The sequence below is a fragment of the Triticum aestivum genome, chromosome 2B (assembly GCF_018294505.1).
Source record: "Triticum aestivum cultivar Chinese Spring chromosome 2B, IWGSC CS RefSeq v2.1, whole genome shotgun sequence".
Lineage (NCBI taxonomy): Eukaryota > Viridiplantae > Streptophyta > Magnoliopsida > Poales > Poaceae > Triticum > Triticum aestivum.
In genome coordinates, this window is record NC_057798.1 from 369970769 (window position 1) to 370042857 (window position 72089).

The window sequence follows — 72089 nt, forward strand, 5'->3', positions numbered from 1 at the left end:
TGCACTTGTTGCAAATTAAGGGTTGGGGCCAAGTTTTAATTGCTTTGATTTTGGACTCATCAACATGATCACCCTTTGATGACACAACGAAGCCCAAGAAAACAATCTTGTCAACACCAAATGTGCATCTTTTCCATATTGCATAAAGATGTCCTTTTCGAAGTGTTTGTAAAATGCCCCTAACATGATCTACATGTTCCTTGAGGGATTGCCAAACACAAGAATGTCGTCAAAGTAAACTACAACAAACACACCAATGTAAGGACGAAGCACATAATGCATAAGATGCATGAAAGTACCGGGTGCTTCCGATAAACCCATGGGCATAATTAACCACTCATATAGACCAAACTTAGTTTTGAAAGCAGTTTTCCATTCATCACCCTCTTGTATGCGGATTTGATAATAACCACTTTTAAGATCAATTTTTGAGAAAATACTGGCACCGCTAAGTTCATCTAACATATCATCGAGGCATGTAATGGGATGCCTATAGCGAACGGTGATAGCATTGATAGGTCTACAGTCGGAACACACACGAAAGCTACTGTCTCTTTTTGGCACAAGAATGACCGGTACGGCACAATGACTAAAACTTTCATGCACATGTCCATGGTCTATGAGATGTTGGACTTTCCTTTGTATTTATTTGGTTTCTTTGGGATTGACACGGTATGGAGCCTTGTTAGGAAGAGGTGCGCCAGGGATGAGGTTGATCCGATGTTTGATGCCACATAGAGGAGGAAGATCGGGAGGTAACTCATCGGGAAAGACATCCGCAAATTCCTGCAACAAGTTAGAAACACTATAGGAAGAGGATTAGGAGTGTTAGTCTTTGCCACCTCATCTTTGCACACTAGGACATAGTGGATGACACTCGATGGGTACTCACACACTTCATTAATCTCTCTTTTTGTGGAGAAGAGGATTAGGTTTTTCTCTCATGGTGAAGAGTCGCTCAATTTTGGCTTGTGGCGCTCACTCTCTTTTTGGTGGTTCACTCTCTCACCAGTCTCTCCATGATGGGTGGATGCTTTCTTGTCGGCGATCACTTGGCTTGGAGACATAGGTCGTAGCACGTACTCCATTCCCTTCATCTTAAAGCCATAGTGGTTTGTTCTTTCGTTGTGGATGACACCACGGTCGAATGCCAAGGTCTTCCCAAGAGAAGATGGCACACGGACATAGGAACAACGTCACACTCAATGGTGTCCTCGTAGGCACCGATCTTGAAAGAAACATGCACGGTGTACTCCACTTGAACCTTGTAGGGGCGAGGGTGCTTCTTCTTGACCAATTGCAGCTTGCAACATAGCTCTTTACTTGCCAAGTTATGGCAACTCCCTCCGTTGATGATGACTTTCACGGAGCGCCCATTGATGTCGGTCGTGGTGTGGAAGATGTGACATCTTTGGTCTTCGCCTTGTTGGTGTTGAAGCGTCAAGACCTTGGAGACCACGAGAGCGGGACTTGAGTCATTATCACAATAAACTTGAGGATCTTCTTCTTCATTCACTTGGCAGTGCATGGCGACGTGCTCGATAGCTTCCATCTCATCTTCGCTCATGGAGTCGTACGTGCCATCATCATTGGCAATCATGGTTTGCTTGTTGATGCATTGGAAAGACTTGTGTCCATGGCCACCACATGTGAAGCACTTGATAGAACTTGTCTTGACGGGATCGTCTAGTGGTGCCAAAGGAGTAGTCTTGTTCTTGTAGTTGCTTACCGGAGGACGAGTCGACGAAGGTTGCTTGCTTGAAGCTTGACTTGTCGCTGGTACTTGGTGATGCTCTAGTCGAGGTAGGAGGTATCGAAGTTGAAATAGGGGTAGCCTGAGTGTACGAGTCATAGGTCTTGGATGAGTACTTGGCGTACTTGAAGTCTTCTTGTACTTGTCGTTCGGCCTTGGTCGCCTGGTGAACTAACTCAAGAATGTTGGAAATCGGCAATCTTCCGTATTGGGTGGTTGAGGCCATTCAAGAAGCGTGCCATTGTTTGCTCATCATGTTCTTTGACATTGGCTCGTATCATGGCAATCTCCATTTCTTGATAGTATTCTTCCACCGTCTTCGTGCCTTGCTTGAGAGTTGCAACTTCCTGAAGAGATCTCATGTGTAGTATTGGACACGAAGCGGGCTCGCATGATGTCCTTCATTTGTGTACAAGTCATGATAGGTGGCCCGCCATTCTCTTGTCGTTGCTCGATCACTTGTTCCCACCAAATGAGGACATAGTCTTGAAATTCGAGGGATGCCATGGCGATCTTATTTTCCTCGTCGTAGTTGTGAAGACGGAATATCTTGTCGACTTTCAATGCCCATGATAGGTACTCCTCTGGATCGTTGCTTCTGGAGAACTTGGGCATGGTGAACTTGAGCCTACCCTAGCGGAGTTCTTCATCATAGTGACGGTGTTGATGTCGCTCTTGTCGTGGAAGAGGATCTTCATGCACTAGCTCCGCTTGGTGTTGTTCTTGACGTGGAGGATTCCCATTGTCTTGTTGCTCTTGGCGGACTTGGGGTTCTTGACGAGGAGCTTGAGGAACTTTTCGGTGTACTCTTGCTTGATAGTTCCTCTCTTGAAGTTCTTCTCGAAGTGCTTCTTCTTGTTCTCATGTATGTCGGTTGCGGTCGGCGATGCTGCGACTAGCGTCTTGGAGGGAACGTTGCACCTCAAGTGCTTGGGCTTCACGCTGTTGTTGTTGTAGACGGGAAGCCTTGGCGTCTTGCGCGTCTTGGTGTTGGCGCGCCCGCTCTTCCTCTTATTGGCATTGGCGTTGCCTTTCTCATGCTTGCGCAAAGGTAGCTTGGTTTTAGCGATGTCGATGTTCTTGCACGAGAAGTTGCTCTCGAGGATCGGTGCCATGAAGAGGATTGCAGTTTGCTTGTGGTCTTGGTGCGCGGCTCGTCGAAGAGTGTTAGATATCGGAGTACTTGAGCTAGAGATGGTGTCGTCGGAGTGTCGACTCGAGCAGCTCCGTCTTGAGTAGGACGACGAGGTAGAAGAGCGGTTGACCAACAAGGCACGAATCTCGTCCATTATTGCATTGCTCTCCTATTTTGTTCGTCGAGCTTGTTGTCGAAGTAGTCTCTTGTACGTTGCTCAGAGAGGCGTGAGTCGGTGACGAAATTGTCGATGCGGTCGCTCATTGCTTGTTGTTCTTGGTGCAATGCTTGTTGTGCACCAAAGAGGTGTTGCTTGGTGACTTAGGAGGTCATGTCATCGTCTTTCTCGATGAAGAGTGGGTTGGTAGAAGAACTCGGACTATCCATCATGTGAAAGTGGAGGTGAGTAGGAAAATGAGAGAACAAAACTAGAGTTACCTTTTCCGAAGATTGTGGATGTAACAAGTACGATCCCACGTGATGCTATAATAGTAGAATTGGTACCGGGTATTGTTTCTCACACCTACAAGTAAATGGCTTATGGAGGAGCTCGGTTAGGAAGTGGCACAAATAATTCAAGCAAATATTAGTAAAGATGTTGAAAAGGTTGAGAAGATTCACAAATGGCAAGTAAGATAAATAGATCAAACCCAATAGTAACACTAGGAACACACACATGGAAGATAGATGGGATCCGCACAACCAGGGGGTGATCTCAAAGATGTGTAACCACAGACAATGCTCTTGTTGTACAAATACTAGAGAGACGCTAGCTCGATTGCACTAATGGGCTAGATACGCTAGTGCTCAACCTAATAGAGAAATGGGTCGTCTCACTATCCCAAGTATGCTTATGTATGTAGTGACCAAGATGATGTATCTATGCTATGAGGCTCGATGTTATTGCTTATAAGCTCTTTGCTTCTCTTCTCTTTTGCTTAAGAGCTCTTTCTCTCTCTTTTTTTGACTATGCCACAATGCTTGATATACGAGCCACAATGCGAGGTAACAAGTAGTATATGCACGGGAGATACGTAACACTAATGGTGCACAAAGGCATGGCCCGACAATACTCAACAAGCTAGTCTCAATGGGTAAGCTACGCAAAAGAGGCTCGAAGCTATCAAGGTAATGGAAAGGGTAGCACAAAGGCGTTGCCGAGGTTACCGTCCTTGCTTATGGTTGGTATGAATATGATGTTGTCGAAGCTAATGTGGAGTCCGAGTCGATGGTCGAGTGGCGGTGATGATGACGTCAAATCGCGCCTAAGTAGCCTAAACACCTTAGGACACGAGAGAAACCGCAACCCAAAACTCAAACAACCACAAGAAATATTGTGGAAGAACACAAGTGGTGGTGGGGAAACAAAATGAGGCAAAACATAAAATGGCCGAAGTCCCTGTATGGTCCGTACGCACGGGGTAAGTGAGGCCCGTGTGCACGGGGTCCCTATGGCCCATCTGCATGGGGTCCTCTATGAGAAGAAGAAAAGCTCCGGATCCATGGGTATTTCCAAGATTAAGGCCAAATTTGATGGATGGAAGGGTGGGGAAGATGATAGGGGGTAGATCCACTTGCCAAACACCAAATTCGTGGCTCAAATCAACCAAATCTCACAAGATCAAACAAATTGCAAGAAAAATTGTGGGGCTATTTTTGGTGGGGATTTTCGAATTAGGATGAAAAACAACAAAATCAAGCTAGAAAATGGGGGGTAGGGACTCCAAGATGTCAATCAACCTTGCTCATGATACCAAGATGTTGTAGAGTGAAACCCTAAGATGGATCTTTGCACACTTGGAGGGGGAAAAGGATGAACACCAAGAAATCACAAAGAGGGATTCACTCCACCAATACCCAATTACACAATCACTAGAATAGCAACACAAGATCCACAAGTCACAAACACAATCAAAGGAAAGATACAAAGGAAAAGTTCTTCCCACTCCTAGGAGATCAGGTCTTGATGATGGTAGTCTTCTCCAAGATGGAGGTCTTGATATCCACAAGTGGATCTCCTCCAAAGAGGCACTGATCTCCAATGGAGGTGGTAGAAGGAGCAAAGCTCTCAAATTCTCATCTATGTCTTTGCTAACCCTAAACATGACCCTAGGTACGAATTATATAGGCTTGGGTAGGTAGGAGATGAAGTGGATGCGAAGTGGAGGCCCAACAGCCGCATCAGCCGGCCATCCTGTAGGGCCCATGCACACGGGGTAAGTTGGGCCCGTGCGCACAGGGGTCCCGTGCGCACGGCGGCCCGTGCACACAGGGTAAGTTGGTCCCGTGCGCATGGGGTCCCGTGTGCACGGTACATGCCCATGCGCACGGGGTGCTTCAGCGCCAACTCCCTAGATGGTCCGTGGGCACGGGGTCTCAGGGGACCGTGCGCACGGGGTCACCTGGGACTTCCTGTCCAGCTACTGAAGTGCTCCATCTTGCTCCGCGTGGCCTTGGGGTGGTCCTCCTTATCCTTGGTGATGCTCTTGAGCTTCTTGGTGGTGTTCCTCTTTGTACCTGATGAGGCATAGCATATTTTGGTGAGGTAGCAACCAAGTTTCATTGGTGTCCATAGGCATATCAATTAGGAAGGAGTTCACCATGGTTTCCATAGCACGTGCTCTAGCTCTTGTCATGGGTCCTCGTGGGGCTCGATGTGTTGGTGTAGAATCCATGGGGATGATGGAAGATGCTCCGCATTAGAGTGTGTTTACGTACCCTCATAGATCATAAGCATAAGCGTTTGACAACACGGTTGATGTAGTCGAACTTCTTCTAGATCCGACCGATCAAGTACCGAACGTACGACACCTCCGAGTTCTACACACATTCAGCTCGGTGACGTCCCTCGCCTTCTTGATCCAGCAAGATGTCAAGGTAGTAGATGAGTTCCGTGAGCACGACGGCGTGGTGACGGTGATGGTGAAGTGATCCTCGCAGGGCTTCGCCTAAGCACTACAAAGACATGGCCGGGGGTGTAAACTTTGGAGGGGGGCGCCACATACGGCTACAACTATTGTTTGGTGTGTGCTAGCCCTCCCCCCATAGGTGGGAGGGAGAGGGGAGAGGCTAGGAGGTGCCCCAAGTAGGACCGAATCCTACTAGGGTTCCTCCTAGGACCCCCCCCCCCTCCTTCTTTACCGGAGAGGGAAGGAAAGATGAGGGGGGAGAAAGGGAAGGGGGAGGACGAATCCCCCACCCCCTTTCCTTTCTCTTCCCCCCTTCCATTATCCCTTTGGTTCGGCCCATATGGGGAGCGCACTAGCCCCTGGTAGCTGGTGCGTTTCCCCTCTTGGCCCATTAGGCCCATATCTTTTGTTGGGGGTGCCCGGAACCCCTTCCGATGACCCGCTATGTACCCAGTACCCACCGGAACACTTCCGTTGTTGGAATACTATCGTCCTATATATCAATCTTTACCTCTTGACCATTTCGAGACTCCTCGTCATGTCTGTGATCTCATCCCGGACTCGGAACAACATTCGGTCACCAAAATGACATAACTCATATAATACTATATTGTCATCGTACGTTAAGCGTGTGGACCCTACGGGTTCGAGAACTATGTAGACATGACCGATACACCTCTCTGGTCAATAGCCAATAGCACTTGTATGATCATATTGGCTCCTACATATTCTACGAAGATCTTTATCGGTCGAACCGTTATGACAACATACGTTATTCCCTTTGTCTATCGGTATGTTACTTGCCTGAGATTCGATCCTCGGTATCTTCATACCTAGTTCAATCTCATTACAGACAAGTCTTTTACTTGTTCCATAATACATCACCTCTTGACTAACTCCTTAGTCATTCACTTGCAAGTTTATGATGTGTATTACCGAGAGGGCCCAGAGATACCTCTCTGATACTCAGAGTGACAAATCCTAATCTCGATCTATGCCAACTCAACAAACACCTTTGGAGATACCTGTAGAGCATCTTTATGATCAGTCAGTTACATTGTGACGTTTGATAGCACATAAAGCATTCCTACGGTATCCGGGAGTTGCATAATCTCATAGTCGAAGGAATATGTATTTAACATGAAGAAAGCAATAGCAATAAAACTGAATGATCATTATGCTAAGTTAACGGATGGGTCTTGTCCATCACATCATTCTCCTAATGATGTGATCCCATTATCAAATGACAACTCATGTCCATGGTTAGGAAACCTTAACCATCTTTGATCAACGAGCTAGTCAAGTAGAGGCTCACTAGGGACATAATGTTTGTCTATGTATTCACACATGTATTTAGGTTTCCGATCAATAAAATTCTAGCATCAATAAGGAAATATAAAATAACATCTTTATTATTGCCTCTAGGGCATATTTCCTTCAGTCTCCCACTTGCACTAGAGTCAATAATCTAGTTCACATCACCATGTGATTAACACCCATAGTTCACATTGCCATGTGACCAATATCCAAAAGAGTTCACATCGCCATGCGATCAATACCCAAAGAGTACTAAGGTGTGATCATGTTTTGCTTGTGAGAGAGGCTTAGTTAACGGGTCTGCCACATTCAGATCTGTATTTATTTCGCAAATTTCTATGTCTACAATGCTCTGCATGGAGCTACTCTAGCTAATTGCTCCCACTTTCAATATGTATCCAGATTGAGACTCAGAGTCATCTGGATCAATGTAGAAGTTTGCATCGATGTAACTCTTTACAACAAACTCTTTATCACCTCCATAACCGAGAAATATTTCCTTAGTCCTCTAAGGATAATTTTGACCGTTGTGTAGTGATCTACTCCTGGATCACTATTGTACCCCCTTGCCAAACTCATGGCAAGGTACACAACATGGCATACTTTATAGAACTTATGGCTAAGGCATATGGAATGACTTTCATTCTCTCTCTATCTTCTGTCGTGGTCGGGCTTTGAGTCTTATTCAACTCCACACCTTACAATACAGGCTAGAACTCCTTCTTTGACTAATACATTTTGAACTCCTTCAAAATCTTGTCAAGGTATGTAGTCATTGAAAATCTTATCAAGCGTCTTTATCTATCTCTAGATCTTGATGCCCAATATGTAAGAAGCTTCACCGAGGTCTTTCATTGAAAAATTCTTATTCAAGTATCCTTTTATGCTATCCAGAAATTCTATATCATTTCCAATCAGCAATATGTCATCCACATATAATATCAAAAATGCTACAGAGCTCCCACTCATTTTCTTGTAAATGCAGGCTTCACTGTAAGTCTGTATAAAACCATATGCTTTGATCACCTCATCAAAGCATATATTCCAACTCCGACGTGCTTGCACCAGTCCATAGATGGATCATTGGAGCTTGCACACTTTGTTAGCACCTTTAGGATTGACAAAAACTTCTGGTTGCATCATATACAAGTCTTCTTTGAGATATCCATTAAGGAATGCGGTTTTGACATCCATTTGCCAGATTTCATAATTATAAAATGCGGAAATTTCTAACATGATACGTACGGACTTCAGCATCGCTATGGGTGAGAAAGTCTCACTGTAGTCAACCCCTTGAACTTGTCAAAAACCTTTTGCGACAAGTCGAGCTTTGTAGACAGTAACATTACCATCATCGCCAGTCTTCTTCTTGAAGATCCATTTATTCTCTATGGCTTGCCGATCATCGAGCAAGTCCACCAAAGTCCATACTTTGTTCTCATACATGGATCCTATCTCAGATTTTATGGCCTCAAGCCATCTGTCGGAATCTGGGCTCATCATTGCTTCTTCATAGTTCGTAGGTTCATCATGGTCTAGTGACACGACTTTCAGGACAGGATTACCGTACCACTCTGGTGTGGAACATGCCCCGTTCGACCTTTGAGGTCCAGTAGTAACTTGATCCGAAGTTTCATGATCATCATCATTAGCTTCCTCTCTAGTCGGTGTAGGCATCACGGGAACGAATTTCTCTGATGTCCTACTTTCCAAATTGAGAGAAGGTACAATTACCTCATCATTTATTCTTTCCTCCCACTCACTTCTTTCGAGAGAAACTCCTTCTCTAGAAATGTTCCATTCTTGGCAACAAAGATCTTGCCTTCGGATCTATGGTAGAAGGTGTACCCAATTGTTTCCTTAGGGTATCCTATGAAGACACACTTCTCCATTTTGGGTTCGAGCTTATAAGGCTGAAGCCTTTTGACATAAGCATCGCATCCCCAAACTTTTAAGAAACGACAGCTTAGGTTTCTTGCCAAACCATGGTTCATACGGTGTCGTCTCAACGGATTTAGACAGTTCCCTATTTTAACGTGAATGCGGCTATCTCTAGTGCATAACCCCAAGATGATAGTGGTAAATCGGTAAGAGACATCATAGATCGCACCATATCTAATAAAGTACGGTTACGATGTTCGGACACACCATTACGCTGTGGCGTTCCAGGTGGCGTGAGTGTGAAACTATTCCACATTGTTTAATTGAAGGTCAAACTCATAACTCAAATATTCGCATCCACGATCAGATCGTAGAAACTTTATTTTCTTGTTTATGATGATTCTCCACTTCTCTCTGAAATTCTTTGAACTTTTCAAATGTTTCAAACTTGTGTTTCATCAAGTAGATATACCCATACCTACTTAAATAATTTGTGAAGCTCAGAAAATAACGATACCCACTGCATGCATCAACACTCATCGGACCGCATACATTGGTATGTATTATTTCCAATAAGTCATTAGCTCTCTCCATTGTTCTGGAGAACAGGGTTTTAGTCATTTTGCCCATGAGGCATGGTTTGCAAGTATCAAGTGATTCCAAAAGTCCATCCACATGGAGTTTCTTCATGCACTTTACACCAATATGATCTAAACGGCAGTGCCACAAGTATGTTACACTATTTTTATCAACTTTGCATCTTTTGGCATCAATATTATGAATATGTGTATCAATACGATCGAGATTCAATAAACCATTCACATTGGGCGTATGACCATAGAAGGTTTTATTCATGTAAACAGAACAACAATTATTCTCTGACTTAGATGAATAACCGTATTGCAATGAACATGGTCTAATCATATTCATGCTCTAAGCAAACACCAAATAACATTTATTTAGGCTCAACACTAATCCCGAAGGTAGAGAGAGTATGTGATGGTGATCATATCAATCTTGGAAACACTTCCAACACACATCATCACCTCGCCCTTAACTAGTCTCTGTTCATTCTGCAACTCCTGTTTCAAGTTACTACTCTTAGCAACTGAACCGGTATCAAATACCCAGGGGCTACTATGAACACTAGTAAAGCACACATCAATAACATGTATATCAAATATACATTTGTTCACTTTTCCATCCTTATTATCAGCCAAGTATTTTGGGGAAGTTCCACTTCTAGTGACCATTTCCTTTGCAATAGAAGCACTCAGTTTCATTCTTGGGTCCAGCTTTAGGATTCTTCACGGGAGTGGAAACTTGCTTGCTATTCTTCTTGAAGTTCCCTTTCTTTCCCTCGCCCTTTTTCTTGAAACTATTGGTATTGTTAACCATCAACACTTGATGCACTTTCTTGATTTCTACCTTCGCCGATTTCAGCATCGCGAAGAGCTTGGGAATCGTTTTTGTCATCCCTTGCATATTATAGTTAATCACGAAGTTTTAGTAGCTTGGTGATAGTGACTAGAGAACTCTGTCAATCACTATCTTATCGAGAAGATTAACACCCACTTGGTTCAAGCGATTGTAGTACCCAGACATACTGAGTACATGCTCACTGGTTGAGCTATTCTCCTCCATCTTGTTGGCAAAGTACTTGTTAGAGGTCTCATACCTCTTAACACGGGCATGAATTTGAAATACCAGTTTTTAGCTCTTGTAACATCTCATATGCTCCGTGGTATTCAAAACGTTTTTAAGTCCCGGTTCTAAGCCGTAAAGCATGGCACACTAAACTATAAAGTAGTTATCATATCGAGCTTGCAAAACGTTCATAGCATCTGCATCTGCTCCTGCAACAGGTTTGTCACCTAGCGGTGCATCAAGGACATAATTCTTTTGTGCAGCAATGAGGATAATCCTCAGATCACAGACCCAGTTTGCATCATTGCTACTATCATCTTTCAACTTGGTTTTCTCAAGGAACTTATCAAAAAAATAAAGGAGCTATATCGCGAGCTATTGATCTACAACATAGATATGCAAAACTATAAGACTAAGTTCATGATAAATTAAGTTCAGTTAATCAAATTACTTAAGAACTCCCACTTAAATAGACATCCCTCAAGTCATCTAAGTGATACGTGATCCAAATCAACTAACCCATGTCTGATCATCACGTGAGATGGAGTAGTCATCAATGGTGAACATCTCTATGTTGATCATATCTATTATATGATTCACGTTCGACCTTTCGGTCTCCAGTGTTCCCTGGCCATGTGTGTACATGCTAGGCTCGTCAAGTTTAACCCAAGTGTTCCGCATGTGCAAAACTGTCTTGCACCCATTGTATATGAATGTAGAGTCTATCACACCCGATCATCACGTGGTGTCTCAACACGACAAACTATAGCAACGATACATACTCAGGGAGAACACTTTTACATTGAGATTTAGTTAAGGGATCATCTTATAATGATACCGCCGTACTAAGCAAAATAAGATGCATAAAAGATAAACACCACATGCAATCCAAATATGTGACATGATATGGCCATCATCATCTTGTGCTTTTGATCTCCATCTCCAAAGCATCGTCATGATCTCCATCGTCATCGGTTCGACACCTTGATCTCCATCATAGCGTCCTCGTCGTCTCGCGAACTATTGCTTCTACAACTATCGCTAACGCATAGTGATAAAGTAAAGCAATTACATGGTGTTTGCATTTCATACAATAAAGAGACAACCATAAGGCTCCTGCCGATTGTCAGATGTCTTACAAAACATGATCATCTCATACAATAACGTTTATCACATCATGTATTGACCATATCACATCACAACATGCCCTCCAAAAATAAGTTAGACGTCCTCTACTTTGTTGTTGCAAGTTTTACGTGAAGGAAATATGCCCTAGAGGCAATAATAAAGTTATTATTTATTTCCTTATTTCATGATAAATGTTTATTATTCATGCTAGAATTGTATTAACCGGAAACTGAGTACATGTGTGAATACATAGACAAACAAAGTGTCACTAGTATGCCTCTACTAGACTAGCTCGTTGAATCAAAGATGGTTAAGTTTCCTAGCCATAGACATGAGTTGTCATTTGATTAACGGGATCACATCATTAGGAGAATGATGTGATTGACTTGACCCATTATGTTAGCTTAGCACTTGATCGTTTAGTATGTTGTTATTACTTTCTTCATGACTTATACATGTTCCTATGACTATGAGATTATGCAACTCCCGTTTACCGGAGGAACACTTTGTGTGCTACCAAACGTCACAACATAACTTGGTGATTATAAAGGTGCTCTACAGGTGTCTCCAAAGGTACATGTTGAGTTGGCATATTTCGAAACTAGGATTTGCCACTCCGATTGTCAGAGAGGTATCTCTGGGCCCTATCGGTAATGCACATCACTATAAGCCTTGCAAGCAATATGACTAATGAGTTAGTTGCGGGATGATGCATTATGGAACGAGTAAAGAGACTTGCCGGTAATGAGATTGAGCTAGGTATTGAGATACCGACGATCGAATCTTGGGCAAGTAACATACCGATGACAAAGGGAACAACGCATGTAGTTATGCGGTTTGACCGATAAATATCTTCGTAGAATATGTGGGAGCCAATATGAGCATCCAAGTTCTGCTATTGGTTATTGACTGGAAATGAGTCTCGGTCATGTCTACATAGTTCTCGAACCCGTAGGGTCCGCACGCTTAACGTTCGGTGACGATTTATATTATGAGTTATGTGTTTTGATGTACCGAAGGTAGTTTAGAGTCCCGGATGAGATCGGGGACATGACGAGGAGTCTAGAAATGGTCGAGACGTAAAGATCGATATATTGGATGACTATATTCGGACATCGGAAAGGTTCCGAGTGATTCGGGTATTTTTCGAAGTACCGATGGAGTTACGGGAATACGGGAGTACATATGGGCCTTAGTGGGCTTTAAGGGAAAAAGAGGAGAAGCCACGAGGGCTGGCCGCGCGCCCCCCATGGTCCTAGTCCGAATTGGACTAGGGGAGGGGCTGGGCCCTTCTTTCCTTCTCCTCCCCATCTCCTTCCATTCCCCTCCTAGTGGGACTAGGGAAGGGGGAGTCCTACTCCCACTAGGAGGACTCCTCCTGGCGTGCCCTACAGGGCCGGCCGGCCTCCCCCCTTGCTTCTTTATATACGGGGGTAGGGGGCACCTCTAGACACAACAATTGATCATTGATCTCTTAGCCGTGTGCGGTGCCCCCCTCCACAATATTTCACCTCGGTAATATTGTAGTTGTGCTTAGGCGAAGCCCTGTGTCGGTAGCATCATCAACATCGTCATCACGCCGTCATGCTGACGGAACTCTCCCACAAAGCTCTGCTTGATCAGAGTTTGTGGGACATCATCGAGCTGAACGTGTGCGGAACTCGGAGGTGTTGTACGTTCGGTACTTGATCGGTCGGATCATGAAGACGCACGACTACATCAACCGCGTTGTGCTAACGCTTCCGCTTTCGGTCTACGAGGTACGTGGACAATACTCTCCCCTCTCGTTGCTATGCATCACCATGATCTTGCGTGTGCGTAGGATTATTTTTTTTGAAATTACTACGTTCTCCAACAGTGCTATCAGAGCCAGGTTTTATGCGTAGATATTATATGCACGAGTAGAACACAAGTGAGTTGTGGGCGATACAAGTCATACTGCTTACCGGCATGTCATACTTTGGTTCGGCGGTATTGTTGGATGAAGCGGCCCGGACCGACATTACGCTTACGCTTACGCGAGACTGGTTCTACCGACGTGCTTCGTACACAGGTGGCTGGCAGGTGTTAGTTTCTTCAACTTTAGTTGAACCGAGTGTGGCAGGCCCATATCTTTTGCCAGGGGTGCCCGGAACCCCTTTCGGTGACCCGATATGTACCCGGTACCCTCCGGAACACTTCCGGAGTCGGAATACTATCATCCTATATATCATTCTTTACCTCTCGACCATTTCGAGACTCCTCGTCGTGTCCGTGGTCTCATCCGGGACTCCGAACAACATTCGGTCACCAAAACCACATAACTCATATAATACTATATCGTCATCGAACGTTAACCGTGCGGACCCTACGGGTTCGAGAACTATGTAGACATGACCGAGACACCTCTCTGGTCAATAACCAGTAGCGGAACATGGTTGCTCATATTGTCTCCTACATATTCTACGAAGATCTTTATCCGTCAAACCATTATGACAACATACGTTATTCCCTTTGTCTATCGGTATGTTACTTGCCTGAGATTCGATCCTCGGTATCTTCATACCTAGTTCAATCTCGTTACCGGCAAGTCTCTTTACTCGTTCCGTAATACATCACCTCGTGACTAACTCCTTAGTTGTTCACTTGAAAGTTTATGATGTGTATTACGGAGAGGGCCCAAAGATACCTCCTATACTCGGAATGACAAATCCTAATCTCGATCTATGCGAACTCAACAAACACCTTTGGATATACCTGTAGAGCATCTTTATAATCATCTAGTTATGTTGTGACGTTTGATAGCACACAAGGCATCCTCCGGTATCCGGGAGTTGCATAATCTCATAGTCGAAGAAATATGCATTTGACATGAAGAAAGCAATAGCAATAAAACTGAATGATCATTATGCTAAGCTAACGGATGGGTCTTGCCCATCACATCATTCTCCTAATGATGTGATCTCTTTATCAAATGACAACTCATGTACATGGTTAGGAAACCTTAACCATCTTTGATCAACGAGCTAGTCAAGTAGAGGCTCACTAGGGACATAATGTTTGTCTATGTATTCACACATGTATTTAGGTTTCCGATCAATACAATTCTAGCATGAATAATAAACATTTATCAAGAATAAGGAAATATAAAATAACAACTTTATTATTGCCTCTAGGGCATATTTCCTTCAGGGTGTTCATAGCAAGACATACATCAAGTGTTCTCAAATCCATTAAAGTATTCAATCTGATAAAACGAAATCTCCAAGGGAAAACTCAAATCACAACAAGATAGAGAGGGGAAAACACCATATGATCCAACTATATTAGCAAAGCACGCGATACATCAAGATCGTGACATCTCAAGAACACATGAGAGAGAGAGATTAAACACATAGCTACTGGTACAAACCCTCAGCCCGAGAGTGGACTACTCCCTCCTCATCATGGTGGCCGCCGGGATGATGAAGATGGCCACCCATGATGATTTGCCCCTCCGGTAGGGTACCAGAACGGGTCTAGATTTGTTTTTCGTGCCTACAGGGGCTTGTGGTGGTGTTACTTCTAATCTTGGTTATTTCTGGGGGTTTCTGTATTTATAGGATTTTTGCGTCAATTCCACGCGAAGATGGGCCTCGAAGTGAGCACGATACACCAGGGCGTGCCTGGGGGGCCTGGCGCGCCCAGGTGGGTTGTGCCCACCTCGTGGCTCTTCTGGACCTCCCATGAAGCTTCTTGTGCGTCTTTTGTTCCAAAAAATCGTCAAAATGTTTTGTTGCATTTGGAGAACTTCTATTTCTGCACAAAAAACAACACCACGGTAGTTCTGCTGAAAACAACGTCAGTCTGGGTTAGTTCCATTCAAATCATACCAAAACCATATAAAATTGTTGTAAACATGGCATGAATACTTTATAAATTATAGATATGTTGGAGACGTATCAGGGTAGTATTGAGATATTCATATGGTGAAGCCCGAAAGTAGTTTGGATTCCCGGATGGGATCTGGGACATCACGAGGAGCTCCTGAATGGTCCGGAGGTAAAGATTTATATATGGGTAGTCATATTCAGGGTTCCAAAAATGTTCAGGTTTTTCGGTATTGTACCGAGAAGGTTCTAGAAGGTTACGAAGTGGGGCCCACCTACATGAGGGGACCCATATAGACATGGGTAGTGGGGCAAGTCCCCACACCCCTGGTCTAGGCGCACCAAGATCCTCACCTAAAAGGAATATGATCATATCCTGAAGGGATAATGTTGTAGAGTCAAACCCTAGGTGGGATCTTTTCACACTTGGAGGGGGAAAAGGAGGAAAAACACTCAAGAACACAAGAACAAAACTCTCAAACAAACCCAAATATCACATCCACTAGAGGGGCATACATGAGATCCACAAGATTACAAGATCAATCCAAGGGGAATAGCACTAGGGTAAGGTTCCTCTCACTAGGTGAGGTCTTGCATCCAAAGAGGATCTTCTCCAAGAGGAGGGCTTGATCTCCAAGAGGAGCTTCTCCAAGTGGAGGTCTAGATCTCCTAAAGGAGGAAGATGAGCAAAGCCCTCTTTTGTGTTCTAATATCTTTGCTGACCCTACAAATGAACTAGGAGATGCCCTTATATTGTTTAGGGACGAAATGAGGGAGGAGGGAGGATACAAGCGCAAAGCCCCGAGGAGGCACGCAGGCCCACGGTTTCGTCCGGGCACCCGGGGTCATGGGGTCCGGGCACCCAGACCGGTCAGGGCCATCTTCAGGTTCGGCCGGGCACCCGGGGGCGAAGGGTCCGGGCACCCGGCCCGTGCAGGGGCTCAGCTGGAGAGTGGCCCGGGCACCCGGGGCCCCAAGCCCGGGCACCCGCGGTGGCGCCAGGAGGGCGGCTGGGAGGGGCCGGGCACCCGGGGGGCCGAGGCCCAGGCACCCGGTGGGGCGGCCAGCGGCTGGGACCAGAGGGCCCGGGCACCCGTAGGCCAAGGGGTCGGGCACCCGGGGCGAGCCGGGGCAGCTCCCAGGTGGTGAGGCCGGGCACCCGGGGTTTGGGAGGCCGGGCACCCGGGGTGTCCAGAGGTTTCTCCTCCGTGCTTCCTTCTTCGTTCTTCTTGTCATCTCCTTCCTCCTCTTGCTCCATGGGTGCTTGGGTCTTCCTCCTTGCTTCCTCACGATGATCTCCAATGTACCTAAGAACGCATAGTGTATCTCTTTGAGGTAGAATCCCATTCTCAAGTGAAACCGAACGAAACTCGAAGAGCAGAGAATCAACCTCATTCTCGATGGCGCGTACATGTGCTCTTGTCATTGGTCCACTCGGTGCTTGCGATGGTGATGGAGTGTCGGTGCGAGTAGTCGAGGGATACCCCGCATCATCTTCCCCCCCTTGGGAGAGATCCGTCCACGGATCATGCTCTTCATCACCATGGTACTTGGCCAAGTCTTTGACATTGAAGATGTCGCTAACGTTGTACTTGTCGCGTGGGATGTCGACCTTGTAGGCGTTGTCATTGTAGCGTGCGATCACCTTGAATGGTCCGTCGGCTCTTGGGAGTAGCTTGGACTTGCGCTCCTTGGGGAAGCGGTCTTTGCGGAGATGTATCCATACTTGATCACCCGGTTGGAACACCATCGGAGACTTGTTGATGTTGAGCTTAGCAGTGAGGCGTTGCACTTGGCGCTCGATCATGGAACGTGTTTATTCATGCATCTTCTTGAGGTAGGCGGCTCTTGCACTTGCGTCCATGTTTGCTCGTTCTTGAAGTGGTAGAGGAAGGATGTCCAATGGAGACAAAGGTTTGAAGCCGTAGACGGCCTCGAAGGGGGACTTGCCGATTGTAGAGTGTCTTTCACGGTTGTAGGCGTACTCGGCGATGGGTAGGCACTCCTCCCACTCCTTGATGTTCTTCTTGATCAACACGCATACAAGAGTTGCAAGCGTCCGGTTGGTGACTTCCGTTTGGCCATCGGTTTGAGGATGATAGGCCGTGGAGAATAGTAGCTTGATCCCGAGCTTGGCGCATAGCGTCTTCCAAAAGTAGCTTAAGAACTTGACGTCTCGATCCGACACAATTGTCTTTGGCACGCCATGCAACCTCAAGATTTCCCTACAAAAGAGATTGGCAACATGTGAAGCGTCGTCTATCTTATTGCATGGAATAAAATGAGCCATTTTAGAAAATCGGTCCACAACAACAAAAATGGAATCCTTGCCATTTTGAGTCCTAGGTAATCCAAGCACAAAATCCATCCTAATGTCTTCCCAAGGTTGATGTGGAATAGGTAAAGGCATATGTAAACCATGGGATTGAGAGTGTGACTTAGCTTTGCAACATGTAGAGCACCGGTTGGTGAAGAGGGCGACATCGCGAAACATCTTGGGCCAATAATAGGTCTTGGAGAGCATGGCGAAAGTCTTGTCGCGTCCAAAGTGTCCCATGAGTCTGCCTCCATGAGCCTCTTGCAAAAGGAGCAACCGAAGAGAAGACTCGGGAATACATAGTTTGTTAGCTCTCATAAGATAACCATCTTTGATATAATATCTTTCCCAAGAAGTATGTGTCATACACTTAGCATAAGGAGTAGCAAAAGTCACATCACCCTCATACAAATCTTCTCCCATTACACCTCCTCCATCTCGCGCAGACGCTTGGCGAAGTCCTGTTGCACCTCCTCCATCTCACGCAGACGCTTGGCGAAGTCCTGTTGCAGTTCCACTGCCAGCACCAACACCACATCGTTTTGTTGGTTCAGATCTCATCTCCTCATCTCCCTATCTTGCTGGATCAAGAAGGAGAGGGCTCCATGGAGCCGAACGTGTGCTAATCTCAGAGACACTCCCCCCTCTCATTGCTAGCATCTCCATAGATAGATCTTTGGGGGTTTCGTAGGAAGAACTTTCGTTTTCCATGCAACGTTCTCCATCACTTCACACTCACAATTCCTGATAATTCTAATCGTCACACTTCGAGCAATCTATCGAAACCAAAAGAATTCAAAAAAACCATGCCATATAGAAGAACCAAAAGAACACAAGAGCTAATATGACATAGTGCAAACAGCAACAACATACAAAGGATTAATAGGTAATATAGGTTCTTATGGTGCTATAAGGTGAAAGGTGAAGGAATCAACTAAAAACGAGCCAATGGATGATGAACTATTGCTATATAAGCTTATATTGGAGATACTATGGAATATGATCAAAAGTATACGGAGAACAACATAAATGTTGCTTGGTAGATTGCATATGACATAAGAATTTATTTGCAAGAAGAATCAATTGAAACGGAGTACTGCAACTCAAGTTATAACGAAAATAAAGTTTTAATTGTATTTCAATTCAAACGGGTCAAAAAATATTTGGATATGGAGTATACTGGATATGAACTGACAGCATATGACACAAGGGTTTAGGTGCAAAAGAAATCAATGGAATAGGATATATGGTTAGCAAGATATGGTTTGAATTCAAATCTGAATTGCTCAAATTTGAATAACTCAAAAGTTGAAAGCAATGATGCTACTGGATAGTTAAGATCAATATGAATATCTAAGAAAAAGTATCACTAGAATTGGATTAACGGATCAAAAGATTTAAGTAATTCAATATAACATTGAATATGCTTAGGAACTGACATGGCTACGATCAAAACTAGTGGAGCAATCTGACTATGATCAAAATTATATGTTCACATGTAGAGAGGGGACGACTTCTAGTATTTCCGTGGGAGAGAAGAAATATTATTTATGCTAACTAAACCAAAAATTGATTTAATCCGAATTGAATGGTTTTGGGTGCTCTTTGGATCTCTATGTATAGGTTAAGTCTAGCGGATAGTCACGGACTAAAGAGAGATGCACACAGAGATTTAATTATGTGTATGATTTTTTTTAGGCACGCGAAAAGAATTGCCACGCACTGGGCCAGAGAGACAAGGCCCGCGGGTGAAAAAGAAAAGGAAAGAACCACTGGGGCGCCCTCCTGTTGGGCTGCGTGTTGCTACTGCTATGTTGCGCTCACGGGTTAAGAGCTGATTCACTCTCTGTCTGGCATTTTTTTTAAACGCAGCGAAGGTTTTGTGGCCCTAAACAAATCTAAAGGTATTTCTAAAAATACCATAACATTTTCATTAAAATACCTGTACTCATATGGATCCTTTGAACTTTCTATTCCGGCCAATAGATTTTCTTAAATTTATAAAATAATTTTTCCATAATAACAATTTCCTAATTAATTCTTAGGGTTTATTAAATGTTCAAAATATTTCTATGAACTCCAAACAATTATTCAAAACATTTCCTAATTAACATTAAATTGAAGAAGTCATGTGATCTTCTTTCATTGTTTTCTTTTAAATTGGGAATTATTTGAATATTTCAATATCCAAATAAACTTTCAACTACAACCAAAACCAAATGAGGAATTTTGGGAAGTAATTTATTCCCTCTCATTCTCCAAAAAGTTTCAAACTCCAGGCTCTGGCTGAAGAATGTAAGATTCTTAGACCATCCGAGGTATCTGAGCGGGAGTTAGAGGCACAAAGCTCTGAAGTGTGATCTTGAGATCCGTTCCTCCTCCTGCTTCCTCCATTAGAAACCAAGAACGACATTGAAAGAAGTGGCACGACGACAATCAATGACACGACAGAAAACTCAAACCATCGGGATTACAAAGATGATGGAGGGAGCATTAGGGGGAGGTGGTGTCTCTGGAGGGACGGCCATGGTGCTGGTGGCAACACCAGGGAGAAATCATAGGAATTCATGAGGTACTTGAGATGTAGGTGTAGTGCTTAAAGTTGATGGGGTGCAATTTCATTTCTTGCAAGTGAAACCAATGGAAATGATAAACGTGCATGACGTTGAAAAAGCATTGGTTACATTAAAAAGAAACTTTAGTTTGGTGTGTGGCACCTTTTAGCCCTACGTATATACGATGAATCGTCCTCACTTTCCCTCCTTTGAGTACTCATCAATTTCGACGGAAGAGTGCATGCAAAAAAAAAAAGAATACTAAATTTGATGGTATCCGTTCTGAAAGGGGAGAGGTCAGACATTTGAAAATTCAAAACTTGTCAGTAGCGAGACCAATATATCGTACAAAAATGATACTACCATGAGATTCCAACCATATCAATTTTGTGCCACATAATTTCACCTCGTGAATAGTGTTGCTAATTTTGATCAAGGATCGACACGCCCGGCACGTATGCCTCCTCAAGATGATGGACTCCGACGATGCCGCTACGTACTTAAGCACGTCACACGTTGACACGTTGCTAATCAGCCATCCTCTTATTTCGCATGTGCGCGAAAGATTCCACAAGTGCGAACAACGTGCGGCGGATACGCAGCCACAAAATTGAGATATGGTCTGCCTACCTTTGTTTCAGCTAGCCAAGTCGTCACGCCATGTTATATTTGCACCTTCTGAAAAAGAACAGAAAAGGCAAGATCTGTTACAATATACAACTATTATGTGTTCGCCTCTCCTTCAAAAAAGAATTTGCTCGCGTTGCAATTATGCATTATGCATGCTGGTTAAGAAGCTTAACATATATAATAAACTCTAACTTTTTATTCTATACTCCATCCATCTCAAAATAACTGTCTCAACCTTAGTACAAAGTTAAAATTAATACAAAGTTGAGGTACTTATTTTGAGACGAAGGAAGTATAATATTAAGATAAAGATCGGCCGAGATCAACCCATCGGTTTTGCATCCATGTGTCTGTGTCCATCACGCATGGCTCTTCTCTTTCTCTTCGGAGTTCTTTTTTTTTTGCGGGTGCTCGCCAGAGCATCTAGAGCCATGGACACCAACAAACGTTCACGGATACGCCCAGATACGTCCACAACAGTGATCAGACACTCTTTAAATTTTGTTTTGTGTGTCCGAATACCTCAAACTTAAAAATCTTAAATCCATACATAACATGCAAAAGAGAAAACATGCGTACTAAGTAGATCAACTAAATCTACACTGCCCTACTCCTCGTCGGAGATGCCCACGATCTCCGTGCCTGGCCCAGGGTATACACGTCAGTCGCAACTACGGCTCCGGTGGCTCCTCTGCGTCTACCTCCGCCTCCAGTTCGGCGGAAAGCGAGTTGGTCACTGCCCGTTCTTACCGGTTGGTCTCGACATACGCCTCATCCTAAAAGGACTCTACGATGATGGCCCGCTCCGTCATCTCCGCCGCTTGGGCTAAATATCTTTATTTAGGTAATAACTAGGTGACGAAGTTATAACCTTTTGAATTTAACCAAGTACGCACATTCTTAATTTTCATTATTTCAATGAGACAATTTTGGAAAAATTAAGAAGTCCGGTATTTTTTTTCATATTGCTAAAGAAATACCCCTCCCCTCATGCCCTCGCGATGCTCCCGCGAGGTCACACCAGGGCAGCCAAGACTAGTCGGACAAGGCCTCTCCCCCGTCTCCTGATGGAGAGCGTCGTCAGGCAAAGCCCGGGCGGCGTAAATGGTCGTGGGGTTATTGGTCTGTGCGTTGGGGCTAGATCCGGTGGCCTCATGACTCAGCGGCAGGATGCGATCAGGGGCTTCTCCGCAGGCGAGGGCAAGAGTGCAAGGTGTTGTCGGTGGATCACCGATGAAAGTACGGGCGGAGGCCCCGAGAGTTTGAGCAGTTCGAGTGTGTTGACCTCCTGACACGTGAGCAATGAGGTTGCTCTTGATGTTGGTGGTCGGAGTGTCGTGAGTTGCATTGGGTAGGGCACATGTCCTATGGAGTGCATGCATCTTCACAGTTGCGGGAGCGTTCCGGGTCTGCTACTCTACTAGCAGTCACGACTTCTTCTCTTCGGCAATGTGGTGGGATGATGACTAACTCGGTGGAACAGGTTATCGTTGATTTGTGTGAATTTTGGTCGCGTGCTGATGTGATGTTCGTCGAGCCGTCGCCGACATTGGGTGTGGCTTGTGGCATTGTTTTGGTGGGCTTTGTATTCGGTTTTGTTTGGTTTTTCGTAATTAACTAGACAACAACCTTCTTCTTAGTTAATGAAACGCGCAAAGCTTTTGCCTTGTGTTTTGGAAGAAAAAAATGTCTGGTGCTGTGATTTTAAGCAAAGTGATGTGCTATAATAATTTAGTTAATTGAATCCCCCCAAGGAAAAAAGTCAAACTGCTGAATAGAAGAGTGTAAATCTGGTGGCACGTGGGCCCACTGAACTCCTGGACGCAGAAGGAAAAGAGCACGTGCCGAAAAGAGGTGGAAAAGAAGCGGAACAGAAATGTCAAAGCAATGGTCTCGTTTTCATTAGTAGTAGTACGTGGTTTGCACAAATCATGCGCACACAAACTAAGCCAGCTAGCTACGGCAAACGAAAAGGGAAAAAAGATGGCAAGAAAACCGAGCGGAGAAGGTTCCCCTGAAAGAAAAGTAAAGAAAACAGAGTACAGGAGTACACAGCCACAGGACAGCCGGCGCCGCTTCTCCCCTCCCTCGCACGCATTCTTCACGTGCGCTGCGCGGCAAAAGAAAAGAAGAGACCGAACCGCCCCGCTGCCGTCGTGCGCACACAACGTTTCATAAACAAGCGGGGCAGAGAGAGAGAGAGAGAGCTGCGTGTGTACATATTGACGGGCCAAACCCTACCGGCTGATATCTGGTCTCGTCTAACTCTCACGCATATCCTTCCTCCTTCCAAGTACCGGGCCGGCTAGTTGAGGAGGAAAGATCGATAGACCTGGTACTACTTGAATATACACATTAATGGCGGCGGCGAGTAGGAGCGCGTCGGACACGGCGGAGGGGTGGCGAGATGGGGGAAGCATCGACGACGAGGGAGCGGAGGTCGAACTGAGTCTACGGCTTCGGACCGGAAGCAGCAGCAGCGCGGCGAGGAGGAGCATGACCATATTCTACAATGGCCGGGTGTGCGCCGTCGACGTCACCGAGCTCCAGGTAAGCTAACTGCCCCGATCCTTAGCATCATTTTAATTTGCTCCATCCCTGCATGTATCAGTATGTTTCAACCCTAAGTAGTTAATCATGCTCACCTACACTAGGTTGGTCATCACTGACGATCATGCATATACTTATATCCTTAGCTCAATCTTGGAAGTGATTAAAAGGCAAAACAATGTAGGAGTATGATGGATCGAATGGATCCTTCACCACGAGTTGTTTTTGCAGTTCAATGTAAACGATGCCAAGAAATAGAATCGGCGTGTTAGAGTCAAAGTCCTTTGTGAGGGGGAAAAACATGGTAACAATGTATGCATTATGCATGTGTTTATTTCAGCACGTCGATTGAGTTGGACAAAAAATCCAGTACGGTTGAAATTTCAGAAAACTAGGAGTAATATTTAATGACTTACGTTTGGGTCAAAATTCTTGTGCTTATTTCGACACGTGCTGTACCACATCCAGGAGACAGGCAAAACTAAGACGCAGCCACATTTAGTCTTGGTGGAGTAGTAGGAGATGTGCAATTGACAAGCACGTTCAACTCCCCAAACGCGATCATCTCTTAGTCAGACTTTTTTTTTGACAGCATCTCTTAGTCTGACTTAATTAAGCAATTAGTCAGAAAAAGGGACAATCCTCCATACAGAATAGACAACCAGAATTAAACACGTGCTCGATCGCACCAAAAATCAAAATGATCATGCACAAAAAATTGTTTGAAATTTTCTAGTCATATGTTTGTTTGAAATGTGTGCGCAGACGTGGCTGTGAAAAAAAATAATTTGTTGATTGATTAATCGCAGGCAAGGGAAATCATAACCATGGCAAGCCAACAAATTCTAACCGAGCAGCAGGACAGCAGCGGCGGCGGCACTGCAGTGGCACAGTGCGGAGCTCATCAGAATCCAAGCCAGTCGGCGCCGCAACGTTGGGCTTCACGTCCGCTTCGTCAGGGAGCGGTCACCAGCCAAGCGGCCGCCGCGGGGCTGTCGATGAAGCGGTCGTTGCAGCAGTTTCTGCAGAAGCGGAAGACAAGGGTCGCCGCCATGGGTTCGCCGTACGCCGGCGGCCGGCGGGCGGTGCCCTCCTAGTCCTAGGCCGGTGGTTAAAGACATTTACGTACTTGTAGTAGCTAGCATCTGGTTATTTTTGTTCTTGAAACTTGTATTTTCAAGCATGAGATTGGAGTGTTCAAATCAAGTTTTCGTTTGTTCGAGTGTTCAACTAGTTAGTTTCTTGGAGATCAACTTGTTGGCGGCCGCTAGAGTAACTTATTCGTTGGGTAAATGCAAACTCACCTTGCACGTAATGTACTTAATTCAATTTTTCTTTTGCGGCCGGGCATTGTTCCCCATCTCCCTCCTCTCTCCCCCCGACCCCCGCGTCCCTCCTCGAGGCGACACGCGGGGGGAGGGGGGACCCTGTTTGCCGCCGCCGGCCGACCCTCGTCCCTCCCATCCCCCTCGCCGCCGCCGAGGGCCGCTCCCGGGCAAAGCCCGGGCAGGGCCGGCGGCGGCGGGGCCTCTCCACCGCGCGACTCACCACCCCATGGCCATGGCGCGTGGCTCTGTCTCCGGCGGCGCTTAGTGGCGTGGTGCTGCGATTCGCGGCGGCGGCAGCCTGGCGCGGTGGCTGCGGGGGTGGTTTGAGCCTCGTACAGTGGTGCTGCCTGCGGCAGTGATGGCTGCTGGTTTCGAGTCCGCCCCGATCCTCTTCTTTGGATTTGGATCTGGCCGGCCCGTACTCGGTCGTGGCTGCCGGCAGGCGTGGTGACGTCGGGCCTCCACGGCTGCCAGGCACGGTGGTGGTGCTGGCGGTTGCGTTGGGAGCTTGGTGTGGTGGTGGCCGACGACAGAGCACAGCGGGCGGCATGGAGTTGCGACGGTCTTGGTGGGGTCTGCAGCGGTGTGGTGTGGTGCGACAGCTTGGTGGCGACGGCGCGTGCTGGAGATGGCAGTGCGAACCACCGTCCAGATTGGTGGCGGAGCTGTGATGGCTCGGCTAGGATGGAGTTCCTGGCGAGCAGCGAGCGTCTGGGCCACCTCTGGGCTTGTGTGGTGAGCGAAGGTGCTCTCCCGGTGGTGCCGGCGTGGGAGTTGTCCGCGCCTTGGTGTTGGATCGCCGAAAGGCTGTCACTTGGAGCGGATGATAGCCTTTGGTGGCGGTCCTGGCCCTTGCTGGAGGAGTTGGGTGGCTGCGAATCCTTGGCCAGGTTGTAGGTGTTTGGTGGGCGGTGTTTTCCTGCTGTGCGGTCTATCGGCGGCTCTCGGCTATGCAGCTACGACGGCGGGGCGCTGCGGTGGCGGCGGTGCGAAGCATCTTGGATGGTGCTGCCCAATTCCTTCGAGGTGGTGAAATGTGTGATGTTCGGATGAAAATCTTGAAGGAAATATGCCCTGAAGGCAATAATAAAGTTATTATTTATTTCCTTATATCATGATAAATGTTTATTATTCATGCTAGAATTGTATTAACCGGAAACATAATACATGTGTGAATACATAGACAAACATATAGTCACTAGTATGCCTCTACTTGACTAGCTCATTAATCAAAGATGGTTATGTTTCTTAACCATAGACATGTGTTGTCATTTGATTAATGGGATCACATCATTAGGAGAATGATGTGATTGACATGACCCATTCCGTTAGCCTAGCACTTGATCGTTTAGTATGTTGCTATTGCTTTCTTCATGACTTATACATGTTCCTGTAACTATGAGATTATGCAACTCCCGTTTACCAGAGGAACACTTTGGGTGCTACCAAACGTCACAACGTAACTGGGTGATTATAAAGGAGTACTACAGGTGTCTCCAAAGGTACATGTTGGGTTGGCGTATTTCGAGATTAGGTTTTGTCACTCCGATTGTCGGAGAGGTATCTCTGGGCCCTCTCGGTAATGCACATCACTATAAGCCTTGCAAGCAATGTGACTAATGAGTTAGTTGCGGGATGATGCATTATGTAACGAGTAAAGAGACTTGCCGGTAACGAGATTGAACTAGGTATTGAATACCGACGATCGAATCTCGGGCAAGTAACATACCGATGACAAAGGGAACAACGTATGTTGTTATGCGGTTTGACCGATAAAGATCTTCGTAGAATATGTAGGAGCCAATATGAGCATCCAGGTTCCGCTATTGGTTATTGACCAAGAATAGTTCTAGGTCATGTCTACATAGTTCTCGAACCCGTAGGGTCCGCACGCTTAAGGTTTCGATGACAGTTATATTATGAGTTTATGAGTTTTGATGTACCGAAGGAGTTCGGAGTCCCGGATGAGATCGGGGACATGACGAGGAGTCTCGAAATGGTCGAGACGTAAAGATCGATATATTGGACGACTATATTCGGAGTTCGGAAAGGTTCCGAGTGATTCGGGTATTTTTGGGAGTACCGGGGAGTTACGGGAATACGGGGAAGAGTATTGGGCCTTAATGGGCCTTAGTGGGAAGGAGCCAGGAGGTGGCGCACGCCCCTCCCAAGCCCAGTCCGAATTGGACAAGGAGTTTGGGGCGCGGCCCCCCTCTCCCTTCCTTCTCCACTTCCCTCCTTTCCCCCCTTCTCCTAGTTGGACTAGGAAAGAAGGAGTCCTACTCCCGGTGGGAGTAGGACTCCCCTTGGCGCGCCCTCCTCCTAGGGCCGGCCTCCTCCTCCCTTTCTCCTTTATATACGGGGGCAGGGGCACCCCATGACACACAAGTTGATCTATGGATCGTTCCTTAGCCGTGGGCGGTGCCCCCCTCCACCATATTCCACCTCAGTCATATCGTCGCGAAGTTTAGGCGAAGCCTTGCGCCGCTAGAACATCATCATCGTCACCACACCGTCGTGCTGACGGAACTCATCCCCGACGCTTTGCTGGATTGGAGCCCGGGGAACGTCATCGAGCTGAACGTGTGCTGAACACGGAGGTGCCGTACGTTCGGTGCTTGGATCGGTCGAATCGTGAAGATGTACGACTACATCAACCGTGTTGTCATAACGCTTCCGCTTACGGTCTACGAGGGTACGTGGACAACACTCTCCCCTCTCGTTGCTATGCCATCACCATGATCTTGCGTGTGTGTACGAAATTTTTTGAAATTACTACGTTCCTCAAAAGTGGCATCCGAGCCTAGGTTTTATGCGTTGATGTTATATGCACGAGTAGAACACAAGTGAGTTGTGGGCGATACAAGTCATACTGCTTACCAGCATGTCATACTTTGGTTCGGCGGCATTGTTGGATGAAGCGGCCCGGACCGACATTACGCGTACGCTTACGCGAGACTGGTTTTACCGCCGTGCTTTGCACACAGGTGACTAGCGGGTGTCAGTTTCTCCAACTTTAGTTGAACCGAGTGTGGCTACGCCCGGTCCTTGAGAAGGTTAAAACAACACCAACTTGACGAACTATCGTTGTGGTTTTGATGCGTAGGTAAGAACGGTTCTTGCTTAGCCCATAGCAGCCACGTAAAACTTGCAACAACAAAGTAGAGGACGTCTAACTTGTTTTTGCAGGGCATGTTGTGATGTGATATGGTCAAGACATGATGAGGTATAAGTTGTTGTATGAGATGATCATGTTTTGTTGAAGTTATCGGCAACTGGCAGAAGCTCTATGGTTGTCTCTTTGTTGCATAAGATGCAAGTGCCAAATAATTGCTTTACTTTATCGCTATGCGATAGCAATAGTTGCAAGAGCAATAGTTGGCGAGACGACCATGTGACGACACATTGATATAGATCAAGATGATGAAGATCATGGTGTCGTGCCGGTGACGATAGAGATCATGACAGTACTTTGGAGATGGAGATCAAAGGCGCAAGATGATCATGGCCATATCATGTCACATATTTTGATTGCATATGATGTTTATCTGTTATACATCTTATTCTGTTTTGTTTGACGGTAGCATTATAAGATGATCTCTCACTAATTATCAAGAAGTGTTCTCCCTGAGTATGCACCGTTGCCAAAGTTCGTCGTGCCCAGACACCACGTGATGATCGGGTGTGATAAGCTCTACGTCCATCTACAACGGGTGCAAGCCAGTTTTGCACACGCGGAATACTCGGGTTAAACTTGACGAGCCTAGTATATGCAGATATGGCCTCGGAACACGGAGACCGAAAGGTCGAGTGTGAATCATATAGTAGATATGATCAACATAATGATGTTCACCATTGAAAGCTACTCCATTTCACGTGATGATCGGTTATGGTTTAGTTGATTTGGATCACGTGATCACTTAGAGAATTAGAGGGATGTCTTTCTAAGTGGGAGTTCTTAAGTAATATGATTAATTGAGCTTAAATTTATCATGAACTTAGTCCTGGTAGTATTTTGCAAATTATGTTGTAGATCAATAGCTTGCGTTGTTGCTTTCATATGTTTATTATGATATGTTCCTAGAGAAAATTGTGTTGAAAGATGTTAGTAGCAATGATGTGGATTGGATCCGTGATCTGAGGTTTATCCTCATTGCTGCACAGAAGAATTATGTCCTTAATGCACCACTAGGTGACAGACCTATTGCAGGAGCAGATGCAGACGTTATGAACGTTTGGCTAGCTCAATATGATGACTACTTGATAGTTTAGTGCACCATGATTAACGGCTTAGAATCGGGACTTCAAAGACGTTTTTGAACGTCATGGACCATATGAGATGTTCCAGGAGTTGAAGTTAATATTTCAAGCAAATACCCGAGTTGAGAGATATGAAGTCTCCAACAAGTTCTATGGCTAAAAGATGGAGGAGAATCGCTCAACTAGTGAGCAAATACTTAGATTGTCTGAGTACTACAATCGCTTGAATCAAGTGGGAGTTAATCTTCCAGATAAGATAGTGATTGACAGAGTTCTCTAGTCACCATCACCAAGTTACTGGAACTTCGTGATGAACTATAATGCAAGGGATGACGAAAATGATTCCTGAGCTCTTCGTGATGCTGAAATCAACGAAGGTAGAAATCAAGAAAGAGCATCAAGTGTTGATGATTGACAAGACCACTAGTTTCAAGAAAAGGGCAAAGGAAAGAAAGGGAACTTCAACTAGAATGACAAGAAAGTTGTCACTCCCACGAAGAAGCCCAAAGATGAACCAAAGCCTGAAACTGAGTGCTTACACTGCAAAGGAAATGGTCACTGGAAACGGAAATACCCTGAATATTTGGTGGATAAGAAGGATGGCAAACTGAACAAGGGTATATTTGATATACAGGTTATTGATGTGTACCTTACTAGTGTTTATAGTAACCCCTGAGTATTTAATACTTGTTCGGTTGCTAAAGATTAGTAACTCGAAACAGGAGTTACAGAATAAACAGAAACTAGTTGAGGGTGCAGTGACGATGTGTGTTGGAAGTGGTTCCAAGATTGATATGATCATCATCGCACACTCCCTATACTTTCGGAATTAGTGTTAAACCTAAATAAATGTTATTTGGTGTTTGCGTTGAACATGAATATGATTTGATCATGTTTATTGCGATACGGTTATTCATTTAAAGTCAAAGAATAATTGTTATTCCGTTTACATGAATAAAACCTTCGATGGTCATACACCCAATGAAAATAGTTTGTTGGATCTCGATCGTAGTGATGCACATATTCATAATATTGACGCCAAAAGATGCGAAGTTAATAATGATAGTGCAACTTATTTGTGGCACTGCCGTTTGGGTCATATCGGTGTAAAGCGCATGAAGAAACTCCATAAAGATGGATTTTTGGAATCACTTGGTTATGAATCATTTGATGCTTGCGAACCGTGCCTTGTGGGCAAGATGATTAAAACTCCATTCTCCGAAAAAATGGAACGAGCTACTGACTTATTGGAAATAATACATACCGATGTATGCGATCCGATGAGTGTTAAGACTCGTGGCAAGTATCTTTATTTTCTAACCTTCACAGATGATTTGAGCAGATATGGGTATATCTACTTGATGAAACATAAGTCTGAAATAGTTAAAAAGTTCAAAGAATTTCAGAGTGAAGTGGAAAAATCATCGTAATAAGAAAAATCAAGTTTCTATGATCTGATCGTGGAGACGAATATTTGAGTTATGAGTTTGGTCTTCATTTGAAACAATGTGAAATAGTTTCGCAACTCACGCCATCTGGAACACCACAATGTAATGGTGTGTCCGAACGTCGTAATCGTACTTTACTAGATATGGTGCGATCTATGATGTCTCTTATCGGTTTACCACTATCGTTTTGGGGTTATGCATTAGAGACAGCTGCATTCACGTTTAATAGGGCACCATCTAAATCCGTTGAGACGACACCGTATGAACTATGGTTTAGCAGTAAACCTAAGCTGTCATTTCTTAAAGCTTGGAGTTGTGATGCTTATATGAAAAAGGTTTTCAACCTGATAAGCTCGAACCCAAATCGGAGAAGTGTGTCTTCATAGAATACCCAAAGGTAACTATTGGGTACACCTTCTATCACAGATCCGAAGGCAAGTTATTCGTTGCTAAGATGGATCCTTTCTAGAGAAGAAGTTTCTCTCGAAAGAAGTGAGTGGGGGGAAAGTAGAACTTGATGAGGTAATTGTACCTTCTCCCTTATTGGAAAGTAGTGCATCACAGAAATCAGTTCCAGTGATTCCTACACCAATTAGTGAGGAAGTTAATGATGATGATCATGAAACTTCAGATCAAGTTGCTACCAAACCTAGTAGGTCTTCCAGAGTAAGATCCGCACCAGAGTGGTACGGTAATCATGTTCTGGAAGTCATGTTACTAGACCATGATGAACCTATGAACTATGAGGAAGCGATGATGAGCCCAGATTCCACGAAATGGCTTGAGGCCATAAAATCTGAGATATGATCCATGTATGAGAACAAAGTATGGACTTTGATTGACTTGCTCGATGATCAGCAAGCCATGTTAAATAAATGGATCTTCAAGAGGAAGACGGACACTGATAGTAGTGTTACTATCTACTAAGCTCGACTTGTTGCGAAAGGTTTTCAACAAGTTTAAGGTGTTGAATACGATGAGATTTTCTCACTCGTATCGAAGCTTAAGTCTGTCTGAATCATGTTAGCAATTGCCACATTTTATGAAATCTGGCAAATGGATGTCAAAACTGCATTCCTTAATGGATTTATTAAAGAAGAGTTGTATATGATGCAACCAGAAAGTTTTTGTCAATCCTAAAGATGCTAACAAAGTGTGCAAGCTCCAGCGATCCATCTATGGACTGGTGCAAGCATCTCGGAGTTGGAATATACGCTTTGATGAGTTGATCAAAGCATATGGTTTTATGCAGACTTTTGAAGAAGCCTGTATTTACAGTAAAGTGAGTGGGAGCACTACAGCATTTCTGATAAGTGTATGTGAATGACATATTGCTGATCGGAAATAATGTATAATTATTCTGCAAAGCATAAAGGAGTGTTTGAAAGGAGTTTTTCAAAGAAAGACCTCGGTGAAGCTACTTACACATTGAGCATCAAGATCTATATAGATAGATCAAGACACTTGATAAGATTTTTCAATGAGTGCATACCTTGATAAATTTTTTGAAATAGTTCAAAATGGAACAGTCAAAGAAGGAGTTCTTGCTTGTGTTGCAAGGTGTGAAGTTGAGTAAGACTCAAGACCCGACCATGGCAGAAAATAGAAAGAGAATGAAAAGTCATTCCCTATGCCTCAGTCATAGGTTCTATAAAGTGTGTTATGTTGTGAACCAGACCTATTGTATACCTTGTTCTAAGTTTGACAAAGGAATAAAATTTTGATCTAATAGTAGATCACTGGAAAGCGGTCAAGGATATCCTTAATGAGGACTAAGGAGATGTTTCTTGATTATGAAGGTGATAAAAGAGTTCATTGTAAAAGTTACATCGGTGCAAACTTTTACACTGATCCAGATGACTCTAAGTCTCAATCTGGATACATATTGAAAGTGGGAGCAATTAGCTAGAGTAGCTCCATGCCGAGCATTGAAGACATAGAATATTTACAAAATACATACGGCTCTGTATGTGACAGACCCGTTGACTAAATTTCTCTCACGAACAAAACATGATCATATCTTTGTACTCTTTGGGTGTTAATCACATAGCGATGTGAGCTAGACTATTGACTCTAGTAAACCCTTCGGGTGTTGGTCACATGATGATGTGAACTATTGGGTATTAATCACATACAGATGTGAATATTGGTGTTAAATCACATGGCGATGTGAACTAGATTATTGACTCTAGTGCAAGTGGGAGACTGAAGGAAATATGCCCTAGAGGCAATAATAAAGTTATTATTTATTTCCTTATATCATGATAAATGTTTATTATTCATGCTAGAATTGTATTAACCAGAAACATAATACATGTGTGAATACATAGACAAACATATAGTCACTAGTATGCCTCTACTTGACTAGCTCATTAATCAAAGATGGTTATGTTTCCTAACCATAGACATGTGTTGTCATTTGATTAATGAGATCACATCATTAGGAGAATGATGTGATTGACATGACCCATTCCGTTAGCCTAGCACTTGATCGTTTAGTATGTTGCTATTGCTTTCTTCATGACTTATACATGTTCCTGTAACTATGAGATTATGCAACTCCCGTTTACCGGAGGAACACTTTGGGTGCTACCAAACGTCACAACGTAACTGGTGATTATAAAGGAGTACTACAGGTGTCTCCAAAGGTACATGTTGGGTTGGCGTATTTCGAGATTAGGTTTTGTCACTCCGATTGCCGGAGAGGTATCTCTGGGCCCTCTCGGTAATGCACATCACTATAAGCCTTGCAAGCAATGTGACTAATGAGTTAGTTGCGAGATGATGCATTATGTAACGAGTAAAGAGACTTGCTGGTAACGAGATTGAACTAGGTATTGAATACCGACGATCGAATCTCGGGCAAGTAACATACCGATGACAAAGGAAACAACGTATGTTGTTATGCGGTTTGACCGATAAAGATCTTCGTAGAATATGTAGGAGCCAATATGAGCATCCAGGTTCCGCTATTGGTTATTGACCAAGAATAGTTCTAGGTCATGTCTACATAGTTCTCGAACCCGTAGGGTCCGCACGCTTAAGGTTTCGATGACAGTTATATTATGAGTTTATGAGTTTTGATGTACCGAAGGAGTTCGGAGTCCCGGATGAGATCGGGGACATGACGAGGAGTCTCGAAATGGTCGAAACGTAAAGATCGATATATTGGACGACTATATTCGGAGTTCGGAAAGGTTCCGAGTGATTCGGGTATTTTTGGGAGTACCTGGGAGTTACGGAAATACGGGGAAGAGTATTGGGCCTTAATGGGCCTTAGTGGGAAGGAGCCAGGAGGTGGCGCGCGCCCCTCCCAAGCCCAGTCCGAATTGGACAAGGGGTTTGGGGCGCGGCCCCCCTCTCCCTTCCTTCTCCACTTCCCTCCTTTCCCCCCTTCTCCTAGTTGGACTAGGAAAGAAGGAGTCCTACTCCCGGTGGGAGTAGGACTCCCCTTGGCGCGCCCTCCTCCTAGGGCCGGCCTCCTCCTCCCTTGCTCCTTTATATACGGGGGCAGGGGGCACCCCATGACACACAAGTTGATCTATGGATCGTTCCTTAGCCGTGTGCGGTGCCCCCCTCCACCATATTCCACCTCGGTCATATCGTCGCGAAGTTTAGACGAAGTCTTGCGCCGGTAGAACATCATCATCGTCACCACACCATCGTGCTGACGGAACTCATCCCCGACGCTTTGCTGGATTGGAGCCCGGGGAACGTCATCGAGCTGAACGTGTGCTGAACACGGAGTTGCCGTACGTTCGGTGCTTGGATCGGTCGAATCGTGAAGACGTACGACTATATCAACCGCGTTGTCATAACGCTTCCGCTTACGGTCTACGAGGGTACGTGGACAACACTCTCCCCTCTCGTTGCTATGCCATCACCATAATCTTGCGTGTGCGTAGGAATTTTTTTTGAAATTACTATGTTCCCCAACAAATCTTGCATGGCTCTTGCCGGGCCGGCGGCGATGGCGCCCGTGGGTGTCATTCCCCTCCTTGGAGGCATTGCCGAGTGTATTCGACATTTCCCTCGCTCGTTTGGAGTTGGTTGTTGTCTCCGGGTGAAAGCCTTGATTCGATCAGATCGGCATGATGGCGGCGTACTTGACGTCGTTCCTCTGTTGAGAGCATCGTGTTTGGAGACATGGCCTGGTTCCTCGTTGCTCTCCTCCGGTGTTCGCTGTGGCCCAATTTTGATTATCGGCGGCGCTATGCACGGCCGTCGCCGGTGTGTCCAAGACGGTGTTTTCCTCGGATCGGATCAAGTTCTGCCATTTACTTGCCACTTCCTCTTCGGCATTCAGGATGGATGGTGCGTTGACAAGTGAAGTTCTGTGGGAGCAGTTGGTCTTCGGAGGTGCCGACATGGGTCGAGACACGGTGTTGTTATCTGTTGGGCAAGCGCTTGTGCTTTGTAGTGGTGTATGGTCGTTGGTGGCTTGGGTGTGGTGGTTGTGCTACACTCGTTGTTCGCAGCAAGTGATAGTCATCTTGTACCTTTTTTTTGCGGGGTGATAGTCATCTTGTACTTATAATTCTGCCTTCTATAAAGCTATGGTACGTCTAGGCGTACTCTTAAAAAAGAAATTTTTTTGCGAGGAATAATGTACGTATTTAATTCATTTATCATGTTTAATCGATCCATGCCATATCACAGCACTTAGGAAGTCGGAAACACACACACACACACATCCCGTCCAAAATTAATTACACTAGGTAGCATTATCACGCATCGATGCCGTTACGTACGTGAGCCTTGATCGCTATACGGCCGCCGGCGACGTGGACCGACTTGATTTGGTTCCAAGTTACAAGCGGGACGGCATGACGCCGAATTTGTCGGCCTCGGTGACGACGTGGTTGCGGGTGATGTCGGCCAGCGAGTTGCAGCCGCTCAGCGCCATGGTCAGCTCGAACTCGTCGCGCAGCATCTTGAGCACGTTGCTCACCCCGGCCTCCCCGGCCACCGCCAGCGAGAACACCACCGGCCTTCCGATCTGCATGCCATGCACACAGTCACACCTAATATCATGACTTGCTGAATTCGCTAGCGAGCTAGCTAGCCCAGGACAAGAGCATGCACTGCACTTACGAAGACGCCGGCGGCGCCGAGAGCGAGCGCCTTGAAGACGTCGGTGCCGCGGCGCACACCGCCGTCCAGGAAGACGGGGATCTGCCCGCCAGCACCCTTCACGACCTCTTCCAGGGCGCTGATGGTCGCCGGGACGTAGTCCAGTTGCCGGGCGCCGTGGTTGGACACGATGATTCCGGCCGCGCCGTTCTCGACGGCGAGCCTGCTGTCCTCTGCGGTGATCACTCCTTTCACCAGGATCGGCATCGTGGTGATGGACTGCAGCCACTTCACATCCTGCACCACAAGGCTACATCTTCAGTTCAGAGCCACGGCAACTAGAACAAATTTCATACACGAATGGAGTTAGTTGTCAAGTTCAAGTAAGACTTTTTTCTTCTTCTTGGTTTACCTTCCAGCTCAGTGTGCGGTCGATTTGGCCGGCGACATATGAAGCTAGTCCTGAATCGTTAGCCTGCTTGGAACAAAGAGATCCCATGAGAATTCAGAGAGACATGCAGAGTTTGTATTGTGTTCTGTAAGATGAATTATGCACCTGGTCCATTTTCCCGAGGTCCAAACCTTCAAAGTTCTTGAGTGTCAAATTTGGTGGCAAAACAAATCTGCAGCCACAAGTAGGTTGCTTAGTGTAAATCCCGACAGATGTGCTTTATGTTGCTTCAGTGTATCATTGTCATCTTCACCACATTGCCTGTCGATATTATTTATTGCACCATCATATATGATTCTATGGGGAATATGAGTGGCGGGTACCTGTTCTTGATATCAGCTTCCCTGCGGCCAAGTCGCGGGGTGTCCACGGTGAGCGCTATCGCCTTGAATCCAGCCTTTTCCGCTCTCCTCACAAGCTGCTCGACCACCTTCCTGTCTTTGTAGACCTACAAAGTTGAGATGAACTATGATCATTCACAAGCCTGAGTAACAAAATGAGAGAGACAAGGATTCTGTAAGTAGCACTTGTTCAACGGACATAGTATTTACATAGAGTTGGAAGAAACGGATCCCTGGTCCGGTTGAGGCAACCTCCTCAACACTTGAAGTAGCCCAGGACGACAATGTCTGAAAGAAAAATACAGCATCTTTAGCACCTCATTCTACTTGGTCACATAGGATTGTTCCATATATCCGTAGATATTCTGCTGCAAAGGGACTGAATGGACATACCATTATAGTGCCTGCTGCTGATGCTGCGCGGGCAGTCGCATACTCTCCTGAGAGTAGGATGGATATGCCAATATTAGGTCAACAATGTGCAGCAGACAAAGCAGGAACCATTTCAAAATTCTTACAACGTTATATACTTTGGTGTAGCTCAATTAAGCACAATCAAATGACATTTCAGAGAGACAATACCATCTGGGTGAGCCATCTTCTGCATGGCAGTGGGGGAAATCATGATGGGCATTGAGAGCTTGAATCCCAGGATAGTTGTTGTCATGTCGATTTTGGATACATCGATCAGAATGCGCGGGCGGAACCTACCCGAAACACATGCAAACAATGATGGGTAAATCAGTAGTACTAGGGTTAGTAAGTCTAGCTCTGAAAGGATGTATTGAGAAATTACTTGAGCAACCTATTATGCTACTACGTAAATAGGAACTTGATAGCTGTTCCTAAACTAGTAGGAGAATATTAGACAAATAGCATGGATTTCCGGAACATTACATGACAAGCTGATTGACTTGGAACGCTATATATCGAAACATCAGAATCGTCCTGTTTAATTATTGCTTAAAGTTTGTTGTCTCTGGTGAATTAGATGTGCTCTAAGGTAGTACATCAAACTCTGAAACCCCGAAATTCAGTTGGTACGGAGGAGCATAACGTTAGCAGTTGTATAGTTGGCGCTCTTACGCATTTCTACAAACAAAACAGACACGGAGATACCGTGGGACGAAAACGTCAAGGATGGGCAGGCAGCTTACAGGATCCTGGCAAAGGCCTCCCTGTTCTCCTGGAGCGTCCACTCGTCCTCGGCACCGGAGGCATAGTAGTCATAGATCATCTTGGGAAGCTTCTGCTTGGCGATGGCCTGGTACTCTGTGACATTGGTGATCTCCATTTTTCTGTGCAAATCACCATCCATACAGACAACAAGAGGCGTCGTTAGTTACCTGAAGAAAAGAAAATTACTACATGCAAGTGGGTGAAACACCTTAGTGAAGAAGATTACACGGTCAAGACAAGGAAAGAATATGTGCTAATAACATAGTAACAGCGTCCAAGAACTGGAGCATCATAAACCTGGTAAATTACTCTGAAACTCGTTAGATTTTTACCTTGTATGAGGAGGCTGTGGCTGACTGTCCCCTCAAGGCTGAGGGGAAGGGAAGGAAGGAACTAGGGGTTGTGGTGGGGAAGGGGATGGATGCAATATAAGAGATGAGGCGGCGAGTCCTCAAGGTTTCTGTGCATGCAGACAAACAATACAACGGAGAATAATTGAGCAGTTGAGAGAGATGAGGGGCTGTATGGATGAGATGAGCAATTGGAGGTGGGAAGAGAGGGCGGTTCTCCTACACTGCTTCCTCATCCACTTGCAACCCTCCTTTCCCTACAAAATCGCCACATTTATCCCCTCGCGGAAAATGCCCTCCAGCTTCGTCATTTCTTCTCTTCCTCCGCCCTACGGTTTCGGATCCGTTGCAGACGAGGCCACCGTGCCAGTTTGCGTTTCAGGATTTATTCTCATTGATTGATCGATCAGGGGTGCGCTTCAGACGTGTTTCCTGGGGGTACTTTCTTTCTTGGAGACAAGACAATTGTATCTGCATGCACCATCATCATCATCCTCAACTGTCAGCCAGAATCTTCAAAGCCCACTTCATCAGTTAATTAAAAAAATAGATGGAGAATGTTGGTCATGCTACCAACAATTAAAGTTATTTTTTAGCCTAACCCATGTCAATGTTTCAGCATTTTGGCTGCTTTGACTTCTTGTACATAATACATGTACCTCAGTCAGCTGGACAAAACGTTTTTGCTCAAGTCTGTACTTATGTGACACACTTGCTAAGAAGATGATGAAATGTTTGCACTTCATTTACCATCTTCAATGCCACCTTCAGCTGAAAATCAAACTAAGAAATAGGGAGAGAACACAATACATTTCGCTTCATTCTTTTCAAGATAACAGGTATTATTTACCCCCACATAGATACAAACAACAGAAATACTTAAACAACACTGCATCCTCGAGCAAAGCAAACTGGACATCATTAGGCTCACAGCAGATTAAGCCATGAAAATCAGAAAGAGCAGCCCTTGTGTTCTTTCGCTAACTACAACAGACAATTCCTCCGACTGGGCGCTCTTCTTCGCTTTAAGATTGATTGCTGACATGCATGCCTTTCATAATCTTTCCTTCGCTAACTGTATGTTTCTATAAGTTGAACGGCACATAAAAGGGCAAGGCGTCTTAGTTTCCCCAAACATTGTCCCATGAGTTGTTGCCGGCTTTTGGTGCCTCAAAAAGCTGCTGGCCAGGTCCCTCGAATGCAGGGGCCTCAGCACCCTGAACGCGGCCTTTCTTTGACTTTGTTCGGACTCCGAGCAGGCGTAAGACAAATCTCGCAAGCTCACCGTAAAGCATTCCAGACCGATCAAAGAGCTGTGGCAATCAGATACAAACAATGCAAGTACAGCTGTAAGCATGCTATTCAAACCCAAGACAAGCGAGGAGAACGTAAAATAATAGTACCTGCAACATAGCAGTAATGAATAAATAGAAGGCTTGTGTGTTTTGTTCAACGAGAAATGCAACTCGCCCAAAGAAACTGACAGCACCATGCATCTGTAGCAAATCCAGGATTAGTTATGAAGAATTGTATTCAAAAGATTAAGCAAGTGTTAAACTGTCAAAGTAATGGGGGAACTATTATAATCCGGCTGTGTTTGATAGCAAAGTATTGAAAAACTACAGTAATTTAACCTGTAGGTACAAAAAACCACGGTTTTGACATAACAAAGTATTTTGGAGTATTCAGAAAACTGTAGACCTGTTTGGCAAGACCTTATATGCGTCAACTAAAGTTAACGAGCTAGCCGTTTGAAGCAGTTTGCAAACGCTCGCGTTGCTAGCTACCTAGACGTTGCAAGCTGATGAACGAACATGCACAGAGCACCGGCATGCACAAACTAGTATGACCACAGACTAATTGAACGACGCACAAGCTCGATGTCACACTCATCAAGGAGGAGCAATCGAACTTAGAACGTACTGACACAGAGCAAGGACCTGACGCTCTGCAACACGGCTAAGCCGGCGGCACAACACGCGAGGTGGAGCTGCGGGTTGACGGGAACGGCTTGGTCATCCCGGCCAGGCCAGTCCATCATGCACACCGAGAAACGGGAACGAAATCCCCGCACAGACCTTCGCTATATAAGATCTAGTAACGGAGGGAACACAGATTGGGCGGACACGACTTCAGGTAAAATAGGAGGAAGCAGCGGGAGGAACCTTTTTGATTTGTTAATGGCCGCTGACCAAGACACCATCCACACACAACAGGGCGGCGACGGCTGCTTAGGATGGGCTCGTTCTTTTTGCGTGCTCGGTTTTAAAAAAAGAGGTCCAGGGTTGTTGGTGTTTTATCCAGAGAAAATGCCATGGTTTGCGGAATACCGTTGTATTGATATTACAGTTTTTTGTGGTTGCCAAACAGCTCACAGTAATTAAAACCGTGGTAATCTAAAAAACTGTAGTATTTTCATAATACATAGAAAATTCTGAGCGATCAAACAGGGCCTTCATGTGTTATGAATGACATGTAACTTCACACATGTCTATCTATAAACTTTGATATACTTGATGATAAGATCTCTACTCCAAAAAACAAATGTCAACAAGCATGGCCAAATGTTTAACATTACCATGATGACACACTAGAATGTATATTAACTAAAACCTACTTAACTACACATATCAAAATAGATACAACATAGAAACTCACAACAGCCTGAGCTTCAGAGTAAAATAAAGTGGACAACTGGATGAAAAAAAAGTATACAGAGATTGCGTTGCTTTAGGCAGAAAATGCTTGTATCCAAACATTTCATATTAGACATTAATGAACATTCAGAAGTTATGGCATGCTTCAATGTGCACTAGACGGCTGGACCAATTGAAACAGAACACAATCATGATCAATGAAAAAGTAGGAGAAGTATTATACCACGCGTAGGAAGGACACCCAGAAACCCGGTGGTGCTGCGGGAGGGCCAAATGAATTTGGATCCGGATTGCCGTAAGGACCCATGCCACCCATGCCACCCATGCCACCCATGCCACCCATACCATAACCACCATAAGAGCTTCCCATCCCACTGTTATACATTCCTCCCCCATACATCCCGGAACCTCCATAGAGGCCGCCACCTCCTCCATAGCTCGAGTACATGCTATTCCCATAGAGCCCGCCGCTACCATAAGTACTGCCATATCCACCAACCGAACTATACATATTGGATCCATATCCTGTTCCTGTATAAGAGGAAATGAACATTCTCAGGACAACCATTGTTGACAAGATATCCCCAAAAGGCAAACAAGCTTCAAATAGGCTCTAGGTCAGTACAGGAGATTACCTCCATAGGAATTTCCATAGCCTGTTTGCTGCCAAGGACGTTGGGGCATAGGCCTCGAGATGGGGTTATTTACATTGGCAGACATGTTCCTCTCTGTAGCAGCAATGGTTTCTCCAGGTTTAGCTGTACCAGAAGCTTCGACGACATCGCTAGTGCTGCCACCAGATGGTGGTTTGAAAGGTGATGGACCGGATGTTCCCTCAGCCCCAGCACGTTCCCACGGTTTTGGTGGTGCACCTGGAAATTTAACCGAGTGAAGATCAGAATTGATCTCAACCACTTAGAAATCAATATGTGAGGCATATAACATCAGTAGTTGAGAGGCATTACAAAACCCCATAATCGGATAATGAAAAGCACGTGACTGGCAGTGAGCTAGCAGCAAACTACAATACTGAAGAATGGCCAACACAACTGGAGTGCAGAAATAGAAGACCAATAAAAGGCTCCAACAGGAAATGCACGAGTAGGTGCTATCTTTCAGACAAGAATCTCGTTTAGCCAAATAAGCATTTTTTTGTCAAATAAAAGGAAATGGGTTTAGCAACAAGAAAACAAGAGGTATATGATCGAATGCCTGATTTTAGGCTGCCTCCCAGGAAGGACTAGATACTTTGTTACACCTCAAATGACCAGTGTACTTTGACAAACTAGTAAGCCTATACGGGCTCAGGCACGGACGTTAACCAATCGTAGAACATCAGGGTATGCAAAACTCTGGTCGCCAAGCTCCGTCGAGCTAACCAAACCCTCTTGAATCATGCCAATCAACATAGAATCAAGCTCAGAGCTACAAATTAGCGGGTACTGGCACATCAAGCCATCTCCGGGGACAGCTCGAAGTACTAACCGGCCGAAAATTCTCATGCCCACATCTTCGCACGAACCGCCAACGCCAATTCCTACCAAATCGATAAAATCGACGCCAGTTCCACCGTCCTTCGTCCACGTCAAGATAGCTGGAGCAACCCGGCAACGATTCATCGCGCTGCAAGCTCCAAGTTCGTACAGAAGCACGTCCCCGCACCTCAAATCTCTCCTCCAACAGCGTGAAACATCCCTAAACAACCACTCGCCCCAAAGTTCGCGGCCGAAATCTCAAGCGGAACTGAACAAGAATAGCCGAATCGGACCGAATCCACCGCTACGTGGTGGACTTGGCATGGAATCGGAGAAATTAATCGAGGAATCGAGAGTTTGTTGGGGGATCTATCTAGGGTTGGAGGGGGAGGGGGAGGGGGAGGGGGGAGGACGAACCTGCCATTGGCGTGCGAGGCCTACTCTGTTCTCTTCACCGGCAAAGGGTCGTGCGATGCAAGCCGGCCCACGCTCGCCCGCAGCCGATTTTATATATCTCCCCTCAATTTTTGCAGCGGATAAAAATAGGCAGCAGTACATCAGCAGTGGACTGGACCGAGTTGCTCCTTTCTCTACTCCAAGCCGGCCCACGTTCGTCTCGTTCACGTTGCCGAATCAATCAGCCCAACTCCACCGCGCAACCCCAAAGGAATATCCGTTTTACCCGGATTCTGTTTATTTGGTAGGTCAATGAATCATTTCCAAACCTGTTCTGGTATGCGGTCGCCATGTGTCCAGCGCACGGACGCATCTTTCCGTCACACTTTGTCTGCCTCCATTTTCAAACGCCAACTTTCGAAAATAGCACGCCCTAGTTCAGCCCAGCGACCCTAGTTCACGCCGGCAACAGAGCCAGTGGCCTACACGTCCTCACCGGCAACAGAGCCAGCGGCCTACACGTCCTCGCCGGCAACAGAGCGGCCTACACGTCCTCGCCAGCAACACAGCCAGCGGCCGGCAACAGAGCCAGCCTACAAAATGAATAGTTTTGTCGCCGACAACACGGCCAGCCTCCAAAATGAATGTGTTTCTCGCGGGACACAGCCAGCGGCCGGCACCTATTGAGGGAGTCCAAGATTAGGGGGTCCTCGGACAGCCGGACTATATGCTTATGCCGGACTGTTGGACTATGAAGATACAAGATTGAAGACTTCGTCCCGTATCCGGGTGGGACTCTCCTTTGCGTGGAAGGCAAGCTTGGCAATTCGGATATGTAGATTTCCTTCTCTGTAACCGACTCTGTATAACCCTACCCCTCCGGTGTCTATATAAACCGGAGGGTTTAGTCCGTAGGACAAGAACAATCATAATCATAGGCTAGCTTCTAGGGTTTAGCCTCTACGATCTCGTGATAGATCAACTCTTGTAATACTCATATCATCAAGATCAATCAAGCGAGAAGTAGGGTATTGCCTCCATAGAGAGGGCTCGAACCTAGGTAAACATCGTGTCCCCCGCCTCCTGTTACCATTAGGCTTAGACGCACAGTTCGGGACCCCCTATCAAAGATCCGTCGGTTTTGACACTGACATTGGTGCTTTCATTGAGAGTTCCATTGTGACGTCGAAAAAATGTTTGATGGCTCGCCTTGTTTTCAAGGACAACATCGCCTCGGGGGGAGCCCTGGCTTTAGGCCAAACCCTCCGACTAGGCGGCTTCGTCATGACCGCCCGTTCGGCCGCCGTGTCAACGATGACTTCTCGGGTCATCGAAAACAGCCTCCACATTAGCTCAGAATACGCCGAGCAGATGGATCCGATGAAACTTTCGTCCTTGAACGAGCTCTTAGATCGCATCGCCGCCTTGGGAGTCGCTACCGACTATGATCGGGTTGGGCTTAAACCCAATCAAAGAGAGATTAACTCTCCGCCGGTCACCCATTAAATAGTGGTGGTGGAGGAGCAATGCAACGACTTTTCCTCTGTTTTGAGGACGAACTGTGTCCGGATTTCCGAGCTCTCTGAGCCGGATACCCGCTTGTGGGAGGACTCGACCCAAGCTCCGAATCTAGAATCGAACAGCGGGCCGGAAAAATTGGGTAACACCCCGGAACCCGAACTCCCAAGTTCGGAAGCTCCCCAGCCACTGGGTCCCGGATTGGGTCAGAGTTCGGACTTAAATCCACCCACCCACCCTGAAATGATCTAGATGACGACTAGAGGGGGGGTGAATAGGAGTTTTAAAACTTTTACGGATTTGGCTTTATCCTAATGTGGAATTAAACTAATGGATACTTTTCAAGCACAAATCCAAAAATGCTAGGCTCAACTAAGTGCACCAACAACCTATGCTAAACAAGATAGGCAATTAAGCAAACTAGCAAGCACAAACTATATCACAAGATATGGAAATGAAGGAACAACTAAGCAATTCAACTATCACAAGATATATCAATATGGGAAAGTATGAATTGCGGAAAGTAAAGGGTGTGGGTATGAGATAACCAGAAGTGAGTCGGGGACGCGGATTTATCCCGAGTTCACACTCGTGAGAGTGCTAATCTCCGTTAGAGCGGTGTCGTAGCCAAAGCTCCGGGGCGTCACCAAGTGACTCACCGTCGAGTCACCCCCAACGGATGAGCCTCGATTCACTCGGGGTTGGTCTTGAAGGCGACCACCACACCTTTACAAACCTCTCCGGAGCACACCACAACCACGGAAGCTTCCGGAGGAACTTGACCACCTAGGCCACTTGAACACCCTTCCTCGGAGCACACCACAAAAGCAAGCTTCCGGGAGAACCTTGGCCACATAGGCCTCTTCACAATCTTCTCAATATATCACCAAACCGTCTAGGAGGCGAAGCCTCCAAGAGTAATAAACTCATGGACTCTCACACGAACAAATCGATGCGGGGAGCTCAAACCAATGCAACAAATGCAATGCAAGGTCAAGCAACAAATGCTCAACTCACTCTCTCAATCTCACAAGATGCAACTCAAGAAAGTGGGAGATTGAAGAGAGGGGATGCAATGGAGGAAATCAACAAATGACTCCAAGATCCATCCACAAATCACCCTTCACTTAGAAGGGAGATAGGGGTTTGGGAGAGGTGGTAAGAGGCTCAAAATGATGTTTAGAATGTGAATGAACAACCCCCAAACCGGTGGGGAGGAAGGGCTCTTTTATAGCCAACTTCCAAAACTAGTCGTTGGGGCTCCAACGGGCACTTCCTGGACACCCCGTGCCCACGGGGGTTTAGACCCCGTGCCCACGGGGTCCCGTGCGCACGGTACAGGCCCGTGTGCACGAGGCCCCGTGCCCACGGGGGTCAAAAACCCCGTGTCCACGGGGTACCCAGAACAGCCTGCAGCAGCCGACTAAAACAGTGATAACTTTGGCATACGGACTCCGAATTCGATGATCTTGGGCTTGTTTTCAAGCTATGGAAAAGCCCAAGGTCCTCACATAGAGAACCACCCAAGATCAACAATAAATAATGATGCAAGTAATGCAAAGGTTTGAGCTCTCTACATGCGACATGATCAAGCTACTTGCCCGAGAGTCCCTCTTGATAGTACGGCTATCAAACCTATAATCCGGTCTCCCTCCAAGAACCATGAGACCGGCAAAACTAGGAAAACCTAGCTAAGGTATACCTTTGCCTTGCATATTCAACTTGAGCTTGGTGATGACTCCAATTCTTGTTTCAAGTTGGAATCCCTTTCTTGTCCACAACCACTTAGTGAAGATGCTTGAATTGATTCCTCATATTGCAATGAGGGAAGCCTTAACTTAAGCCCATCTTCACATGAGCATTATCATGATGTGGACCGCAAGCTTCAAAGCATATAACCTCCGGCTTCTCATCTTGCACTTGGACTCCTCGAACCCGATGACCATCACCACTTGATGTCATCCACACATAGGCTACTTGAGATCTTTCCTTTTGATGCAAGCCCATGAGAAGCACCTAACCCACATAGACATACCAAACACATAGCATGGGTTAGGTAACGAAGAAAAATTCACAATTACTTACAATACCACTAGATCACTTGATCTCACGTGGTACAATGTTTGTGCTTTGAGAGTTGACCAATTAGATATAATCTTTGAGCTTCATCTTGGTCAACCAACATCTTTACTCGAAGCTCCATCTTGGTTTCTTGAAAGCCACAATGAACTCTTCATTTCCCTTCATTGCTTCAAGACTATATCACCAAAGACTCTTCCATGACCATATCAAGTTCCATTATGAATATCATCTTGGTCACCACTTGCCCTTCTAAAAACTCCATCACAATCTCTTGAGAGGCATAATGAATTTGTCACTCTAGTTGCTTGCTTCAAGACTTGATCAACCGAAACCCAACACATGATCTCACCATGATCATAATTAGATTAGGCATTGAAACCAATCTTGATGGCTTCAATAGAAGTACCCGAAGACCAACTTGAAACCTCACTGGATATGGGATCTCGAGAGCCAACACCTAGGCCAAGTAAGCATGGGGTATCCAGAGAGTTGACACTCGACCCCGTGCGCACGGTACAAGCCCGTGTGCACGGGGTATCCAGAGAAGGATACCATGAGGACTTCTTCAGATGCTTTGATGGCAGACTTCACAAAACAGCCCAATGCACTTCAAGCATCATTATGGAACATATCTTCATATAAGATTCAATGCACTTGATGCTCCATAGGAATTGTCATTTAGTACCAAATCATAGGGCAAATATATCTTCATATATATGGACTTCATCCTTGATTCTGTCCAATATCCTTGAGGCACTATCTTCATATATAGATATGGACTTCATCCTTGATTCCGTCCAATATCCTTGAGGCACTATCTTCATATATATGGACTTCATCCTTGATTTCGTCCAATATCCTTGAGGCACTATCTATGGACAAAACCTTCTAATATATCTCACTGAAAACATTAGTCCATAGAGATTGTCATTTAATTACCAAAACCACACTTAGGGGCTACATGCCCTTTCAATCTCCCCCATTTTGGTAATTGATGACAATCTCAACAAGAGGGTTTATATAATGAATTTAAAACAAGTATGCAATCTATCCGAGAATAAATTGTATACTTGAGGTGGTTTTGATAGCTTCAAACATCACAAAGATAGTTGATGTTATCAAAACCAGTTGTACTAGCATCGAAATACTACACAAGAATTTGATGCTAGTAGAACCACAATATATAGAGCAAACTCCCCCACAATATATGCACAGGAAATAACTTGGTGGAGTTTCCTCTATATACACATCCATGCAATGAGCAAGCACAACAAAAGTAGATAAGCATGAATGACAGGAACCAACCCACTTCACCTAAACCCTCTAAACTTCCCCCATTGGCAACAAGTGCCAAAATGGAAGAAAAATATAGACGGCCAATATAGTATGAGTTCCTCCTTAATTTGTGCATTTCTCATATTATGAGTGGAATCAAATGCACATATCCAGTTATGAACAAACGAAGAAATTCACACTATATTGAGCATCCATAGAATGCACCAAAATGATATGACAAAAGAATCAAACATTCAAAGGATCTAAAGAACATATTTTGGACAAGGGATAATGGAGATATCCAATATGATAATCATGCTAAGCATGGGTCCAAAATATATCCACCAACTCATGAGTGCAAACATATGTGCAAAATATACAAGCACTCACTCAACAAGTACTAATCATGCCATGATGCAACACACACAATGTTGACTCTAACTTGAATAAATGCATGAAGTAAGTACTTGTTACCAAGAGAGAAAGCATTGGTTCAAGAGACCCTTGATCTAGTACGCGAACATGAGGGACTTGATCTTGTTCTTGGATAGGTATATGATCTCCCATAACATCTTGCTCTTGTGTTGGGGGTGATGACTTCCCTTATGGTCGATCCACAAGAGGGGCTCTTACTCCTTCTTCTTCTACATGGACAAGGGGTGTTTCTTGTGGAAGAATATGACCAATCCCCATTGTACTTGTAGCTTGGGAAGGAGCCTCATCACCTACAACACTTGAAACAAATTGCTCCGCATGGAAGGACCGAACCGGGCTTTCATTTATCTTCTCCACCAAATCAAAGAATCAATCAAGCTTGGCCCTAATAATTTCCCACGGTGTCTCCACCTCCTCGTGAATAAGCCAAGCATCCAATGCTTCTCCGAGGTACCTAAAACACATTAGGGTACAAAATGGTCCCCAAACATATTGGGTCCGAAGAAGTAAGCACAATCACAATACATAGGGCAAACTCCACAATAAGTATGTGCAAAAGGATATGAAAATGAAATTCATGCACACCTTTAACCATTAATTATATTATGGAGTTTACCCTATATAGAGGATCAAGAGAGCAAGCAAGGCATGAAGAAGTACATAAATAAATATGCATGCACATACCTACCAAGATCCAAAGAGATACAATTTGGACAAGAGAACACTTAAACAAAGAATACTCCAAAAATAACATAAAGCATTCAAGTTGTCCAAATTATATCAAAGAGACGAATCCACACAGGACCGCAAGAAAAGTACAACATATGAACTAAGCAAAAACCAAAGAACATATAGGATATACATTACACACATGCTCAAAGGCTTATCTAACTCAAGTAGATAATAGATAGTACAAGGAGTGAGATAAGGCAAGTTGAAGCACAAGCCGAGAAGAAGATGATCATAAAATTCTACCACAAGAAGAAATACCAATTGGTATTTGGAATTAACACTCGGTGGTAGAATCCGAAGAAGCACAAGATCATAATCAACAAACACCCCGTGCGCACGGGGGTCAAAAGACCCCGTGCACACGGGGTATCCAGGGAGTTACGCAGTACCCCGTGCGTACGGGGGTCAAAAGACCCCGTGCGCACGGGGTACCCAGAGAGTTACGCAACACCCCATGCGCACGGGGGTCAAAAGACCCCGTGCGCACAGGGTATCCAGAACTTTTCTGGTGCAACTTTCTGGATACCACGGCAGGCATACAACAGAGGCAAATAACCACCTAAAAGAGATAACTAATGGATACTCTGAGAAACTGAATTTCAAATGAGCTTGACATACCACATAGTGACTAGATAATATTGAGTATCAATACTATGTGGTATTTCTCATATTCACATTTTGGGTTTGTGATGTGCACAAAACATAACACTCCCCCATAATGTGATGATCCACTAATATCTCGCAAGAGCCAAACAACATACAAATAAGGCTCAAGACAACAAGCATCACTATATGATGTGCAATGCAACCTACACATGCTAGAAAACACAAATCAAGCATATTAGGAAGCACAACATATAAATGCACATGCTAGATACAAAACCTAAGCAAGCAAGGGGCGAGTAACTTTCAATGTAAGCAATACAAATACAAGTTACCACAAGGAGGAACACTGGATAGATAATATGAAGATAATCCACATGACTTGGCTCGAACAAATAAATGGTGAATATTCTTTTCTTCATGAACTAGCCAAATCTCCAATGTCCTCCACACACCTATTGATCAAGGTTGAGCTTGATGGTCCCCAACCAAGTTGGGTCCTAAGAAGTTAGACACAATAGGCTTGGCAACCCAAATGGCCTCTTCCATTTCCAAACCACTTTGGGCGCCAACAAACTTGGCAAAAAAATTGCCAACAACATCCTTCCTAAGCAAATAATGATCATTGACTAGAGGAGGCTTAGGGATGTTACCGTTGGGACAAGATGAAGATATGTGTCCCTTCTCATGACAAATATAGCAACATGTGCTCCCCCTTCTCTTCTTCTTTACTTTCTCAATTTGGGGAGCATTTCCTTGGTTCATTATTGGTAGTGGCCTTTCTTCAGCTTGAGGTTGACCTTGAGATTAAACTTGAGGTTGACCTTGAGATTGGACTTGAGGCCGCTTCCCTTGTTGCTTCACATTTGAAGCCTTCTTCTTCAATGGACAAGATCTCACATGGTGTCCAACATTCTTGCACTTGAAGCATGTGATGTTGGCCGGATTCTTGACTTGGTCTTATTCCTTATTCCTTTTCTCGGACTTCTTGTTGTTGGAGATGAAACCAAGTCCACCCTTGTCATGAGGGGATTTTTGACCACTCAAAATATTGTTGAGAGTGCAATTTCCTTCAAGACACATTTCCAAGTCTTTCTTCAAAATAGTGACTTGAGCCTTGAGCTCTTTGTTTTCCTCTACAAGGTTAGTATCAACAAAAGTACTAGAGGAAGTAGAAACTTCATTATTAGAGCAACAAGGCAATGAGAGCAATTCATCACAAGAATCAGCTATAATATGTCTAGATGAATTACTAGGACTAGCACATGTCAATAAATCATTTTGAGTAAATATAGTGCTAATGTCCACATGAGGCTCACGAGATGTTACCTTAGTCACAATAGCCTCATGAGCTAACTTTAGCCTTTCATGGGAGATTAGAAGGTCATCATGAGAGCCCGAGAGCTTTTCATGACTTTCTTCTAATTTCCCATAATTGCTAGTTAGCAAAACAAGTTGAGCCCTTAGCTCAACATTCTTCTTCAAGATAGATGCTTCACAAGAAGTAGAGTTAGTAGCACAAGCATCATTGACAATATGAGAAGAGCTAGAAGAAACTAGAGACTTCACATGAGTAGCTTGAAGTTCCTCATAAGACTTAGAGAGTTTGGTGAGCTCTCCTTTGACATTCTTGTAGACAAGGTCAAGGTGCTCAAAATCCTCTTTAAGTTGATCATGAGCAACTTCAATCTCTTCTTTAGAAGACACTAAGTCTTTAAGAGTTTCTAGAGCATCAAGAAGGTTACAATCAAGTTTTTCATTTTGTTCTTGCTCTTCGTGAAGTAAATCATTACACTTTCCAAAATGAGTGATAAGATCTTTAAACATCTCATAAGTGTTCTTATTTACCCCACAAAGAGAATTACCAATTTCATATATTTCTTGACTCATATCCCTATCACATTCATCATTACTCTCATCAATACCATTACAAAGAGTAGATGATACCTCAGTATTACCTCTTGCCATGAGGCACATGTGAACATCGGAGGTTGATGATGATTATTTTGGAGAGGGAGTTTCTTTGTCATCAAGAGTAGGATATCCATGTCCATGCTCTTGACACTCATAGCATTTCCTCTCCAACAAGATGATGTCCTTCTTTGCTCCTCTAGCAATTTCCTCATTAATGATGTATGCACTATTTTCTCTTGTTTCCTCTACATGGTTAGTCAAACAACAACTAGAGGAAATAGAAGCACATAGATCATGGAAACAAGGAGTATCAAGCATATCATCACAAAAGGTATTCAAGGAATCTCCAAATGATATGCATGGACTATCAGCACAAGAATGTAAGTCATTTTTGCTAGATATGCTCAAGTCCATAGAATCTACAACACTACCATGTATACATGTAAGATCATCAATGTTGAGCACATCATCACAATCATCAAAAATGATATTTTCACTCACCATGTCATTACCTTGGGACATGCCACATGATGGTGAGGCGGAAGAAGTTGAAATTTCCAAGTACACGGAGGAAGAAGCAATATGGAGATCTTCATGATTTGAAGATGTGGAGACCTCCTCGATTAGCTCCTCCAGAAGATGATGAACATCAACAAGATTGGACCCACCATATATTTCTTCAATTTTGGTCCACATATCATGAGCCATCACACAAGTCATGATAGACTCAAATACTTCGAGGGATATAAACCGGATTATGGCATTCTTAGCACTATATCCAAAAAGCATATCATCATTTTCCTCACTAGTTGGAAGAAGGTCGTCCTTCCATGGAGAAGCCCCTACAAGAACAATTCGCACAAAACATGGACCCATGGTCCGAAAATGACAAAGCATGCGAATTTTCCACAAGTGATAGTTTGTGCCACTAAAACAAAAGGTGTCATCGTGCACTATACCACTAGTCGACATCTTTACTCTCTAGGCGGTGAAGCCTACCAAGGAGAGACCAAAGCTCTCATACCAATTGAAATGATCTAGATGACGACTAGAGGGGGGGGGGTGAATAGGAGTTTTAAAACTTTTACGGATTTGGATTTATCCTAATGCGGAATTAAACTAACGGATACTTTTCAAGCACAAATCCCAAAAATGCTAGGCTCAACTAAGTGCACCAACAACCTATACTAAACAAGATAGGCAATTAAGCAAACTAGCAAGCACAAACTATATCACAAGATATGGAAATGAAGGAATAACTAAGCAATTCAACTATCACAAGATATATCAATATGGGCAAGTATGAATTGCGGAAAGTAAAGGGTGTGGGTATGAGATAACCACAAGTGAGTCGGGGACGTGGATTTATCCCGAAGTTCACACTCTGAGAGTGCTAATCTCCGTTAGAGCGGTGTCGTAGCCAAAGCTCCGGGGCGTCACCAAGTGACTCACCGTCGAGTCACCCCCAACGGATGAGCCTCGATTCACTCGGGGTTGGTCTTGAAGGCGACCACCACACCTTTACAAACCTCTCTGGAGCACACCACAACCACGAAAGCTTCCGGAGGAACTTGACCACCTAGGCCACTTGAACACCCTTCCTCGGAGCACACCACAAAAGGAAGCTTCCGGGAGAACCTTGGCCACATAGGCCTCTTCACAATCTTCTCAATATATCACCAAACCGTCTAGGAGGCGAAGCCTCCAAGAGTAATAAACTCATGGACTCTCACACAAACAAATCGATGCGGGGAGCTCAAACCAATGCATCAAATGCAATGCAAGGTCAAGCAACAAATGCTCAACTCACTCTCTCAATCTCACAAGATGCAACTCAAGAAAGTGGGAGATTGAAGAGAGGGGATGCAATGGAGGAAATCAACAAATGACTCCAAGATCCATCCACAAATCATCCTTCACTTAGAAGGGAGATAGGGGTTTGGGAGAGGTGGTAAGAGGCTCAAAATGATGTTTAGAATGTGAATGAACAACCCCCAAACCGGTGGGGAGGAAGGGCTCTTTTATAGCCAACTTCCAAAACTAGCCGTTGGGGCTCCAACGGGCACTTCCTGGACACCCCGTGCCCACGAGGGTTTAGACCCCGTGCCCACGGGGTCCCGTGCGCATGGCACAGGCCCATGTGCATGGGGCCCCGTGCCCACGGGGGTCAAAAACCCCGTGTCCACGGGGTACCCAGAACAGCCTGCAGCAGCCCACTAAAACAGTGATAACTTTGGCATACGGACTCCGAATTCGATGATCTTGGGCTCGTTTTGAAGCTATGGAAAAGCCCAAGGTCCTCACATAGAGAACCACCCAAGATCAACAATAAATAATGATACAAGTAATGCAAAGGTTTGATCTCTATACATGCGACATGATCAAGCTACTTGCTCGAGAGTCCCTCTTGATAGTACGACTATCAAACCTATAATCCGGTCTCCCTCCAAGCACCATGAGACCGGCAAAACTAGGAAAACCTAGCTAAGGTATACCTTTGCCTTGCATATTCAACTTGAGCTTGGTGATGACTCCAATTCTTGTCTCAAGTTGGAATCGCTTTCTTGTCCACAACCACTTGGTGAAGATGCTTGAATTGATTCCTCATATTGCAATGAGGGAAGCCTTAACTTAAGCCCATCTTCACATGAGCATTATCATGATGTGGACCGCAAGCTTCAAAGCATATAACCTCTGGCTTCTCATCTTGCACTTGGACTCCTCGAACCCGATGACCATCACCACTTGATGTCATCCACACATAGGCTCCTTGAGATCTTTCCTTTTGATGCAAGCCCATGAGAAACACCTAACCCACATAGACATACCAAACACATAGCATGGGTTAGGTAACAAAGCACAATTCACAATTACTTACCATACCACTAGATCACTTGATCTCACGTGGTACAATGTTTGTGCTTTGAGAGTTGACCACTTAGATATAATCTTTGAGCTTTATCTTGGTCAACCAACATCTTTACTCGAAGCTCCATCTTGGTTTCTTGAAAGCCACAATGAACTCTTCATTTCCCTTCATTGCTTCAAGACTATATCACCAAAGACTCTTCCATGACCATATCAAGTTCCACTATGAATATCATCTTGGTCACCACTTGCCCTTCTAAAAACTCCATCACAATCTCTTGAGAGGCATAATGAATTCGTCACTCTAGTTGCTTGCTTCAAGACTTGATCAACCGAAACCCAACACATGATCTCACCATGATCTTGTCTTGAGACCATAACTTGAATTCTTCTCTTTGATTACTCTCTCAGGCCTTGATCCTCGGAAGCCCAAATATATCAATCTTTGAGATCCTCCAATGCACTCCATCATGAACATAATTAGATTAGGCATTGAAACCAATCTTGATGGCTTCAATAGAAGTACCCGAAGACCAACTTGAAACCTCACTGGATATGGGATCTCGAGAGCCAACACCTAGGCCAAGTAAGCATGGGGTATCCAGAGAGTTGACACTCGACCCCGTGCGCACGGTACAAGCCCGTGTGCACGGGGTATCCAGAGAAGGATACCATGAGGACTTCTTCGGATGCTTTGATGGCAGACTTCACAAAACAGCCCAATGCACTTCAAGCATCATTATGGAACATATCTTCATATAAGATTCAATGCACTTGATGCTCCATAGGAATTGTGTCGGGGAAACTGATCCACGAACACCTATGGGGCCGGCGGACCGTGCCCCTTTCGGTTCGGCGGGGGGCGGAGGTCGCACGAAGAGCAGATCGAGGCGAAGCACACGAGCAATTTACGCAGCTTCGGAGCTCTCCGGAGAGATAATACTCCTACTGTTGCTTGTCTGATTGTATTGTGTTCTTGCTCGAAAGAGCTAAATGTTTTTCTGGCTTCCCAATGAACCGAGCCTCCTCTACGTTGCGCATGGGCCTCCTTTTATATGCTCAAGGGGTCACAGACAGGTGGCAAAGTAGACAGGGGTAAAAATGTAAAAAGAGAGGTGGTTGGTTCAGCTACCTGTACAGTGCAGCCTACCTAACCCTGACGGCAGGGGACGAAGGCATTAAATGCCCGTCTGCGTCGCCCAAACAGTGCAGAAAAGGACCGTCAGGGGCGCCACCGCTTGCCACGATGGTAGTCTTGTCAGCTTCGCATGCCACCGCGCACCACTGGCTGCACAGCCTCCCGCCACGCGCGCCTGGAAAGGCCCCCAAAGCGACACGTTGGTGGATGTGCTGGAGCGTGGGTACAGAGTGGCAGCCTGCCGCGGCAAGCGCCTTGCCGCGGCCGTTGTCTTGTCGGGTCCGGAAGCTTGTCGCTCACCGGGCCTTGCCGGGACGCGCGGCGCGTCGCGGCAAGTTCCTTGAAATGCCTTGGTTGGCCTTCCCGGCAAGCTCCTCTTGCCGGGGCCTTGTCTCCTGAGCTTAAATACTTTGTTCTTGAATGGCTCCAAAGGAACCACGGAGGACCTTGGCGGTCACCCGGCAAGCCTTGCCGCGGGGTGCTGCAACTGCCCGTGCACAAGTTCGGGATACTAGGGTACCCCTACTCTAGTACACCGACAATTGTCATTTAGTACCAAAGCATAGGGCAAATATATCTTCATATATATGGACTTCATCCTTGATTCTGTCCAATATCCTTGAGGCACTATCTTCATATATATATATGGACTTCATCCTTGATTCCGTCCAATATCCTTGAGGCACTATCTTCATATATATGGACTTCATCCTTGATTTCGTCCAATATCCTTGAGGCACTATCTATGGACAAAACCTTCAAATATATCTCACTGAAAACATTAGTCCATAGAGATTGTCATTTAATTACCAAAACCACACTTAGGGGCTACATGCCCTTTCACACCCAGATACAAGCGATCTTTCCCACATCAGACAACAACCCCAAGAGACAGTACATCACTTTTGGGCCAGATTCCTCCTTGTAATGGGCAAGGTTAAGGATTGTCATGAGGAAGACGCAATCTTATTCTTTCACAAAAATTGCACGGACAAGGGAATCCTTAACGCCATAAGTCGCCGTGACATACCACACTTTGCTGACTTGGCGGCCATAGTACAGAAGTACTGTGCGATGGAAAGCACCTGGAAAACCCAGGGGACGCTCTGGCTCTCACTAAACCCTTCGTCCGAACTAAAAGGGTGCACTCTCGCAAGTCACCCAATCCAATTACAAAAAAACCAAAGCCCACTATAGGGCGTGGAACCGTATTGGAGGGATGGCTCAATAGGCCATGCAAAAATCCACACCACACCGGATACAGTACCAACACACAGCCTCAGAGCATGTTGGATACTTCGGCAGGTGGCCAAGAGCAGCGAGGACCTCCTCATTAACAATACCGCAGAGCATCATCCCGCAGAAAACAGCAATACAGTGTTGACAGTCTTTGAGACTTTCGCCTCAAATAACAGGCGCAAGAGAGCACTCCGCGGCCTCATCAAAGTTTGCCACGTCGCAGCAATAAATACATGGAACGACGGCCATAACCTTCAATGCCAGTGACGAACCTCAATTCCGAACAGTCCGAGCACCAGCTGCTTTGGTCCTTAGTCCAACTGTGGACGGCTTCCGGCTTACTGAAGTGCTCATGGACGGTGGCAGCGGATTAAACCTCATCTACGAGGAAGCTCTCAACAAAATGGAAATCGACAAGAGCCGCATTGAGCAAAGCAGCACGACCTTCCGAGGAATTATCCCTAGTCAGGAGGCGCGATGTGCGGGAAAAATCACACTCGATGTGGTATTTGGTACGCCGGAAAATTACAGGTCCGAAGAGATAACATTCCAAGTGGCCCCGTTCAGTAGTGGATACCACGCCCTTTTAGGGCGGGACGCATTCGCGAGCTTCCAAGCTATACCCCATTATGGGTACATGAAGCTCAAGATGCCTGGGCCCAACGGAATCATCACTCTAGCCAGTGATCCGGCCATAGCACTCCGCGTCAAAAATAAAACCGCCGCCCTGGCCCTTGAGGCATTATCCGAAGCCCTCGCGGCCGAAGAATTAACCGCGCTACGCTCCACACTGGACAGGGACGACCTGATACTTGACAAACGATTCAAGTCCACCTCCTTTAAACCAGTGGACAAAATAGTCAAATTCCAAGTCCACCCAACGGACTCTACAAAAACAGCATCCATCGAGACACAACTGAACCCCACAATCGACGCCGCACTTCGGGCGTTCTTATGCGAGAATTGGGACATCTTCGCCTGGCACCCTTCAGACATGCCAGGGATCCCACGCAGGCTGGCCGAGCATAGCCTAAACATATTAAAGGGATACAAGCCGGTCAAGCAGACTCTACGGCGCTTTTCAGAGCCTAAACGACAAGCTATGGGAGAGGAGCTAGCCAAGTTACTCGAAGCTGGATTCATCAGAGAAATAAAACACCCGGACTGGCTAGCAAACCTGGTGATGGTACCAAAGAAGGATAAATCCTGGCGCCTATGTGTCGATTTCAAGGACCTTAATAAGGCTTACCCCAAGGATCCCTTCCCTCTCCCCCGCATCGATCAAATCATCGACGCTACCGCAGGACACGACTCATTATGCTTGCTCGACGCATACTCTACCATCAAATCAAAATGGCGGAGTCGGATCAAGCCGCAACGGCATTTATCACCCCATACGCCCCTTTCTGTTTCAACACCATGCCTTTCGGGCTCAAAAACGCCAGCGCAACCTACCAACGCATGATTCGGACTTTCCTGGAAAAACAAATCGGCAAAACAGTTGAGGCATACGTGGACGACGTGGTCATCAAGAACAGACACGTCGAATCTTTAATAGACGACCTGAGGCTCACATTCGACAACCTCCGAACATATGACATCAAACTCAATCCGGAAAAATGTGTTTTCAGCGTTGCCGCCGAAAAGCTGCTGGGATTCATCATTTCCAACAGAGGAATTGAAGCAAACCCAGCTAAAATCCGAGCTTTGTCACAGTTGGCTACCCCAACAGACCTCAAGAAAATCCAGAAATTAACTAGATGCGTGGCTGCCTTAAGCCGCTTCATCTCTCGACTGGGAGAAAAGGCACTACCTCTTTATCGCCTTCTTCGATGCACCGAACACTTCGAGTGGACGGATGCGGCCACGGCTGGACTGGAAGAAATAAAGGCCCTCTTGGCCAGCAACCCAATCCTGGCCGCACCGAACATTGGCGAACCCATGTTGTTATATATAGTTGCAACACATCAAGTCGTAAGCACAGTGCTCGTCGTCGAACAAGAGGAGGACGGACATAAGTTCCTGCTTCAAAAGCCGATATACTACGTATCCATTGTCCTCACTCCATGCAAGTCACAGTACCCACATTATCAAAAGATAGCATACGCGGTCTTCATGGCATCCCGGAAACTACGACACTACTTTCAAGAGTGTTCGATCACGGTGGCCTCCGAAGTACCACTCAATGATATAATAAATAACCGCGATGCCACGGGCCGGATTGGGCCGGATTTCTAAGTGGGCCATCGAGCTTCTCCCATTCGACATTATATATAAACCACGACGAGCCATTAAATTGCAAGTACTGGCTGACTTCGTCGCCGAATGGACAGAAGCCGAACTCCCTAAAGAATACGGCGCATACTCCAATTGGACCATGCACTTCGACGGCTCTAAAATGCTGGCTGGTCTGGGAGCGGGCATCGTCCTGACACCCCCACCGGAGATAGAGTCCAATACATACTCCAAATACTATACACAGACTCCAACAATGCATCCGAATACGAGGCTCTGTTGCATGGTCTTCGGATGGTGGTCTCCATGGGCATCCAAGGCCTAGAAGTACGTGGGTATTCGAACCTCGCAATATCTCAAATAAATGGAGACTTCGACGCCAAGGACCCGAAAATGGCGGCTTACCGTAATGCCGTCCTCAAAATGTCAGCTCGGTTCGAGGGGCTTGAATTTCATCATGTGGTTCGAGAAAACAATCAAGCGGCGGGTATCCTTGCCTGCATCGGCGCTAAGCGTGACCCCGTCCCACCCAACATCTTCTTGGAAAGGTTGTTCAAGCCATCTGTGGTGTGGCAAGGGGAGACTGGCAATACTAGTCCGGATCCGACCACAACCCCAGATCTCGAACACACTGACAGAATCGGAGGCTCTGTCACCGAAATAACACCTTCGGCCCATCTAATCATGGCTGTCATCGCCCCGTGGACCAAACCCATCTTAGCCTACCTAAATAGGCAAGAACTCCCAGAGGACCAAAATGAGGCACTTTGCATTGTGCGGCGCTCTAAAGCCTACAAGGTCCACGAGGGAGAGCTTTATAAGAAAAGCGCTACCGGGGTACTTCAAAGATGTATCTCCGAAGAGGAAGGGCGACAGCTCTTGGCCGAAATTCATGCTGGACTCGGCGGCCACCACGCCGCAGCTCAGGCTCTTGTAAGCAAGGCCTTTCGTGCAGGTTTCTACTGGCCGACAGTCCGAGCAGACGCACAGGACCTCGTCCAACATTGCGTCGGTTGATAGCTCTTCTCCAACCAAAGCCATATGCCACCCACCACTCTCCAAACAATCCCCATAACTTGGCCCTTTGCGGTCTGGGGGATCGATATGGTCGAACCCCTTAAAGGAGGAAGCCATAAGAAAAAATACCTGTTGGTCATGGTGGATAAATTCACCAAATGGATAGAGGCCAAACCAGTTAAAACGGCCGAATCCGGACCAGTGATAGACTTCATATCAAGGGTCGTACACCATTACGGTGTAACCCATAGCATCATCACCGATAATGGCTCCAACTTCACAACCGACGAGGTGAAAACTTGGTGGGCAACATGGGTATTAAGTTTGATTATGCCTCCGTCTATCACCCCCAAACAAACGGTCAAGTCGAACGAGCAAATGGTCTTATTATGAGCGGCATCAAACCCAGACTAGTGCGATCCCTAAAGGAATCAGACACGCACTGGGTCGAGGAGCTCGATTCCGTACTATGGGGGTTGCGGACCACGCCAAATCGCACTACCGGTTACACACCATTTTTCATGGTGTACGGCGCAGAGGCGGTATTGCCGTGCGATATCATTCATGACTCACCTCGAGTGCGCATGTACGAAGAGAGAGAAGCCGAGCTTGATCGGCAGGACAGTTTAGATGCCCTGGAGGAGGAGCGCGACGTCGCAAAAGCCCGTTCCGCATTCTATCAGCAACAGGCTCGCAGGTATCAAAGCAGAGAAGTACGGGCCAAAACTTTGGTGAACTCGTTCTACGCCTACCGGAGAAAAAAGGGACAAGCTCAAGCCCAAGTGGGAGGGTCCCTTCATCATTGATAAAGTTCTCACCGGAGGAGCGTACCGCCTGCGTGATGCATCAGATAATCGACTCGAGCCGAACCCATGGAACGCGGCCAGACTCCGAAGATTCTACGCCTAGCGTCGAACTCTGTGTTCGTCTCCTTCCTTCCGCCTTTTTTTAGTTATATATTCTCTCTTTCTTCTTATGGCTCTAAGGCTTTAAGTGTGACTCAACTACACACTCTTGACGCGCTAAATCCTCAAGCATGCGCGCTCAATATTCCTGGGGGCTTCTTATACAGAAGCTTAATATAATTATCTTCCGGTCATCATGCCCACCGCATATGTGTCGCTTTCCCATATGTACCGTTTCTTCACCATTATATGCATCGATATGACTTAAGTTTTGGCCAAACTGGGTTGCCTGGCTCCTGTGTTTATGCCCTACGTTCCCGTTAGTTCGGCTAGGGCATAAAGGGAGCACCTCTGCAATTGTTACTACTGGGTACTCCGGACGTGTACCTCAGACTGGATGAAGCCGAAAGCTAGCGTTCTTAAGGGAATATTCGGTCGGTGAACTAAAGATGTTTCTTACCTATTACAATACAAACCCCCAGACATTGCATATATTGCGTCTCTGTTCGCAGTTCGGACATGCACATTAATGCATGTGTACCCAGGGAAAGGAACCCTTAACGGAACTATTCTCCCTGGAAGATGTTTCTTACTATCCATGTAATATAACATAGCTAGTTGGGTACTTGTCTGTTCAAGCAATTATGACCCCTACGCCTGGTTTCCATGCGTACCCTGGTTTACATAACTGAGCGGGTATTCGGAAACACTCCGGACTGTCGGGTTCAGAGGCTGAAGCGAAAAGGTCCACCATGACAAATGATTTACAATCTGGCTAGGGACAAAATATGTCAATTGAAGAACATAGTCACTTAGACCCACATACTTCTTCTTTTATGCCATCCAACAAGCTGTCTAGCCTACAATCCTGTTGGGAATACTTTGCGTCTAATCCTACCTGGTCATATACCAGACTAACGGGAATCTCTTTCCCATCTGACCCTATAGGTCCGACCAGGGCCATGTGATTCGGATCGAGCTTGGTGTACCGTGCTTTCACCATGGCCCAAGCTTCCCTCGCACCTTGTCGACAGGCAGATATCTTCCATAATCAGAAGTGCCGCCGCGCTCCCTTGAGCAGCTGTACAAGCTCCCCCATGCTTCCGGACAGGGAGGCGGATGGCCGCAAGACCTTGGCAATACCCTGCATTACCTGTCGAACTTGTTCGTGCAGTTGCGAAAGCTCTTCCAGAAGATCGCCTGAAGATCCGGGCATCTCCTCTTCGGGATGACCAGTCAGTATACCTACAGACATAACTCTGTTAGCCTGTTTCTTCGCCGAACTTTATAAAGGTTCATTTGAGCACATACTAAAAATGCCGCGTTGAAGCCTCATATTCTCCTTCACGGAGTCTGCAAGCTGGGCCCGAACATCTTTCAATTCAATGCCCAGCCGGGTATTGGCATCCTGGAGATCGTTTTTCTCTCGCCTGACCCGTGTACGTACGCGTTCACCAGCCTCTAGTTGTCGTTGAGCTCGTTGTTCATCCTCTTGTAGGATCTCCGGATTCACTCCAGGATTGCCTGCGGAATCTATTGTTAGATCTGCAAACACGCCGAATACCAAATGGTACACGTCATTACGTTTTCTATCGATCGAGAAAAATATTACCAGATGAGGCCTTATTGGATTCCTCCATTCCGGCAGTTGCGGCCCTTAGCTGGGCTTTACACTCCTCCAGCTCTTGGGACAAATTGGTGTTCTTATCTGTAAGAACCTATTCATACAATGATCCTTAAATCAGTTGTACCAACTGTTTCAAGTCTCAGGGGCTACTAGTATACATAATTATCAGATTTTGCTTACCCGTATATCTTTTAAATACTGGTCTGTGGCTCTAGCAAGCCCATCTTGAGCAACTCGGATGTACGTGTCTCCCGAGTTGAAGACATTGAAAGCCTCTTCGGAACAATTAGGGTCGCGAAGTGCGGCCCGTCGACGCCAATGATTCATAGCGCTCTCCACCTTGGAATGTATAGCAGATATTCTATCTGCATCCTCTATAGGAGGACCGCCTGGTGTTGTCCCCACGTTAGCCTCCACCCTTGAGGCCAGTTCTGGAGTCCGGCTAGTAGAGGCATGATGGGCAGGATCTCCGGATACAGTCCGGCGAATACTCTTTCTGCCAGGACACAGTGGACATTGTTATATTTTAAAGATGACAATCACGGAGCATGTTTTAAAACATACCTCTTTGATGGCGGCTCAGCCCTGTTTGCTTTCCTTTTAAGCCTACCCGGCTTGGGCGCCCTTTGTTGGTAAGTCGCCGCGGGTTCGGCATGGCGCACTAATGGCTTCCCCTTATAGCATAATATATGTGCGGTGGGTAAGGTGGAAAGAGGGAATCCTTTTCGAAAGATAAGTCTCCTGTTTACTTACACGTGGTGCCGGGAGGAGGCCGGGATAATAGGTGATGATGGCCACCAAGGTGCCGTCACGGCTCGCCTGGTAAAACACCCTGCCGTCAAACTCCACAAATATGTCCGGATCTTCTTCGAGTCCGGGGTCGAGGGCCCGGTTGTGGTCCTCTAGCTGTGGACCTCCCTCACGGCTTTCCGCAGTTCCTGTTATGGACTAGCGAGGTAAATATTTGTGATGAAAGACTGCGGGAATGAATAGAGTTGAGTAAAAGATAGCAACTCACCCAGCTAGGGGGGTTGTACATGGAAAATCCATCCCGTGGCTTAATGCGGATGAACTCCTCTTCTTCTCCTTTGTATAAATCAGACAATATTTTCGCCAGAGCGGTGGCGGAGTCCGGACCTTTCCGACCGTAGCGGGTGGCATCGTCTTCTCCATTGAAGTGCCACATGGGATGCCCCCAATACTGGAGTGGCTGCACCCCCCGCATTATGCATATTGACATAACCTCGATTGTTGTCAATCCAGATTTGGCAAACATTTTTATCCTGCCCATCAATTGAAGGACCTCTTTGCTATGTTCCTCCTGAGGGCTCCAGGGAAGCTAGCTATGGCGCTTCTTCAACGGAGCATTTGTAAACTCCAGAAGACCCATTCGGATTGGGTCAGGAAGGGAGACGTCCTCTATATAAAACCACTTGGAAGGCCAATCTTTGGACATTTTCTTCGGAGTACCGAACAGGTATCCGGTCCCGGCGATGCACCATATTTCGGCTCCGCCCACTTGGAATACTGATCCCTCCTGATTGCGGGGGACGAGGCAGAACAGCCTATTCCATAGCTCGAAATGAGCTTTGCAACACAGAAATAACTCACAAAGGGCGACATAACCTGCGATGTGTAGGATGGAGGCAGGGGTGAAGTTGTGCAGTTGGAGGCCATAATACTCCAGGAGCCCGCAGAGGAATGGATGGATTGGAAATCTGATGCCCCTCAGCAAGTAAGGGACAAGGCACACTCGCTCCCCATGGGATGGGTTGGGAAAACTCTCCGCTTGCTCCCAGCCGTCAAAGGTGGCTAATCCGGCTCGAACGGGGACACGATATGCAGGAGGAAGAAACCCCTGGGTCTGCAACTTCACCAATTGGTCATGGGACACGGTACACTTCTCCCAATCACCGGTCTTGGCGCTATAGGGGCGAGAGGAAGAGCTGCGGTGGCCGGCCATGATGGGATGGTTTCAGGCGCGCTCTGATGAATCCTCGCTTGAGGAAGATGGTGTGATTTGGATCTGAGGATCCCCGTCTCTTTAATGGACACTTATTTACAGGGTCAGGGTGGCAAGTGTAAAAATGCTTCGGCTTCTCACATTCGCTCGACACGTGGAGACTGACATTATTAAGGTACAGAAGCCGATGAGTGCAACATTAAATGGGAAGTCAGGCACTACTCGTTACAACAGGTACTCTGGAGAATTCGGAGAAGAACCCGCCTTGCAATGCCGAAGACAATCTGCGCGCCAGACTCATCGTCATTGAAGCCTGGTTCAGGGGCTACTGAGGGAGTCCGGGATTAGGGGGTCCTCGGACAGCCGGACTATATGCTTATGCTGGGCTGTTGGACTATGAAGATAGAAGATTGAACACTTCGTCCCGTGTCCGGGTGGGACTCTCCTTTGCGTGGAAGGCAAGCTTGGCAATTCGGATATGTAGATTTCCTTCTCTGTAACCGATTCTGTGTAACACTAGGCCCCCTCCGGTGTCTATATAAACCAGAGGGCTTAGTCTGTAGGACAAGGACAATCATAATCATAGGCTAGCTTCTAGGGTTTAGCCTCTACGATCTCGTGGTATATCAACTCTTGTAATCCTCATATCATCAAAATCAATCAAGCAGGAAGTAGGGTATTACCTCCATAGAGAGGGCCCGAACCTGGGTAAACATCGTGTCCCCTGCCTCCTGTTACCATTAGCCTTAGACGCACAGTTCGGGACCCCCTAGCCGAATCCGCCGGTTTTGACACCGACACCCATGCCAGCCTCCAAAAAAGAATAGCCATGGCCAATCAGACGATCTAGTTCGAGCCATCGGCATCGAACATCTCCTTCTGCCAGGCCTTGAACCAGCTCCTCGTCTTCTCGCTCATCTTGGTCAAGTCCACGCTCATGATTGCAAGGGCCACCTCCTTTGTTTTGGTTGCAGCGTTGGTGGCCTCGATGTCAAGCTGCCTTTGCCTGGTCGTGACATTGGCGGCTTCGATGTCGAGCTGCCTTTGCGGAGACGCCTCCTCCATGTTGATCTTCCTCTTCTTGGTCACCTCCTCCATCTCAAGCTTCTTCCTTTGAAGCTCTAGGTTCATTTGCTCCTCCTTGCTTTGTCGCTTTTTCTCGTCCCTCACATCATTTTGAGACATCATGCCGTGCAAAGTCTCATGCAAGGCCATGGATGACGCATTATGTATGTCGTCCACCTTGGAGTTGGTCTTTCCCATCGGCCTCTTCAACGCCTCACCATCTCCACCTCCGGCAAATGCGACTGCCTTCTTGCCTCTCTTTCTTTGAAGTTCACGGTATTGATCTTTGAACGTTGGACAATTGTTGATGAGCGTCCAACAATGTGTAAGAGTGAATGGCTTGTCATTGTGTCGGGCCTTGGATGTTTCCAAAGATTGAAATGCCTACACCACATGATCAACAACAAATGAACATGCAAACGTATACAAGGCCGAAGTCTCATGGTCGTAGCAATGAAAGAACTAGGATGACAAGAGCATACCAAGTCCCCAATGCTAAGACCACTCACGGGCCATGCTTCAACGCTCTCAAGTGCGGCACAATACTTGTTGCACTCTTGTTGGATGAAAAACCACCTCTTTTGAATCAAGGTGATGCCACGGTTGCTCGTAATTTGGTAGGGCTCAAACATCTTTCTTTCATGGAATGTTTTGTGGACTCTTGTCCAAAAAACAAGGCCCTTTTGTTACGTGACGGTCCTTGGATCTTGGCTAATCTCCATCCAACATTGGCAAATCAGCTTGTCCTCGTCTTGTGAATATGAACCCGTGTAAATGCTCTTCTTCCTCTTTTGTGCTTCTGCTCTTTGTGTGAGCTCGTCGATGAACAATGGCTCACCCGAAATATCAATATCAATGACATCTTCTTCATCACCATCACCTTTGCAATAGATGTCATCGTCTTCATGCCATGAGTCACCATGGTCATAGTCTGCATGGTCGTGGGGCTCTTCATCTGCAACATACTGGGAGCGGCCATCCTAACTTTGGGTCTCGTCGGGATCGTAGGCAACGCCATGCCCACCCTCGTAGATCACTTGCTCCATGAACTGGTTGTACAAGGGGTCATCGACCGTTGGCGTTGGTGTTGCCATTTTGTAGAACAGGACGCGGCTCGACGACATGGTGCCCGTAAACGGTGGTCGTGCTTATGGTGCCCGTAAACGATGGTCATGCTTGCTTTCTTTGCATCTCCACGGACGATCGTCCGCCGCTGCTGGACCCTGGCATGACATTGAGGTCGATGACGATCGAGGGGTGGACGGCGCGATCACGCCAACGTCCGGCGAGCCCGAAAATGGGTGTGGCCATCGTGCCTTGGCGGGGGAAAGCCAGGCAACATAGGCGTGGTCCGCGACATCGGCAACGAGCAATGCTGAGGCCTGGCGACCGACGAGCCTATGCTCACCGGGCCGACGGCCGCACTAGAGAAACCCGCCGGACGGCAAAGGCCGAGCATTAGGAGGGCGTGCGCTTTGTTGACGATGGCCTCCTTCTCGTCGACCTCGGCCTTGTGCCGCGTGGCCTCCACCGCATCGCGCTCGGCGGCAAACTTGGCCGCGACAGTCTTGCCCTTGACGGCCGCCCTCTGGTTCCTCCTCTTCGCCGATTCTGCATCCATCTTGGCGAGCTCCTCAGGTGTGCACTCCGACCGCAACTTCCTTGGACCCTTGGCCGCCTTCTTCTTCACCTTTGCGGGCGGGTCGATGGCTAGGCCGCCGGAATTCGGCGGGGCGTCGGACATGGACGGGGGAGGGTGGGGGCGGGACATGGGAGGGTTTGGGGGAAAATGGCGCCAAATGGGGTGCAGGGGTTTTTGCTTTGTGCCACCAATAGGCGGGCCAGGGGAGGACAGGCACACGTGTCCCGTCCGTCCGCGCGCTGTCCGTTTCACCCCAAAAGCGGCGCAAAGTTGGGCCGGGGATGGGTCAAAAGCGGACAGAAAACGGACAAAAGTCCGTTCGCGCCTGCGCGTTGGGCCGTCCGGTTTGTCCGTTTTTCCCCAAACAGACGCACCCGGCCAGGATGGGGTCACGCGCTGGAGTTGGCCTCAGAGCATCTCTTCCCTCCAACCAAAAAAAAAGAAAAACGTAGCATCTCCCATTTGATTGAAAATGTTAGGAGCGCGCTCGCCAAGGGGGAGGTGCATCGTGAATGAGACGCAATGCAGCCCACTTTTTTCCACCCACTTGCTAATACTACCTCCTCTTATCCATTCCCCACCGCATCTCGTCATAGTGATGCCATCTCCGGGCGTTTTCGTCGGAGCACTTCACGTGTGGCTCTGCCACCTCCACGTTGTTTCATCTACAGTCCGGCAGATCTAGGAGACGCTGAAGGAAATATGCCCTAGAGGCAATATTAAAGTTATTATTTATTTCCTTAATTCATGAGAAATGTTTATTATTCATGCCAGAATTGTATTAATCGGAAACTTAGTACATGTGTGAATACATAGACAAAACCTATAGTCCCTAGTATGCCTCTACTTGACTCGCTCGCTAATCAAAGATGGTTATGTTTCCTAACCATAGACATGTGTTGTCATTTGATGAAAAGGATCACATCATTAGGAGAATGATATGATGGACATGACCCATCCGTTAGCTTAGCCTTATGATCGTGTTAGTTTCATTGCTACTGCTTTTTTCATGACTTATACAAGTTCCTCAGACTATGAGATTATGCAACTCCCGAATACCGGAGGAACACTTTGTGTGCTACCAAACGTCACAACGTAAAAGGGTAATTATAAAGGTGCTCTACAGGTGTCTCCGAAGGTGTTTGTTGGGTTGGCATAGATCGAGATTAGGATTTGTCACTCCGTGTTTCGGAGAGGTATCTCTGGGCCCTCTCAGTAATACTCATCACTATAATCCTTTCAAGCATTGTAACTAATGAGTTAGTTGTGGGATGAAGTATTACGAAACAAGTAAAGAGACTTGCTGGTAACGAGATTGAACTAGGTATTGAGATACCGACGATCGAATCTCGGGCAAGTAACATACCGATGACAAAGGGAACAACGTATGTTGTTATGCGGTTTGACCGATAAAGATCTTCGTAGAATATGTAGGAACCAATATGAGCATCCAGGTTCTGCTATTGTTTATTGACCGGAGACGTGTCTCAGTCATGTCTACATAGTTCTCGAACCCGTAGGGTCCGCACGCTTAATGCTCGATGATGATCGATATAATGAGTTTATGTGTTTTGATGTACCGAAGGTAGTTTGGAGTCCCGGATGTGATCACGGACATGACGAGGAGTCTCAAAATGGTCGAGACATAAAGATTGATATATTGGACGGCTATATTCGCACACCGGAAGTGTTCCGGGTGATTTCGAAGAAAACCGGAGTGCTAGAGGGGTTACCGGAACCCCTCGGGGAAGTATTGGGCCTTAGTGGGCCTTAGGGGAGAGAGAGGGCAGCAGCCCAGGAGGTGCCCCCCCAAGGGGAGTCTGAATTGGACTAGGGGAAGGGGGCGCAGCCCCTCTTTCCCTCTCCCTCTCCCTCTCCTTCCTTCCCCCTTCCCCCTCCTAGTTGGACTAGGAAAGGCGGAGTCTTACTCCTGCTAGGAGGAGGATTCCTCCCCTCCTTGGCGCACCCAAGGGCTGGCCGGCCTTCCCCCTTGCTCCTTTATATACGGGGACAAGGGGGCACCCTAGAACACACAAGTTGACATTGTTTAGCCGTGTGCGGTGCCCCCCTCCACAGTTACACACCTTGGTCGTATTATTGCTGTGCTTAGGCAAAGCGCTGCGCCGGTAACTTCATCATCACCGTCACCACGCCGTTGTGCTGACGAAACTCTCCCTCGGCCTCAACTGGATCAAGAGTATGAGGGACGTCCCCGAGCTAAACGTGTGCTGATCGCGGAGGTGCCGTACGTTCGGTGCTAAGATCGATCGGATCGTGAAGACGTACGACTACATCAACCGCGTTGTCATAACACTTCCGCTTTCGGTCTACGAGGGTGCGTGGACACACTCTCCCCTCTCGTTGCTATACATCACATAGATAGATCTTGCGTGATCGTAGGCTTTTTTCTGAAATTACCGCGTTCCCCAACAAACGCGTCGTCATTTCCACCGCGAACCCTCATCATCTAGCCGTCACTCCACTGGGAGGAGCCCTGGGAGACGAGGCGGTGATGAGGCGGTCGGTTGTTGCGGCGGAGATGAGGGGGTTGCGAAGATGAGGTAGAGATGGGCGATGTTGGAGATGAGGCGGGCGGCGCCACCGACGAGATAGAGGGTGGCGGGGCGGTGTGCTGCGGGGATGGCGCCCACACAGCCGGCCACCAAGGCACGCGAGGAGGTGCATGACACCACAGTTGCCTTCATCGAGGTCCTCGATGAGCGGCCCTCACTGGATCCATCGAGACGCTTGGCGGCCGAGCCAGCGGCTCCATGCTCCTTGTCGCTGAAGTGACCCTACCTTTTCTCCAGCTCACAGCTCCTCGCCACCAAAGCTTTTGCACAAGGTTCACCTCATCGTCTTCTTCATGCTTATTTCGGCATTTCTTGTGTTTCCATTTTTCTTTCCAGCTAGTGTTATATATGTTGCACACATGGCTATTCTTCGCCATCCAGTGCTCTCCTGAATTCAAGTTCACATGGCAATTGTTGTTGTACTGCCTCACATGCCATGGCAAATCTTGTTTTCATGATGGCATTTCATGTCTATATACCATGTAAAGTACTCACTGTACAAATGGTAGTTTTTAGTGTACATACCATGAGAATTTTCCACATTTTTTGCCATGTGTTTATACAATCCAAAATTCCTAAATTACAATGTACAAACTTGCTCTAAGTTTGCCTTGTTTTTGTAGATCATTGTAATTGTTCCTACCAAACTTTTTTCTAACTTCAAACAAATTTCAACAAAATTTGCCATGTGTTTTTGTACTGCTCACATGCCATAGAATTTTTTTGTATCCATCATGGCATTTTTGTGTCTAGATACCATGTCAAAATTTATATTTTTGCAAACGCTTGTTTCTGAGAGCACTGTTCTGTGTTGCTCACATGCCATGACATTTTGTAAACGGTATTTAGAGAGCATTGTTTTGTACTGCTCACATGCCATGACATTCTCTTTGCATACAATATTTTGAGAGCATTGTTTATACTGCTCACATACCATGGGACTTTGTTGCTTGTATTGCTTACATGCCATGGAATTTTGTATTTATCAATGTATCAAAATTCATTTTTATTTAGCACAACAATGTTTTGTCCCTGTGGCGAAATTTGCCATGCACAACAATATTTATCCCTTTGCAAATTTTTTCATTTGGTAATATTGAGTTACTTTTCTGCGCATGCACAACAAATGTTTTGTCCCTTGTATAATGCCACTTACAAAACTCTTCTTAGAATTCCCCCCTTCAAGAATTGCCATTTCAAAAACAAGTTGTTATGGTTTCTATAAATTTGCATCTTTTTTCAAAAAGAATAAAATTCACAATTTTTTGCCATTTTGACATGAAGCTAGCATGGCACTTTTATTCATTAGAACATGGCATTTTATTTTTTAAGAGTGCCATTTTATTTTAAAGAGCATGTCATTTCTTTTGGTAGATCATGGCACTTTTTTATAGAGCATGTCATTTTTATTTTAAAGAGCACATCAGTTTTAATTATAAAAGAGCATGACATCTGTTTTTGTCAACCATTGCACTTCTATTTTAAAAAGCATGGCATTTTTATTATAAAGAGCATGGCATATGCTTTTGTACAACCATTGCACTTCTATAAATAACATGTTTGTGCTAAACAGGGGCATGTTTTGGCCCAATTGGGGCACGTGTTTGAGAGGATCAGTTTCTCATACAAAGAGGGGTTTGCCTGGGGGTGTCCAGCGAATGAAACATTCGATGGTGTTGTTTCACCCTTGGCGAACCAATAGTTCACTAGGACCACCTCCCCTGTTTTTACCTGAATATCTGGCTGATGTTCCCCATGGAAGGAGAACCTAGCGAACCATTTGTTCATGATGGATGCATGAATCCAGTGAATGAATTCATTCACTCCATCAAAAGTCCCCGACGAATGATCCTAGTTAGCATCGACGACTCTAAATGATGGTGAACGAAGCATGAAAATCAAAAAATTCCTATGAAACAACCAAGATCCGATCTAGGAGATGTATAGCAATGAGAGGGAAGTGTGATTGTGTATCCTTGTAGACCGAAAGCGTTAGCGTATGTAACGCGGTTGATGTAGTCATACTTGTCATGATCCAATCGCGATCCAATCCGATCTAGTGCCGAACGGACGACGCCTCCAAGATTAGCACACATTCAGCTCAATGGTCTCCTCTCCTTCTTGATCCAGCGAGGGAGAGGAGGTAGATGAGATTGGAACCAGTGTGGCGGTATGGTGGTGGTGGTGGCAGCGGAATTCCGGCAACGACCAAGGAGAAGGGGTGGCTGCCCCCATGTGCCTTCCCCCTCTACATATAGGCTAGGGGGCAGGCGAGGGCATCCAAAACCCTCCTAGGGCCGGCCACAAGGGATTAAAACTTGGAGATAAGATCTTATCTCTAGATTCAACCCTTTAAATTTACAGATAAGACTTTATCTCTAGATTTAAACGACTTGTGCATTAGGGAATGTTGCTGCCAGCCCTTGTGGGCTATAGCCCCACCCGCTCGGTCCATGTGGGCCCTTCCCGGGTCGTTGGGCCCCATGATGGAACCCCCGGAACCTTCTAGAACCTTCCCAGTACTCTACCAAAAATTCCCAAACTTTTCTAGAACCGTGAATATGACTTCCCATATATAAATCTTGACCTCCGAACCATTTCCGAGCTCCTCGTGATGTCCTGGATCACAT

The 72089-nt window shown here is 46.1% G+C and overlaps 3 protein-coding genes across 4 annotated transcripts; 1 reads left to right on the forward strand and 2 right to left on the reverse strand.

Annotated features, from left to right (window-relative positions):
* The first annotated feature begins 23291 nt into the window (after positions 1 to 23291).
* LOC123041242 (protein TIFY 5) lies at positions 23292 to 24907 on the forward strand. Its single transcript, XM_044463899.1, has 2 exons — positions 23292 to 23670; positions 24480 to 24907. The coding sequence occupies exons 1-2, from the start codon at positions 23479 to 23481 to the stop codon at positions 24765 to 24767; spliced, it is 480 nt and encodes a 159-aa protein (XP_044319834.1). The 5' UTR covers positions 23292 to 23478; the 3' UTR covers positions 24768 to 24907.
* A 10406-nt stretch (positions 24908 to 35313) lies between these two features.
* LOC123044949 (peroxisomal (S)-2-hydroxy-acid oxidase GLO5) lies at positions 35314 to 38359 on the reverse strand. Of its 2 annotated transcripts, none has more exons than XM_044467829.1 (10): positions 38083 to 38359; positions 37729 to 37869; positions 37154 to 37278; positions 36965 to 37011; positions 36782 to 36859; positions 36554 to 36678; positions 36336 to 36402; positions 36192 to 36254; positions 35801 to 36076; positions 35314 to 35705 (listed from the first exon to the last, which is right to left on the reverse strand). In XM_044467829.1, exons 2-10 carry the CDS (start codon positions 37863 to 37865, stop codon positions 35517 to 35519), a joined length of 1107 nt encoding a protein of 368 aa, XP_044323764.1. In that variant the 5' UTR covers positions 37866 to 37869; positions 38083 to 38359; the 3' UTR covers positions 35314 to 35516. The 2 variants fall into 2 exon arrangements, with proteins under 2 accessions (XP_044323764.1, XP_044323763.1); XM_044467828.1 differs by having other exon boundaries at positions 37729 to 37917; positions 38083 to 38322.
* A 540-nt stretch (positions 38360 to 38899) lies between these two features.
* On the reverse strand, positions 38900 to 42817 carry LOC123044950 (peroxisomal membrane protein 13). Its single transcript, XM_044467830.1, has 5 exons — positions 42650 to 42817; positions 41393 to 41629; positions 40981 to 41288; positions 39504 to 39596; positions 38900 to 39413 (listed from the first exon to the last, which is right to left on the reverse strand). Exons 1-5 carry the CDS (start codon positions 42654 to 42656, stop codon positions 39222 to 39224), a joined length of 837 nt encoding a protein of 278 aa, XP_044323765.1. The 5' UTR covers positions 42657 to 42817; the 3' UTR covers positions 38900 to 39221.
* Positions 42818 to 72089: the final 29272 nt, after the last annotated feature.

Bases quoted from the DNA above. Each gene is read 5' to 3' on its own strand.
- LOC123041242 (XM_044463899.1), top strand. From the start codon at position 23,479: ATGGCGGCGGCGAGTAGGAGCGCGTCGGACACGGCGGAGGGGTGGCGA. The intron at 23,671-24,479 runs GTAAGCTAACTG...GATTAATCGCAG, and splicing joins TCGACGTCACCGAGCTCCAG to GCAAGGGAAATCATAACCAT.
- LOC123044949 (XM_044467828.1), bottom strand. From the start codon at position 37,889: ATGGATGGTGATTTGCACAGAAAAATGGAGATCACCAATGTCACAGAG. The intron at 36,679-36,781 runs GTAAATACTATG...TCAACTTTGTAG, and splicing joins TCCGTTTCTTCCAACTCTAT to GTCTACAAAGACAGGAAGGT. The intron at 36,255-36,335 runs GTGCATAATTCA...TGTTCCAAGCAG, and splicing joins ACCTCGGGAAAATGGACCAG to GCTAACGATTCAGGACTAGC.
- LOC123044950 (XM_044467830.1), bottom strand. The intron at 41,289-41,392 runs GTAATCTCCTGT...CCTCTTATACAG, and splicing joins CTATGGAAATTCCTATGGAG to GAACAGGATATGGATCCAAT. The intron at 39,597-40,980 runs GTATAATACTTC...GATTTGCTACAG, and splicing joins GGGTGTCCTTCCTACGCGTG to ATGCATGGTGCTGTCAGTTT.